This window comes from Furipterus horrens, unplaced genomic scaffold (assembly GCF_987537825.1).
Source record: "Furipterus horrens unplaced genomic scaffold, mFurHor1.1.pri manual_scaffold_3, whole genome shotgun sequence".
Lineage (NCBI taxonomy): Eukaryota > Metazoa > Chordata > Mammalia > Chiroptera > Furipteridae > Furipterus > Furipterus horrens.
In genome coordinates this window covers 58,089,864-58,161,952 of record NW_028327173.1, presented here as the reverse complement: position 1 = coordinate 58,161,952, position 72,089 = coordinate 58,089,864, and the positions used below count along the sequence as shown (strand labels likewise).

Genomic DNA, 72,089 nt, shown 5'->3' with positions numbered 1-72,089 from the left:
TAAATATAGTGAAGATCTTCAATGCACTGGAAAGTCCTTTGTGCTGATGAGGGGTTGAGAGGATGAGTTCAAGTCTCACCTGTGTCCAAGTCAATTTCCTGGTTCAGTGATTAGCTACTCAATAGTTTCTGGTCAAGCCATCTTGATTGGTCTCTGTGGTTATTGTTTTGTTCAATAGTTGGCATAATTTGTAATAGATCTTCTGAATTGGTGTTATTTTGCTGTCAAAAGTATACACAAAGACTATAATAAACAGAAACAAACAAGCAATATGTGCCCTGAGAAGGAGTAATTGAATTGAATGCTTTTTAACCTGGTAATTAATTGTGAAACTTATTTGTAGTATTTAGAAAAAATGTTTTCAATTTTTCATTAAATTATGGTCACTTTCTCACCACTTCTGCTTTCCATTTGCAATTTAATGTTCATCCATACTTCTCACATAGAAAAACAAAACAAAAAATTATCTTTAAAACAATGATTGCCATTTTTTTCTACCCAAATTCAACTCTTATTCATATCTATCCTTCAGATATCTTTACTATTTTTAACTGTATCACCTCCTGCTCCAACATTCTAAAGGGTCATTTACTCTACATGTCTTTTTTACAATATTAATGGAAGTAGAAATTTTGTTATTTATAAGATAAGGTTTATCACCATGTATTTGTTCACTAATCAAAATGATTCAATAGAGAATGATAAAAGCAGGAGAGGCAAATTTATACACTCCTCTTTTTCTTTTGTGGTCTCTGTCACCAAATTGTAAAAATCCATTAGGGAAGTTTTGTCTATTTATTGATTGCATTACCTCTGGCGCCTAGAATAGTGCCTGCAAAAAAACTAGGTGCTCAATAAATATTAATTCAACAAATAAAACATATGTCTAAAAAACTGTTTAACTTCTAAGAAACTATTGGAAGTCAATTTGTCCCTTCTCCTTAAAAAAATTAGATAACAAGCAAATAGGATTTGGAGAAAATGAACTTGAGACCCTGGATAAAGCTCAGAGTTCTAAAGGATAAAGGAAGTCTGCGTGTGTGTGTGTGTGTGTTGGGGAGGGGTGGGGGGACAGAGCTGAGGTACCTGCATGGCAAAAGCAGTCAAAATAAATGCTGCATGACTCCACTCTAGCTCAGGTGGAAAAAAATAAATATTAATAATAACAACAGCACCCTCCAAAGACCATCTGAAAAGTATCTCAGGAATAGCAAGTGCAGAAGTGCTTGGTGTATTCAGGGACCAACAAGGAAGCCAGCTGTACTGAAATGTGGGAAGGGGATAAGGTTAGCCCTTGTAGGCCCTCATGATCCATGGTCAAGATTTATAGCAGGGAGAGGAGATGAGAAGCCACTGTAAAATCTTGAGAAGAGGAAAACTCCAGGCTGTACTATGGGGAGTATATTTTAAAGGTGGAAACATGGAGAACATTTGGGAGTCTAGTATAATAATCCAGGGAAGACTGATGATAACATAGTGACTTAGACTAGATTGTTGACAGAGTCTGAGTTGGTGAGAAATAGTTAAAATATGATTTAATATATTGGTAATAAGTATTTTTGAATAATTTTAGATTTTAAAAAATTTCAGAATAATGCAGAGTTCCCGTATATCCTTCATCCAGTTCCCCCTAATGATAATAATATCTATATGACTTTGGTACATTTGTCAAAAACAATATTGGTATGTTACTATTATTAAACTTCAGGCTTTATTTAAATTTCACTAGTTCTTCCACCAATGTCTTTTATCCATTCAAGGATCCAATCCAAGATACCCACATTGCATTTACTTTCTTCTGGCCTATGACAATATCACAGTCTTTTCTTACTTTTCAAAACCTTGATAGTTTTGAGGAGCAGTGACCAGGTATTTTATAGAAGGCCTTGCAATTTGAGTTTGTCTGAAGTTTTGCTCATAATTAGACTGGGACTATGGGTATCAGGAAAAATACCACAGGGTGAAGTTGAAATGCCCTTATGACATCTTATCATTGAGTACAAGCTATCAATATGACTTAAAACAAGTGATGTTTATCAAGATCATTTGATTAAGGAAGTGTCTTCCAAGTTATTATTTTCCCACACCCTGTCATTGGAAGCAAGTCATTAAGTTCAGATCACACTTAGAAAAGAAGGGTGGCCTGGATTAAATTCCACCTTGTGGGAGGGAGAATATCTTTATATATTATTTGGAATTATATGAGAAGGATTTGTCTCTTCTCATCAATTTATTTATTTATTCAACCATTTATTTATATCAATATACATTCATAAAGTTTTATTTTATACTTTGGGTTATAATGCATTATGAAATTATTTGTTTTATGTTCAAATTATTTTAGTTTTGACAATTGTGAGCTCTTTCAGATTGGCTCTTATGTCCTTTTGTCATGCCCCGAGCTTTTGTTTTTGGACATTTTCTTAATTTTTGTCATTATAAGATACTGCAAGTTCATCTTATATTTTCTCTCCCCCAACCCTAGAATAAACCATTTCTCTAAGAAACCCTGGTTACTTTCATTCAAGAATGACACAGAGGAACCAATATCTGGGCCCCAGGTGAGTGAGAATCTGATTGAAGAGCCAGTAGGATTTGCTGATGGACTTAATGGAAAGTGTGAGGTCAAGCAAGATTTAACCTGAACAACTGAAAAACTGGAGCTGCCAGGTACTGAGATAAGCAGATGGGGTTAGCTGGTTTCTGGGAGCTGGCAGAATCAGAAGTTACAATTTGGACATCATTAATATGCTAGATACTCAAGTGGAGATGTTGAGTAAGCAGTTGGATACTTCAGTAAAGATTTCCTGGAGATGTTCTCTACCCTTAGATCAAAGATTAGCATAGAGACTGGTAACAGTTGAATACACACACAAAAAATATCCATTACACATAAGAAATTCTTAACAATAAAGGTATTTGAATAATATGCTTTCAAAAGTTATGAAATAAATTCTAGGAGACATTTTAAATATATATATTTTAGAATTCTTCAAGAATTTTTTTGAACATGAAAAAATCTACATAGCAATGAATGAAAAGAAGTTTGATAACTTTCTGACTAATTTTTACAATACAAACATATGACATTTTTTAAAATCTAAAAGTAGAGTTTTGCCTCACTTATTGAGGTTGTTTATTTAGAAAGGCAAAAATAAAGTGAAGGGTTTTAAGACTTTTATATTCATTTATTTTCAGGACTCCTAGAACAAAAGATTATCCAAATTTACCTGACAGGTGGGTATTTTAAGGTAAAATAAGCATAATGGAAAATTCATTGAAGAAGTTTTTATTCACTGGTATTCTTGCCTTAATGTAAACATTAAATTATATGGAAATCTACTTGTACTATTGTCTGAAAAACACTTTGAACCAGATGAATCTTACCTTTGCCTGTTCATTGGTAATTTGTACACGTGCTCTTTCAGTAACATTCAATATTTACAATCCAAATGAAACAACGTTTTACATAGGATTAGTCAAGATCTCTTATCTGGGACAGTATGTCTAATAAACCAGATAATATCAATAAACATTTATGAACGTACATTTTAAAAAAAATATTTGAAGGCTGGGGGAGGTAGAAGGGAGTATAGGAGGAATGAGTGATGATGGAAGAAAACTTGAATTGTGGTGGTGCTCACACAATGTAAAGATGATGTATTACAGAATTGTGCACTTGAAACCTATATAGTCTTATTAACCAACGTCACCCCAATAAACTCAACAAACATTTAAAAGGGCACACAAAAATGCTTAGCAGAGCCTGGGTCAATAATAAGCATTCATTGAAGGTTAAATTATATTGCTAATTATTATTATTAGTCTTGAAGACATTCGCATTTCCATCAGCAACAGAACTTTTAGATAAAAATAAAACTTCTTAATAAGAATAGTAGCAAGCAAATTGATGAGGATTTGTGTGTGTGTGTTGGGTGGGTGGGTGGGGTTCAATAAATAAATAAATAAATCTTTCACATTGGTCTCCAAAAGATCTTCCCTTCTAAAGTGATGAAAAATTATTTTAAAGTTTAAATCTTAGTTTAAATGTATTTATATTTATTGCTTAGTCTTTTCATTTAAGAGCTTAAAATATTTGACAACATATACACTTTAAAAAGCTATTTTCACAACATGTGAAATTCTCTTTTAAGTATAATTTAATAAAATATCCCATATATGTATGTTTCTACATGTTCTTTTTGGTTTCAAACTCTCAAGAACTGGCAGATTGTATTTTTTGTTTTGTTTTGTTTTGAAAATTTTCTTCTTTCTCAAGTGGCCAACAAAGGGGATGTACAAATGTGTCCAATAAAGGGAGTGTAGGATTCTTTCTATTCTTTGTTGTATACATGATATATATTATATGTCTGTTATTCTGGCATAACAACAACCATGTTAAGATCTTTTTTTAAATTTTCAATAATAGAATGATGTATTTTAATTAACTAATAGATATGGCAAGGCTGAGGATAAAAATATAATGTTGAAATCTGTCAACCCTTCCTCTTCCATAGACATGGAATACTTTATTAAGATTCTTCAAAGAAAATGAATTACATAATTAAAATATGATGTACAGCTGGCCTTTCCAAGGCTTATAAAGGTCTACAAAGCAGTATGCAATCTATTATCATTTAGAAGCTGCTGGATGCTATCAAAATCAAAACCAAGGGAGTCAGGACAGTAATTGGTCATGTCATCAACCAATAAGCAAATTAGTGTTTTGTTGGTTTATCCTCTCCTTTGGAGCTTCCCTAGATTTGGAAGTCAAAGGAAATAAAATTTCTCTAATAAATAAACAGCATGATAAAGAAAACTACTACTTATGTCATCAAAATGCTAAATGAAAGGTCTTCCCAAGACAGAGATGCTACTTCTTTGTTTTGAAGCAGGCTTTCATCAATAGCATGCCTAATAAAAAGATACCGAGATTTTTTAAAGATCCCCATAAAAGTGAATTTCATCACTGCTCTTAGGAAGGTATTTTCTATTTTTAAGAAAACAACCCAGTACAGCAACATTGTTTCTTCCAGCTACTGTCATTTTTTGGTGTCATTTTTCTGTCTTGTGTTTCTGAAGTTACTGCCTTAGTTTTAGCCTGGAAAGCTGGCAACAGAAAAAACAAACAACAGCAACAACAAAACAGCACAAGAATATGTAAGAGGTAAAAAATAAAATTGAAACTTACTTCAAGTCATGAAAATCTAATAAATTGCAAATACGTTTATTTAGAGAAATTCAATTGATAAAATATGTACAGATATAGTAAGTACGAAGTGCTCTGTTTCCCAACTTTGCTTCCACTTCTCCTACCTTCCTTAATCCGTGCTAATGCAAGTGTCCTGATCACTCTTGCCCAGGGGAACAGATACAATGAAGTGTTTAATCTGTTTTATTTGTGGAATCCTCCACATACTTGATTAGATAAATTTCCATGTTGATTTCATTCACATCAGAAATAGTTTCAGTTCTCTTTGTAGATGCAGGATTCTGATAATTTAAGATTTAATAAACATTTATGCTCTTTCAAAGAAACTTGAGTTTATCCCAAATGCAACAGCATCTCTGGTCTAATCTGTTTAATAATCATTATTATTTATTTTAACAAGGCACAAGACTCATGTCTTGTAAATAAAAAGCACATTGCAAATGGATTTTTCCAATTTACTTCTCACTGCCTTCATTTCCACTTTTAAAATTTTCCACATTGATTTTTAAAACATTTAGTAGAATATTCTTCACCTAGTGAGTTCCATAATGCACTGTGATGATCAATGAATATTGAAGGGTATGCACCAAAAAAGATTGGGTTCATTTTATTAGTTATTAATATACTTGACTACTGTGTAAAGGATAGGTCTTCTGGGGCCCTAGTATTTTTAAAACTTCTTTAAAACACGAAAAGTATAGTCTGTCTCTAAAATATCAACCACATTAATTCCAGAATTATATTACAGAAGCATTCAAAAGACAAGTGGTTAATGATTTAAAATCATTAGCAAAAGATCTTCCATAGTGAGATTTAGCCAGTTCCAGGACACAGGGTGAAAAAATCCTGTTTGTTAAAAGTATTTAACAAAATTAATTGCTTTACAAACTAATAATAAAAATTGTAAGAACAGAGCAGATCTCTTGGAATATTACTTAGAAAATAAATAAATAAGCTGTAGAATAGAAGAAATAACATAGGCATACAACTCATCTTCTTTTTCCTCCTACAACATGCATCATCTGAAAACTGAACCAAGATCAAAGACAGGCATTTTAGAAAGAATGAAAAAGGAATCAAACAAGGAAAGAGACACAGAAAGGACAATGAAGCATTTCTGTTTTTCTACTAAATTAAGAGGGGTCAAGGAAAACTGAGAGGGTGGGGATATGTAATGAGCAAGCCATGGTTATGGGGGAAGGCCCCTTACCTGACTGGTCACACAGTTCAGGTTGATAGGTGAGGCCAACAGGTGCAGTCAGGTTCACTGCAGCCGAGCTTCAATTCGGAAGTCTCCCAAACAAGGAATTTTTCACATCTTTACTTTTTCCTGCACTTGATATTTCATCAGCCCTCTTACTTCACTGATTTTTGCAGTGTTTTCTGAAAAGAATTTGATTTTTTCCCCCTAAAACTATATACATCTTTTAAATGGTATATTTGATTTCTGTGACTTTATTTTTTGATAAATGAGTTTGTCCATATTACTTTTTTCCTAAAAAAAGAAAAGGGATACTAGTTTATTGATATTATTTAAATATCAACAATACCAATGTAAATATCTTCTAAATCTATGTAAATATCTTTGCCTAGATACCTAGTGCCCTGCCATCTCTACAAACATTAGCTTGTTTGCTAATTATGAAATGCATGGTAATAGTAAAGTTGTAGGCACAATATGCTGCATAAGCACATTTTCAGAAGTATCCTGAAAACTTAACTCAGAAACTTTTATTCCATGGAGAACTGTCTTGTGTTTTAGCCAAGGCACTTTGCCCCTGCAAGTTCTCCCTTGCAAATTTACAAGACCAAGAGCACTCATGCAAAATTACTGCTATAAAAATTATTGCACTCTACTAACCAGGTATAACTGTAGTTTAAATCTTTGTTTAAAACATGGGTTAAGGGCCTTGGCCTGGTATCTCAGCTAGTTAGAGTATCTCCCAATATGCCAAGGGTGTGGGTTTGATCCGAAGTCAGGACACATACAAGAATCAACCAATGAATGCATAAGTGGAAAAACAAATCAATGTCTCTCTCTTCCTCCCTTCCTTTCTCTCTCTCTCCCATCAATAAATAAAAATTTAAAAATAAATAAAACATGGGTTAAGGCTGTGTTTTTAAATGTTCTGTGGTGAGGCAACAAATTCCCTATTCCCTCAAAACTTCTCTGTGACTTCTGCGCTGAGACACAGCAGTGTGCGGTAAGCTGTCAAGTCGTGGGTGGGGGCACCACAGCTGCAGGAAGAAAAACCATTGTAGTTGTCTCAAGGAAACCTACTCAGATAGTTTGCTGAGATTTCCTGTTGGGTAGGGAAGCTTTTCTTCATCTTCAGCAGTCACTAGAAAAGTGGCCCACTTTTGATTGGAAACTCTCAGTCCTATGGGTTCATCCATCAGTGTGATCATGGCATTGTATTCATTCTTCCTCTCTCTTTCTGCTTCAACCTCACAGAGATTTTTTTTTTTTTTTAAGTCAGAACAAGCAACAATTCTCCATCAAGTAATTGACAATAAGAACAGGCACCATAACTATGCCATTACAATCAAGATGGAGATTTTAGTTCAGCTGTCCTAGATTATTTTCACATGTGTCTGGCATTCTGTAAAAATTAATCTGAAATTTTTCCAGGGATTTATGTTTTTTAAAAATCAAACAGGCATATAGGGAAAACCAACCAGTTAGCCTGAAACATATTGTACCAAAATTACTTCCTCCATTTTCTTTGCTCTATTTTCTATTTTATTGGTAAAAGACACATTTAGTATATTGTGACTTTCTACTGGGTTACCTTTGGTTATTACTACTCCTAGGAACCTGCATATTTTCCTTTTATTTCCTATTACTACATATTTTTTAATTTTATTTATTAATTTTTAGAGAGAAGGGAAGGGAGGAAGAAAGAGAGGGAAAGAAACATTGATTGGCATGCCCTCAACTGGGCACCTGGCCTGCAACCCACACATGTGCCCTAACCAGGAATCAAACCAGCTACCTTTCGGTTTGCAGGCCAGCACTCAGTCTACTGAGCCACACCAGCCAGGGTTATTCCTACATATTTTCACTATTAACCAATGCTTGGGTTTACTTAATTTGTGGTAGAAAGAGAAATTAGGAATGAAAAAGAGATAGTTACAGACAGTACAAATTTGGTATTTGATAAAAATTTTCTGCAGGTCAAAATAAATTTCTTAAGTCCATGTGAAAGAATGATAAAGTTTTCCTCCTCAGTTAGTTTCTCACCTAGTCTCAGACATTCAAGGGTGAAACTACATCAAGCACTTCTTTGGAATGTGAGCCCAAGAAATATATTTTGCTTGAAGAACAAGCAAGTTGACACTGGGAAATAGAGTAACAATTTCAGCCCTACCTAATCTAGTCCCCTAAGGGACTTATTTGATCCTTTCTGGTTATCCTACTTTTCCATGAATATGATGTTCAGGAGGCAGTACACCATCATGATTTATTCTTTAAAGATCAAGGATACATAGTAGTATTAATGACTCTTGGGATTTTTATTTTATGGCATTCAGCTCTAGAACTTTTCTTACATAATTGGTGCCTAAGATAATAATACACCAAAAAGCCACAAGTTATAGCCTAGATCAGGAAAAAAAGAAACCAAAACATTATGCTCTATTTATCGAGAACTGTACTTCCCAATATGATGTTAAGAAATTTTAGTAAATATACCATGCAAAAAAATTTTTGCTCCAGATAAACCATCTTTTAAATTATTAAACAAATTAAACAGTTTTTTATCCCATTATAAACTTTGACAAAAGAAAACTTTGTTTAAACAACAGAGATAAACAGCCTTTTATACATTTTCATTTTGAAGACACTAGTATATGAATATAGAAATCCTGAAGGCACAAAAACCAAAGTCAGAGGGAAAACATGAATATGGCACAAGAGCCCTGCCTGGTGTATAAGGAAGTTTCCATGCCTAGAGCTGAGTAATATCTGTAACTACATCTTTTGCAGACTACCCACAGGGGCTGAACTAATCAATTCCTTGTGACTTTTCTTTAGATGGCTTTCTTTGTCTATACCAGTAAAAGAATATGGCTCAGATCATTTTTAATTCTTGGATTCTGTAAACCTCTAGTACCGCATTTGTATACCACACTTCGGTAATTAAAAGAGTAGGGTCACTTAACATTCCCATGATAAAAAATTAAGCTTAAATCTCACTGGAGAGATTGACTGCCTTAGATTTTTGTCTTGTCCTGTCAATCAACTTTTTAGCAGTGTCATTCTTCTGACAGTTTTTCCGGGGACTTTGCCTGGAGTTAGAAAGAGTAACTAAAATAATCCTCTTCAATATTGACACTTAATACTACAGTTACTAAGTAATAAATGCACAAAGCCTTTTTCTTTATTTCAGTTTCATTGTAAAATTGTGGTAATACATGTCCCATGTGGTTTCTTGAGGATTAAAATCTGTGTATCACCAGAAATAAACTGACACATTTATGTTTAATTAACCTGTAACAAAGGAGGAAAGAATACACAATGGGAAAAGGACAGCTTCTTGAATAAAAGAATTTGAGAAAATGAACAGCCACGTGCAAATTAATGAAACTAGACCATTGTCTTACACAATACACACAGACACACACACACACACACACACACACACACAAACCCTCAAAATAGATTAAAGTCTTGAATGGAAAACTTGAAACCATAAAACTCCAAGAAAAATAGGCAGTAGACTCCCTGACATCAATCTTGTCAGTAATTTTTTAGATCTGATTCCAAAAGCAGACACAACATAAGCTAAAATAAACAAGTGGGACTACATCAAATTTAAGAAACTTCTGCACAGCAAAGAAAATCATCAACAGAATGAAGACAACCTACTGAATGGTATAAAATATTTAGAAATCATATATTCAAGAAGGGGTTAACATCCAAAATATATAATGAACTCATACAACTATCTGATTAGAAAATGAGCAGAGGACCTGATTAGTCATTTTCTAAAGACCTACAGCTGGCCAGTAGGCACATGAAAAGGTGATCAGCATAATTCATCATAAGAGAAATGTAGATTCAGTCAAGATGGTGGCATAGGCAAGCATGGCTCAACTCTTTGCACAACCACATTAAAATTACAGCTAAAATATAGAACAACCTTCAGCCAGAACTGTTAGAAATTGAGCTGAATGGAAGTCTGACAACTATGGAATTAAAGAAACCACATCCACTCAGATGGGTAGGAGGGGTGCAGACATGGAATGGGCTAATCTCTCACCCATGTGTGATGGATAAAAATTCAGGAGGGCTATCTCAGTGGGGAGGAGTCCCAGTCCTACACCAGGTTCCCTAGCCCAGGGTCCCAGTGCCAGGAAGATAAGTCCCCACAACTTCTGGCTGCAAAAACCAGCAAGGATTAAGTCAGTGGAAGAAACTGCTGGAAACCCAAGCAGTTCCTCTTAAAGAACCCACACATGGACCAACCTTCTCAAACTCACTCCCTCTGAGCTCCAGCACCAGGGCAGCAGCTTGAAAGGCACCAGTGGCATATGGGAAGAAACTGAAGTGTCTGGCATCAAGGCGAGGAGAGGCCATTGTCTCTTTTCTAAAACCTCTCCCCATAGAGCTGTCAAGCTGGTGCCATATGTGAGACTCTATCAATGTGGCTAATAGTTTGACCCATCTTGGAGATCCCCAGATACTCTGCCCCACCCAACTTACGGGCTCATCCAAGCTGCTTTTCCATATGAATGGTTGGCTCATGCTTCAGAACTTCCTCAATCCTCTCAAACAAGCAACAGTTGGCCTCAGTGAGCCCCAGGCCCATCACTAGCAGCAGCCAGCCTCGATTCACAGCTTGGCTTCACTTGGGAACCTCCAAGCCCAGCACAAATAGCAGCCATCTCAGATTGCTTTATACCTCAGGCAGGGTGGCCCTGGGCAAAACATAGGTAGGGGCTGACCTTGGTCTGCACCACCTGGAAAACCCAGAGCTGGCACACCCAGTGGACAGCTACAGACCGTGTCGGAGCACCACCACCCTACCGCTGTACAGCTGGTCTTTCATGGAGGGTGAAGTTTGGTGACCAGTGGTCACAGCCAGACCTTGCAGCTAACTGGCCTGGATAAATCTCCCCCATTGGTCTGCCAACAGCAATCAAGGCTCACTACAAGAGGAGGGTAGGGGAGACTGGATGAAAGATGATGAAGGGATTAACCAAAGAACATGTATACATAACCCATGGACACAAACAATGATATGGGGGTGAACTGAAGGAGGGGAGGGTGTGGGGCTGGATGGAGGTGGATAGAGGGGGAAGCAAGTTGGGACAACTGTAATAGCATAGATAATTTTTAAGAAGTGAATTGAAGGCTAAAAAATAAATAAACAAAATAAACACGTCACCACAGCACCAGCAACCTCATTTTCATAGGCAGGGAGGATGGACTAACATGTTTAGGGGAACATCTTGAGAGGCTAATATCATTAGAGACAAAAGTCAGTTGTTATATCGCTTTTATTATAGAGCAATACCATACCATCACATCTATCCAAGCTCCTTTCACTCAGGCCTTGGCACATGGGTTCTTCTTGGAAAACTCGCCTCGATCATCACAAGTCTCTGATTATTGCAATTAATAATGGCCGGGAAGTTTGTACCAAAAATCAGGAAGAGGATAAGATCCACAGAAGCAATAGATAGATCTGGAGAAGTCTGTCTCATGGGAAATGCCATTATTTCTTAAGGCATCACTAAAAGCATCACTAATGGACAATTTTAATATCTGCCTAATCACAATTTGGAAATCAGATCCCTCTGTAGTACTTCTAATTTTAGATCCTTTAATTCTTGGTATATTTTTGAGCTGTTTGCTTTGCATTTTTCCTTTGACGCTTGTTCTAAGGACATCTTTAGTTTTATAAAACCAAAATCATAAAGTGTTGACAAATTGTCATAATCTTCAAAAAACTATATCCTGTTGCTGTTTTCAGCTATTCTAATAATCCAAAATTTTCAAATTAGTATATTTGACACTGAGATTTCAGAATGATATATTTAAAGTGACTACTTAAAACATTTTTATCTGTGTTTCTGTTTACCTTTGTTAGTCTCCCAGTAACCAAAGATATATTACTCTTAAAAGGAAAAGGAACTTTCCTGGAGAGAATTGTATTTTTAAAAAAGCACAGCCTGGCCTTTTGCTTCTGTAGTTTTTTCCCCTTATCTTAGAAATACCGTTTATTTGGACTCGTATAAAAGATCTTGTGCAATATTTTTTAATGCCTGTAGAATGAGATTATATGTGCAAGTATTATTATTTAGTTTTGGCCCACTTATTCTCTACATTCATTCTAATTATTTTTAATTAGCCACACTGGTAATTTACTTGTCTTAAAAGTATTAGTATTATATGTTATTTGAAAACTGAAAAAGTTCCAGTACCCCTCTGGAAAGCAAACAACTGGCTAAAGATTTATTTTATTGGAGTAGAAGATTGTTTTACCACCAAACAGACTCAAACAAAAGTGGAAAATGCAAACACCAAAGAAAATTATAAACACTAGAAGTGTAGGAAGTAAAATGTAAAGTTTATCCAAATAGCCTTGTACTTTATTTTTTTTTAAGGAGGGGTTGGGGCTTTTGATTAGAATTATAAAAAGTAAGCAATATTTTCAGACTACTATGGGAATTTTGCCTGCCTACATAGAAACAAAAATCCTTTTGACACCAGTAAAAAATTTGCAACCAGCTAAACTGTGGCCTCATTTATGTATGCTTTGTCTTTTTCACTGTCAATATATATCATCCCATGTTTGTCTGTCCCCTTTCTGCATAGCTTTTACATTTTTCAAGATCAGTTTGTTTGGGGTTGGAGGAAAAAAAAAACATATTTTGAAAAGAAATTAAGTTGCCAGTACTAAAATAGTGGTACAATTTTGAATTGCCAAAAAGCTTGATGGTTCTTTGTATATTTCATATCTTGTCATACATGGCTGGTTAGCCTAGTTAAATAGACCAGTGGTTCTCAAAGTTTGTTCCCCAGACCAGCATTACCTGAGACCTTCCCATGGGACCTCATTAGAAATGTAAATTCTCTGGGCCTACACAAGAGCTACTGAATGAGTCACTGGGTTGGGGCCCTGCAATCTGATTTAGCAAGCCCTCCATGTAAAAGTGATGCATGCTAATATTTGAGAACCACTGGATAACAAACCTGAATAGGCTCAATTCTTGAGCAGGCCAGCTACTGTAACTTTACCTTAATGGCACTACCTATCCTCTTAGGGGCTAAATTGTGTCCATGCAAAATGCCCACATTTAAGTTCATGTGTAAGAGGTAACTGAGGTTAAATAAGGTCATTGGAGTGGCTCTACTCCAATATGACTAGTGTCCTTATTAAAAGAAGAAATTAGACCCAGACAAAAAACCATAAAGGGAAATAATAGTCATCTATAAGGCAAGGAGATAGGACTCAGAAAAAGAAAAATCAACCCTCCTGGCACCTTGATCTCAGACTTCTAACTTTCAGAATTGTGAAGAAATAAATTTCTGTTGTTTAAGCCACCCAGTCTGTAATACTTTGTTATAGCAGCCCTAGCAAGTTAATATTCCTTCTTATTAACCCAGTTAACAATCTAGAAATTATTGTTGGTCACAGAATACACATAACAACTCAAAGGCCATGTCTTAATGGTGATAAGTCTTAGTGTTAATGTTGAATACTAAGAATGATGTTGTTACCGAACAATAGTGGGGTTTGGCTGCCTGTCACCACCCATAGGCAAATTCCGGAGACAGGGGTTGGTGAGGAAGCAAAGAGACCTTTATTAAAATGCTGCACAATTCAGGATGACAAGGGACTCCCCATCTCCAGGCTTACATCATCCATAGAACACAAACAAAATCCAGCTGTTTCCAAAAGGACCACATCCCAAAACCACTCCTTCCTTATCGGTCCTTTGGAGCCCAAGGCTGCTAATCAGGTTGCTTTCCAGCTTCAGGCTCCCTTCTGAAGTCTGTGTGTGTAGTCTGAGCCACCATCCAGCACATGGCTTCCGGGACCAACCAATTCAATCTGCAAATGCTCTGGCCCACACGTCTGCCAGGTGGATCCAAGAGGAAAAGAGCACGTTTCTCCCATCCCTCTATTTAAATCTGCTACCTGTGTGGACTGGGCTGAGCCCTCAAACTTCCAGGAGTGTTCTGGGAAGATCCACCCCCCTCAGCCAATCCCAACTTTCTCCCAGGCTAGACTGACAGAACAGCACCTCCCTCTGCCACCATGTTGACCTCTATGGTCACAGGAGGCTATGTCTTCTGGTCCTACCCCCACCCAGGGGCCTAAAGGAAATGGGAAGGCTTTTAGCCTTTGGCACACTAGCACAATGACTTCCTCCTGCCATACCTTCACCTGGAGGTGGTGAATCTGTTGTCAAGCACAGTGCTAGCCACCTGTGACCCCTCCCCTCTGCTCCCACTGGCACTCTTGGCATGAGCTAAGCTACCAGTATTGATATTACTTTTATTATTGTGTGGCCTAGACTAGTATTTCCCAAACTGAGTTAATAATAGAAGCCAAGTGAGCTAAGTTCAGTATCCAAAAATCTTAATGGAAATTTACCCAAAATATAATTTTAAGAATGTAACTAAAAATTTGTTTTCTAAAATTGTAATCATGTTGAAGGGTCTATTGGTTATACAACTGGGTTAAAAAGAAAAAAAGTTAGATCCTCATCTCACAGGAAACAAAAACATAAACTTCATGAAAGTACAAAATCTAAAGTTAAAAAACAAAAAAAATATTTAATTGTAGAAAATAACATAGAAGGATTATTTATTATCCTTGACGGCAAGACATCTTTCTAAACAAGAAACAAAACAAAGAATTCATAAAAGATTAATTCTGTGCCTAAGTACAAATGTAAAATTTTTGTGTGGTGAAAGACAAATTCAATGCAGAAGAAAATGGTAGTCTTGGAGAAAAGTCTTCAAGAAAAGCCTTGACAAGTTCATCCCCTGTACTTGTCACATTTTGATGAGAATAACATGTTTCAGCAGTTGTATGGGCCATGAGGCTTCCCCACAAGAGAAAATACTTCATCATTTGGTACTCGTCAGTTTTGGCATTTGTCACGAGTTCTGGAATAAATTAACAATGAGTACTGAGGTACCACTGTATTTGTAACGTATATTAAAAATAGAGTGTTAATCTTCCTTTAGACTAAATTGTGTATCCCACCTCCCAAATTTGTATGTTTAAGGTATAAGGTTGCTCCTACTGCACAGTGTGATGGTATTTGGAGATGGGGTATTTAGGAAATAATCAAGTTTAGATAAGATCATGAGGACAGGGTCCTCATGATGGGATCAGTGCCCATATATGAAGAGACCACTCTCTCTCATTCCCTGCCATATAAAAATACAGTAAGAAAATGGCTAGGAAGAAAGCCCTCACCAATTACCTAATCTTAGACTTAGTCTCCAGAAATGTAAGAAATAAAGTTCTTTAATTTCAGCCACCTAGTCGATGGTGCTCTGTTATAGTAGCCCAGGCTAAGTGTAATATTGTGATTTAAAAGATATTCACATTGGGTCATTCTTATAAACAAAATATAGTTTTCATATGTATCTGGTCTTCCTTCACAATTCCTGACTCAGAGTTTTCAAATTTCTTGGAATTTCTTAAGCATTGAGATTGATAAAGCTGTCTTTTGCTAATGGAGGCAAACATAACATGTAATTAGACTTTCAGTCCCACGCCCACATCTCCAGGGTGGGGAGAATGGCTAGAGACGGTGTTCAGTTACCAGCGATCGATGATTTAATCAGTCATGCCCAGGTAATGAAGCATCCATAAACACCTAAAAAGAAGGGGTTCAGACTCCAGGTCAGTTGGTGATCTCTGGACAACGGCATGCTTGGTTTAACAGGCTGGGATCCTTGTTGTGTTCTGGGGGCAACAGATTTGGCAAAAAGGGTTAAAAGACATCATTCAATCCATAACTATTAGATGACAAAAGACAGGGATTAATTTTTCAATGTTCCACATTAGGAGAAAAAAAAAAAAAAAGAAAAAAGGGCTTCTTTGGAGGAAGGTGTGCTAGGCACATCTCCCCTGTCCAAAACCCTTTTGCACATTATACTTAGTTTGAGCTGAGGGAAATAGTTTAGGTTTCCCCCTCTCAGACCTCTGGGTCCTTTCTGTCCAAGCCATTAGGATAGAAAAGAGAAACCAGTTTTAAAGTGAAGCCCACAGAGGACCCCATTCTTCACCAACCCAGCCACTTAGTTCAGCCAAATCATTGAGTCTCAGGAGGCAGCGATGCAGACGGGATTAAGTGAGGCCTATACGTACAGACAATCACTCAGGTAATGAGATCGTAGGCTTATGCCCTTTGAAAACAGAAAACACATGTTAATTTATGTAATATGGGGAGGCCACCCTCCCCCTCCACACCCCTACTATTAATAGGGATTTCTGGACCCAAGGGTAGGTAGGATGACAACCATGTCCAGCTTGAAGCAGCTAGAGGAGCTTGAGACCTTCGCCCATTGTCCTTTACAAGATTACAAAGGGTCTTAATATCTGAGAGGGAGGGATAGTTATTTTTTATTGTTAAAATAATTAATTAATTACATATTTACTAAAAAAAGAGAGCGAGAAGAAGAAGAATATATGAAAGGGTGAAGCGGGAAAGCTTGTATGTATGAACCATGGGTATGGACTTGGGGGAGGATTGCTGGGGGAGGGAGATGCTGGGTGGAGGGGAGTAAAGGGGAGAAAGTTGGAACTATTGTAACAATATAATCAATAAAATACATTAAAAAATAAATAAATAAACAAATAAATAAAAAGATGGGGTTCAGAGTAGGTAAACATATAGAGATACTTGAAGAGGGTATGCCGAGGAAGGGAAGTTAAGGGAAGCTCCGCACCCCCTCCCAAATACCTTGCTTTTTGCACACCTTCCATCTGGCTTTTCCTGAGTTATATACTTTTAGAATAAACTGGTAATCTGGTCATATGCTTCTCTGATTTCTGGAAGTTGTTCTAGCAAATTAATTGAATACAAGGAAGAAATTGTGGGAACCTCTGATTTATAGCCAGTTGGTTAGAAGTACAGGTAAGAACCTGAGTTTGCAGCTGGCATCTGAAAAGGGGGGAGGGAGGGAGAAAGGACAGTCTTGGAAACTGAACCTCCAACCTGTGGAATCTGATGCTATCTCTTGGTAGATAGATTCAGAACTGAGTTGAATTTTTGGACACCAGCAGGATGTCCAAGGATTGTTTATTGGTATAAGGGAAACTCCAAAACACACACACACACACACACACACACACACACACACACACACACACACAAACAGGAGTTGGGTCCAGGAACTCAAAAGACTATGATAACATCCTTAATATACAATCTTCCCAAAAGTCAGTAAAAAAAATTATCTATTAAAAAATGGATAAAGGTCAGGAACAGGAAATATACAGAAGAAAGGCAAATGACTAACAAAAGTATGAAAAGATGCTCGACTTCATTAGCAAAGTCTGACATAAATATGGTTTATTTTTGGCAATCAGATTACTGACAATGGAAAGATTACTGAAATATGCAGTGGGTGATGTCAGAAATAAGGCGTTTTCTCTTAGAAGAGAATGACAGCACACATTGCACAACTTAGCCATACATATCAACAATGAAAATGAGCATGCCTTTACCCACCAATTCCACAAAATACACACAAAAAAGGTATAAGGATATTCATAGTAAGTAGCATTGTTTGAAAAAATACAAATAGCATTATTTAAAAGAGGGATGTAACTGGAATCAGAAACAGCTCTCTTTTAATAGCAAGTTGTTAAAAGTATGGTACATTTATATGATGTAATACTATTTGGCCTTTGAAAGGAATATACTATGTGAGTTGACATGAACTAAAACAAAAAAGTGCAGAATACAACAGTGTATCTAGTATGATCTCATTTTTTAAAACTAAAGTTATATCAGTGTACGAGGGGGGGAACCAAAAAAATGGAATTTATTTATAAAAATTTGTGTATTTATTCTTACATCTTCAAACTTCAGTCATCTGCAAAGTACTCTCCATTTGATGCAATACACCTACTGAAGAATTTTTTCCACTGCTCAAAACAGTTTTGAACTTGTCGATTTTGATGTCTTTTAGTGCTTCTGCTGTTTTTTTGTTTTTGTCACCTCTTCCATGCAGGCAAAATGTTTCCCTTTTGAGGACGTATTTTTAGCCAGGAAAACAAAAAAGTCTCTTGAGGTGAGGTCAGGTAAATAGGAAGAGTTGGTCACAGGGGTCATGTTGTTTGGGGTCAAAAACTGCTGAACACTCAGCACAGTGTGGGCAGGTGCACTTACAAATCACCCATCATGAAATGGGTAAACCTGTTAAAGTGTCTTTAAAAAAATTCACTGAAGCCTAACACAGCCTCCCACAACACCACCAGCTGGTACACTGATACAGATGGGTTCCTAGAACACTCACCTAGCCAGAGAGGCCTGTATTACAAGAGGACCCACAATTCAGAAGATAATTCTGGGGGGTTTTGGGTCCCCCTCTATAGTAGTGTGTAGGATTGCCTCATTTAATGTGGGAGAGTGTGGTAACAACAGAGTATATTTTATTTAATATTTATTGAATTTATTTGGGTAAAATTTAGGGTATTTTCTTAAGTTGGATTTTATCAAACACTGAAATTAATTCAAATGAAATTAAATATAAAAGTCTAAGACCAAATTTATATACTTTTATAAGCAGAAACATAAAATGCACTCCAAATCCAAAGTGTACTGCCTTTAGATTTCAAGAATTATGCCTTCATTTTAGTTAAGAATAAGATGTGTGTAAAGTGGTCTTTTCATTATTCTTTCATAAACTTCCTAGATTATTAACTAAAAACTATACTTTAGCAAGTATGAGATATTTTTATAATGTAAAAACCTTCAAACTACTTTTTCATAATTTCATGTCATACCTTTATCATGTTACTTGCAGTTTTTTGCAGGGCAGAAAGAAAGCTCTGTCAGAATTTCTTCGCAGTAACTCCCTATGGAAGCTTTAAGCAGAACACTTGACATATAAACTTACATCTCCAGATTACCAAAATTTAATTTTAAACACGATGTTGATTTACTTACTCTGCTATCATGATTGGGTTCAAAATGAAGGGACTGTTCTCACTTGGAGAAAAAGAGAGAGAAGTGTAGTTTAATCTTGTCACAGTGCTATTATATTACTTCAGGATTTCTGACAGTTTAATTGAATTCAATGGCACGGGGTATATCAAGGTACACATATTTTGTTACAAAGAAACTGAAAGTGCAAAGACAACAATATATTTCAAACATCTTTATTTATTAGAAAAGCAACAATTTCAGACAATACTACAACTAGGCAATGCATGGGCATTATACAGAAATGTTTCACTTCTTGCATTTTTAAGAATCAAGTTTTTTACTATTTTATAGTAGTTTTTATTATCTAAAATTTCTATTAGTTGCAAACAGCATATGTGGCATGTATGTAGCATTTATTCCACCTGTTCTTTATAGATTACAAGATACTTAGAGGAATGAGTCCTAAATGTTTTCATCCCATGATATTCCTAAATAATAAAATTTTTTAAAAAGGCAAATAAATGTATTTCCAGTCTGAATTATATTAGGAAGGCAAAGATGAAAGAAATTTTTATCTAATGTGGAAATCATTAGTGCCATCCACCAAATATTTTCAGCTCTTCTCCTGGGCATGTCATAGTAGTGCACTTACCTGCCCCCCTTGAAGTTGGTAGGGCCATGTCACTTGCTTTGGCTAGAGAGGTGTGAGCAAAAGTAGTATGTATTACCTCCAGGTCAAAGCTCTATGATCCATTGCATGATTCATCATGCTGGTTTTGCCCTGTAGCATGACACACAGCGACCTATAAGGTGGTGGTTGCTTTGTCACCTGTGGTCTCTGAGTGATTACAATGAGCGGAGTTCCCCACCTGGGTGGACAGAAGCCAGAGGCAAGATACAAATCTTTGTGGGTTTATGGCACTGAGATTTTGGGGTTGTTATAACAAATATACTTCAGCTATCCTAACACATCTAGGTCACTGTGTTATGGAAACGATCAGATTCCCATCATAAATATGACATACCCATGTAAGATGTGGCAGGAGAATGACAGAAGGCAGATATCACAGAAGAATGGGCATAGAATGGATAGCAAAAGGTGATAATGGAAAACAAGTTGAATTTCTTGCCATCTCATAGCACAGTGATTTTCAACCGGTGTGCCACAAGAATTTTTAAAACGTGCAATATCTGACTATTGAGTCAGGGTCACTGACCTCTTTTTCCTTAGATTGTCAAATTAAAAAATGACAGTCAACACAATAGTCATTCAGTGTGAATGAATCAAAATTATACCTACTTTTTGTCAGATCAGCAAAAAAATACATTTTGGTGGGTGTCACAGAATTTTAGTAATTAGTTCATGTTTGTCATGAGATGAAAAAGGTTGAAAATCACTTTCATAGCAGCTAAAAATGAGAGTTTAAGTTCAAGAGTTCCAACTTTTATATGATTTTCCTAAAAAATAACCACTCTTGATAAATACTAGTCCAAGTTTATTATAAACTCATCTGTTTGCAGTTTTAAACTAGTCAAAGCACAAAAATTATGAATTGCATACTAATGCAATTCAACAAAATATACATATTACTATTTACTCTTATATAATCCGACAGGTACGAAGAGCACAAAATACAGTTATTCACATAAGACATTCATCTACTGTTAGTAGATGTTTCAATTTCAACATTATGTACTAGGTGGTGAAATATTCTGACACCCAGATGAAGAAGAAAATGTATGTTTCCATTCTATATATGTTGACTTTAGTTTATTAGTTTGGAACAATAATGGCAATACAGGCTAAGCTAGCAACAAGTTTCACAAAAAGTTTACTTTATGCATTTCACAAGTGCTCTTACTTGGATTTGAGATTAGGCACACAACTAAAGCAAGTTTTTCAAGTCTGAAAATGAGCAAACAAGACCATTTGTTACATAAGACAGGTGCATTTTGTGTGTGTGTGTGTATGAAAACTTTTAGGTATCTTTCACTTCAACAATACAGATAAAGTAGAAGCAAGTTCCTGCCTTCAGAAAAAAATTTAAAAGAGCATGTTTCTATCACCTAATTAAATCCATCAGTAAAAAGTCTGATGTTTAGGGACACTCCCACAGCTAATTACGAGTCAGCGCTATCTGTCTTTGTATTCATAATAATAAAAATTCACTTGCTGTTGGATTTTTTTATTTTTGTCTTATTTTTTAAAAAATTTATTAACATCAGGAAAAGCCTGTCATTTCAAGTCATTTGCCCATAATAATGTAATTCCCCAGAAATAAGATGACAAATAATATTAGCAGTGGCTTACTACTTTACTCAATGACAAGAGAAATTCAGTTACTCTGCTCTAATTATGAATTTTAAAATAGAGCTAGAAACTGAATACTATTTGTACTATTTATTTCCAGTAATCTAAAAAAATATACCCCTACTTTAAAATTTTATATGGAAGTTATTGGTGAATGTTCTACTCTATTATTCATGATATAATAAATTGCTTAACAACACTGAAATATGTATCATAATAGGAACACAATTCTGAAATCAGATAGGCATATGGTTGTTCCCTTCATTTCATTTCCCTTGGGTGAAAGCCTAAAACAATGTAAATGCATATTCTTTTACTAAACATTTTTTCAATTTTTGGTGTCTACTTCTTGGATTTAACATCATCATAAAACAAGTACAGATGTCCTACACCTGTGCTCAGAAAACATAGATAGTTCTTCCAAGATATGTGCAGAGTGAGTCCCCTGTCACTCCCCAAACCTTTGAATGCTCGTGCATTCCCACATGTGGTCATGTCTCAATGTCTTCCCCATACAGACACTCATGGCCAGGGTGACATCACAGCAATAGAGCAACAATTCTGCCAACCAATTAGAAGAAACCTCAAGGAGGAGAGGACTGGAACTCTGAATGAGAGTTTCTCCCCCACACATCACCAGGGTCACAAGACATGAAAGTGTTTGCTGCAGCATCCTACGCAGAATAAGAAAAAAGGATAGAGGTTTGGTTCCCTGTGCCTCAGTTCACAGGACACCAACATTTTTAAACAGCTGTGAGAAATAGATATCACCTCTAAACCATCTAAAAGTGCTTCTGAGTTTTAAGTCCTCTAAAAACACAAGAGAATATTTCAGCAATATAATAGCAATCATAAATTGCAATGGCTTTTTTTAAGCACATACACTGGATATATATAGGTATATATACACACACATATATACATATACAAACATATATGCATATATACACATATACAAATATATGTGAAAATGTACATATATACAAATATATATGTATATATATGGCCATATATATATCTCACTATTACCATATGTAATTGTCAATTTAAATTTAAAATGTACCCCAGTTAATGAAGGCAATGAACTCTTTCAGAGAAATGCTTTTCACTGTTATGAAGCAGAACTACCTACCCTATGTTCTGAAGGACCCAGGGCATTTTGAATGATTACTAAACTCTGTGGGTTGACTTATACAAACAAGCAAAGAAAAAGTCTAAAGTACTAATGAGAAATTTGGGGAAAAATTCCTACCCCTTAAGGTCTTGGTTAACCACTATTAATGATCTCCAAACACCTAGCTACTTGCCAATTCCTCCCTTAACACTGGTAGCAGAGGCTTTAGAAGATGTTATCTTACAGGTTTAATAAGCTGCTTTCAACAGAAATTTCTGGTGTCCTGTTATGTTGTGGTGTGTGTGTGTGTGTGTGTGTGTGTGTGTGTGTAAAGAACCACACTACTTGCAGATAGAAACACACGACCTGCAGATAGTCTTTGTATATTAATATATAGCGTTTCTTTTTTTCTCTGACACAAAAATGATTACTCAAAGTAAAGCACCTTTGTCAGTGTCCTTTGCACCTTCCACTGTGTTTAAGTTCTGTTTGCATTATCCGTGGCAGAGCTTCTTAGGAACTACTATAATGCAAATCACCTCTACATGTGCTAAGATAGAGCCTTTGTTTCTCTAAAAATTATTTCTGTGCACTAGAATTGTTGAAGGAAAAGGGGATTATTTGAAAACAATGCAAATCTATGACTTACCAAGAAAACCTTCAAACAAAAATTGATCTTCATACCAATCAATACAAGCAGTTATATTTGTCCAAAATGACAAGTATAGGCTCATTCTAAACAAGCTCACAAGAGCCGGCAACCTGACAGCCACACATGGTGTACATGGAGGTCAAGTAAGCCACAGTGAATCCCAGGTGATAACACCATTTATATATTGACTGAGGTTACATAATGAGGGGTAAAACAAGTCAGATCAAAATTTGAGCGTGCACCATTTCATTGAGCCTAGTCTATAAGGAACAGCTACAGAGCCATGGCCCCCAAACAGCCATTTCACAAGCAGGTCATTTTAAAATGTTCTTTGGAAAACAGGCCAAATAAGCCAAATAAATACTTTAGGACTCAGCAGAGTCATTCATTCCAAAAGTAGAAACAACACAGATAAGTCCCAAATTGTTTTCAATTTGACTTTCATGGCATTATTTCATCATGTTTACCTGCAGCTGTCAAAACAAAGTGAAAGTGTGCAATTATACAGTTAATTTTACAAATTTCAAAAGCTTAAACTGATAAAGTGCGCCCCAAACCATTTGTTGACCACTGAATTTTCTGGTTAGGCTTTATATACTTATCCAATTAACTAAAACATTGCCAAACTTTTCTTAATTTTGTCCTAGACCTATACTGACTTGCTGTCCTATTAAACTAGGTGATTGCTGATTTATTTTCTCTGCAACTGGTGACTCAGAAATCGCAGCAACCTTTAAGGAATTTTTAATGGAGCTAAGCTCCCAAACATGTAAGCTAATGACATGCACTCCACAACAGCGTCTGGCAACCTTGTAGAGGTTCTTAAGGACAGCCTTCCGTAGAAGAATATACACCCAGGGATCTAAGATTTGATTCCATGTTGCCATTCGAAGAGCAAAGAGTGTTGTTTCACAGGTCTCCATAGAATGATTTCCATTTATTCCAAGGTTGGCCATTGTCAGCTGCAAAATAAACAACAAGAAAAATCAGTTAATATACATTTTCTTAGTCCTACAGTTTTTTTTCTTTTCAACTAAACTAGCTATACCACATGGTATTCATTTCACTTTCCACATTGCGGTGTTATTTTGCAAAATGCTGACAAAAAGAAATGAACAACAGCAGAAACATTGATGCATATATATGAATCCTTTGAATTGAAATTGACATCAAAACTACAAAAATGATAACTTATATGGTAAGTCAAATGTGCACAAATAGAAAGACCTGAGAGGACAAATACTGATACTAATAACTGACTTTTATTTTTTTTACTTCTGAAAATAGTAAGTTTGAAGCCAACACACATTTGTATATTTCAATGAAAAAATAACATAAAATGTATTTGTGTAAATAAAATAGAGTTAAGCTTAATTATGAGTAACTTATAGATAGGGGTTTTAAAAATAAATTTAGAGCATCTGATATTTCCACATGGTATATGATATATTTCTAAAATGTTACTTTTAGAATTTTCTTCTTTGTAACTACAATGATACCAAAGGCTTCTATTTCATTTTCCCTTTTCTGCATTTCTCATTCTAAAAATGCAGTGGAATTTTCTAAGGGCTTTGAGGAAATGAGTTCCCCTATGTACTACCATTGATATTTAATGTAGATTTTGCTCTCGTGTCCATTTTCTAACGACCCATGACGTAAAAGACTACTTTGTGGAATGAGTTCCATAAATAGTCACAGCTACATGTTAGAACTGATCTGATCACTGAGCCCCACTTTGGACCCAAATAAACAGCTGCAGAACAAACAACTGTTAAAAAGAATTTGGCTATAACAAAAAAATAAGAAATAAATGGTCCTGACTGGTGCAGTTCTGTTGGTTGGGCATTGCCCCACAAAGCAAAAGGTCATCACCAGTTCAATTCGCAGTCAGGGCACATGCCTGGGCTGTGGGTTTGGTCCCCAATAGGGGCGCATGGGGAGGCACCAGTCAAAGTTTTTTTCTCATATCAATGTTTCTTTCCCTTCCTCTCTCCATCCCTTCCCCTCTCTCTATAAATAAATACATACATACATAGATACATACATACATGCATAAAATGAACAAAAGGTGAAAAAAAATTAAGAAAGGCTTGGACCATTATGCCTCCAGTACTAAGAGAGGATATAACAAAGCCAAACACCCAAATGAGAAGAAAATCAAGTCTTCTTGGTCTTCTTAATGGACCATTATCAGAAGGAAATGTCTCATTTTGGCCTGATGATACTAATGATTGAAGGCTAAATGTGCCTTATCACACCTTCATTATTTACACAACAAAGAACAAAGCCCTCAGGGGTGCCTTGACTATGCATTTGCAGTGCACTTCTACAATCCAATATCCCTGCAAATACCCTATGCTCCAGCCACTGTGAAGGCTTCACAAGTTCCAGATGCACTACACATTTCTGAGCTTTGGCTTGTGTGACTCTTTGTTGTGAACTATCTATCCCCTCTTTCTCTGCCTGACATACTCTTATTCATATTTCAAACTCCACTGAAAAATTAACTACCTCCATGAAAACTTCCCCTACTTCACTGAGATAAATTAATAAGTAGCTTCCTCCTTTCTGCTTTCATAGCATCCTGTACATACCCAGTTATACCACTCATCACACTGCAAGATAATCATGTATTTATCTGTATATCTATGAGCATCTCTTCCTCTATAGTCACTTCTAATATCCAGAATGAAGCTGACACCTAGGATTTATACAGTAAGTGTTAGAACAAATAAAACTGTATTATTTTTATTCATTGAGGCTATTTCTAGGAGTCATCAGAGAAATATCTGGTTAGCCATCACAATAGTCTAACATTTTAAGCTTAAAATGTTTCTAAAATTTTAATACAACAGCATCCACTAGTGAAGGATTTCAAGGTGCTTTGTTGTCACTAAAAGGAACAAGATCTTATAGACCATGCAGATCTCTTGGGAAATGATTCATTCCCTCGGGGTTCATTTCTTAAGAGAATAATGTATCAAACAGCAGCCCTAAAGATTCAGTCTATAAATAAGGTGGAGGTTTCAACACAGAAACAATTACAGTCCCCACACAATAGTACCTGGGTCAGGAAGGATGGCTGCTCCCCACGTTGGCCACCAGGATTGAGAAATAAACCTTAATGAGCCCAGTTTTTGTAGAAGAAAGCAGAGCCAAAATGCAAGTGGCAGTTGGATTGAGGTAATATTACTAATATTTTTTTTTTACTCATCAAATATTTATCATCTGCTGTGCCAGGCAATGTGCTAGGCACTGAGGATACAATGGCAGGACAAGTAGACATATGCCTGCTTCATGGAATTTACAATCTATTTGCTAGGTTTGATGGTGGGGTGCAGGGGGGTGGTTCAAGATGAATGAATAAATACTTCTCTTGCATCACAGTACTAGTGAATACATTTCCTATTAATGACTAGGTGTGTTTGTGAGGATCTCAGAGCCCAGTCAACACACTGCTCTGCACAGCTAGAATAAAGATGGTCAGTATAAATCACATGAAAGAGCTGCCTGGTTTAGAGATGAGCAAATTTAAAATGCCTGAGCTACCTGGCATGCACTTTTCTGACTCTCCTTTCTCATGTGCAAACAGCAGTGTCACCAACTGTGAAAAGACACTGAGTCCTCTGCTGAGAGAAGTCAGTGCCCAAGCTTATCTCCAGAACACCAGACAGTGCCCTGGCATTTACTCTCACTCTCTCCTTCCTTCTACCCCTGCCCCGCCTAGAAGAGTGGTTGCTCTAGGGCCTGGCTGGGAGAAGCACCAATCACTTAGCCACCAACAAAGATGTGGGTGGAGTATTTATGTAAAAGAATGATCATTAGTACATTATTGATAATAGTGTATCGTTGAAAATTTGGGATAACTTATGTATCCAACAAAAAATAAAATTATGGTAATTTCATGTAATGGAAAAAATATGCAAGCATTAATGTTTGTGATTCAGTATTAACATTTTAAAAAGCAACTTACTAGATTGTATTGACTGAGTGATCCCAATTTTGCAATATATATATATATACATATATATATATGTATGTATGTATGTATATATATGTGCAACTTTGTGCATGGGGTATATGTCAGTGTTTTCACTGGCAAAATCTAGATAGTAGAATGACAAAGGATTTTTATTTTCTCCTTTGGTCTGTCTTTAGTTTACTAATATTTTTTAGATAGATCATTCATTGCTTTTATACTCTGTGCTTTATTTCCCCATGTAAATTATTGAAATATACTGTTTTACTAAAGAATCAGAACTAATGTACATTATTTATGCATGTCTATGTGTGTGTAAGTGAGGTGCACAGAATTGCCTTAAAAATTCCATCCGTGACAAGACTGGCAGAGGTGAAGAAGCTGGGGTAAGGATGAGGAAAGTCTGCCGTTCTTCATGCGCTCTGTCAATAGTCAGCACACAAGCCTGGAAAGCATTCTTCTCTGGACAGTACACATGCCCTTGTATTCCAGAAGGTCATGTACACAGTCTCATCACACACATAGCCTTTCATCTAGTTACCGAGAGCTACCTGGCACATTGAATTATTATGTGTTATTTTCTAAAATATCTTTCTTTGAACTTTGACATGTTACAATCGTTTATCATGGTTAATTATGAGAATTCTAACTGAGAAATGGACAGGGCCAGGTATTCAGATATCCTATGGAAAAATCAATTAATTAATCTGAGACATTCAAAACTAAAATAAGAAAGAAATACCGAGGTCAATGAAATGTAAGGGAAGAAAAGTTTATGTTCACTACCAGTTGCGAAGAATGGAATGGTTAACACTTGCAACAAAGTCTCCATCATTTAGGCCACATAATACAATTATGTTGATTGTTGAGATCATCAACATTAATGAATCTGCCAGGCTACTTTACTCATAAATAACAGAGCTCAAGTTCACTGAAGTTTTATTCTGGAAGTTATTCCATCATCCCCTACCCTATGTCTGTCTGTATGTCTGTTGGTCAGCGCCAGGACTCCAGTGCCTGTTCACATTAAAAGCAATGGTAAGTTGAAGAATTATGCATTTTTCTGAATAGTCATAAAAGTAAACCAATATAGCAGTGAGTGGTTTCTGAGTGTCTGCTGTGTCCATGTATCGTGCTAGATGTTAGTGATACAGAGATGAATATATAGCAGAATCCTATCTAACATATGATATATTTCACTTATTTATCAAGGTTTTATTTCTGTCTCTCACACTAAAATCTGCTCTTGAAAACATATTTTTTGTCTGATTATTTCTCTGCAGTATCCCTAGCAATTGGTAAACAGTAAGGAAGTTGATATTTGTTGAACGCATGAAGTCCCTGTGAGGAAAGACTGACAAAAGCCGAAGTATGATGTTGTAAGTGACATAATAAAGACATGTAAAACATGCCACAGGCAGGGCTGTTTACTGGTACATGATCCCAGATACAGTCATTAAAAAGTGTACTTTTTTTTTTTGCAATTTTTCTAGTACATCAAAACTTTAGTTATTCAGACTGACTAAAGACTGCCTAGTTTTGAATTTACGGTGATTTCACTGTAGTATGTCTGAATTTCTCCTTGACACTATTTTTTTATGGAAATTTAAATGAAAATATAATCAAGATCATCTCTGGTCAAATGTCCAACTTCTTTATGTACAAAACCATTTTTAGCATTTTATAAATATCTATTTTCACATAATGTCTATATCAATTATACATGGTCTCATCTAGTTGCTGAAGAGGTATTTTCTTATCCCAAGAAGCAGACATTTTCTGTCCTCCTTTCTGTCATCAAAGAAGACTAATTCAGGGACAGTTCTTTGGGGAATGAAAGAGTACACAAAGTGTAATTCATTGTGTTATTGTCCTTTATAATATTATCATCCAAAGGATGATCTTTAGGTTTGGCACTTGAATAATCACAGAGATAGGGGGCTAATTGTGATAATGTGGTTACAATCCAGCCTTACTGGAGGATGAAAAAATCCATCTGGAAGCTTTGCCAAGGGACTGTTGGTTCTATGGCATCTCCAGGTGAGAAGTTTAATCTCTGTATTAATTTGGATACTACAAACTAAAACTATGTAAAATGTTTAATTTTTAAATGTCATAGCACCTGTATTAGCAAATTAGAAATTTCATTTTAATTTAACTTCAATGGCAGTTTTGGAAAAAGCACATTATACAAATCACCAAATCCATATCAATTCAACAGGCAACTTTTAGAGTTAAATATATTTGTGGGCATTTAACTTAATAGTGTTTATTCTTGAAATAGATCATTTCATCTCCGCAACAGTGATCACAAGAACCTCCAGAGAAAAAAAACCTAAGCTTTGTGCAACTCTGGAAAAATAGGCTTTTTAAAAAGTTAAATTGAAATGTAAAGGCTCTGACAGGATATCTTTTCCACTATGAACTTTATTCATACCTAAATTATGTAAATTTCTACATTGTTGAGTATAGAAAGAAAATATTTCAACCATTTTTCATTTATTGAATACTCACTAAAACTAAGACAGTTTTCTGCACATGATGAATGATTCAGAGATAAACAGACATATTACAATAGGAAGGAATAAAAGGACAAACGGGTATGGTATTTCTTATATACCAACTTTTGAACAGCTGTGAAATGTTGCTCATCCCAAAGTACACCTCGGTGCTCCAAAATATAGATAGTTGCACAGGCCTGGCTGGTGTGGTTCAATGGATTGAGTGCTGGTCTGTGAACTTAATGGTCACTGGTTTGATTCCCAGTCAGGGCACATGCCTGGGTTGTGGGCCAGGTCCCCAGTTGGGAGCATGCAAGAGACAACCACACATCGATGTTTCTCTCCCTCTCTTTCCCCCTCCCTTTCCCTCGCTCTAAAAATAAATTTTTTTTAATAAAATAAAATCTAAAAACAATAGAGGAGCAGATGAACTTTTTTTCTGCTTGATTTGTTGGTAGAGAATCAACCAATGGCCAAATGACATCACATTCCTATGTCTGCCTAAAGACTTTGACAGTTTCAAAGAAATGAGAAGACAGGACATGCTATATATAAACTGCTCCCTTCAAACTGGGACAATCCTAAATCATAATACTTTATATGAATCTTTACTCCTTCATGCCAATTGAGGAAATGGTGTGCAAATAAAAAAATTTAAAATAAACAGCACATAGGAGGGAAATGCATGATACCTGAAAAACCAAAAAGTTAATCTTTCTAGAGAAGGTTCATGCATAGAAAACATGTGTTTTCAGACCTGTACTTTTCTTTTCCTTACTCTGTTTAGTGGGAAGCTTTGTGCCAAAACTCTGAGGAATAATTGTCCACACTTCCCTGCTGCTAGCCCTTACAAAATAATGTTGTAATTCCATTTTATGATACTTTTTAAGAGAATAAAATATTGTCATTTAACCCAGAATGCCAAAATAATAAACATTAAAAATAAATATTTGTTACATTGCACGTGGTGACTTGAAGAAAAAAGTAGGAAATATAAAATGAATATAATCATAAAATACGTTTTGAAGACCAAACAGAGAGTGTACTGAGTTACAATGAAAGCAAATTAGTCACAACTGAATGAGAACTGCAGACTCTATCACAGAACTTGACCACTATCAAAATGCAGGTGAGCACCAACTCCAAAGAACTGGCCGTTCTAGCAGCTATGGCATCCTAAATCACGGGAAAGGCAGAAAGGCTCCTGTAAACCAGAGCACCATGCTATACCACCTAGGAGTGATGGATTCAGGTCATGAATAATAACAACAAAAGCTAGAACTAAGTAGTTCCCTGTGCTGGGAAGGTTCTTTTGCTATTAGGTCAACTAATCCCCATAACAAACCTATGATGTGTAAAAGAAAACTTGTGTGAATTCATGTTTGAAGGAATGCCTTGGATTTTTTGAGACTATTAATTTCTAGTCCACCCAAAAGTGCTTATTTACTTAAGGTTAAAGGAAAGTGAGACAAGTGAATGAGTTTTAAATTTTTAATTTTTTTAAGCTAGTATGTCAAACATACCCCCCAGAAGCCTTTACTGTCTCCTTAGGTAAGGGTCATAGTCTCTGGTCAAAATTGGAAATAACTGGGGCAGATGGGTGAAAAGGAGAAAGAGGTGCAAGGATTCCCACCTGGTCAGATCCTAAAGAGTTTGGGAGCTTGGGAACGGTGGGAGTGTGTATTCAAGGTGTTGCAACAGACTTCTCTGTCTTAGAAGTCTTTATCTTGGCTAAAGAACTTCTGCCATCCCTGAATCTTTTCCATAATAAGTTGTTAGATGCAACTACTGTTAAACTTGCTGACTAGTTTAGCTTTAGAGAAGCTTTGGTTCACATACTGCAGGCTGTGGAATATTCCTCTCAGTATTTGGCACCTCCCGCCATAGGGGTGGGTGCAGAAGACCAGGTCCCCTGGGGTGGCTTACGCACAGTAGGAATGATGGGGTCCTTTACCCCACTGTGTTTTCAAGAAGGTGGGGAAAGAGAAGGGAAAGGTCAGGTCGGCACTTTATATATGTGCATATCAACCCATTTCATCTTGACTGAACTCCCGATGTAGTTACTGTTTTTCCTATACTGCAGATAAAAAGAAAACTAAATTACAGAGATGTTGACTTGCTGAGTTCACAGTGCTGGTATGTGGCAGAGGTAGGATTTAAACCCAAGTCTACCTGACTTCAAAGCCTGTGATCTTTCACTACATCACTCACAGTAATGAAATCAGTAGTGCTATGCTACATTTATGAAGATGATGAAAAGAAAATAATAGCTAACATTTACTGAGTGAGTACTATGCTCCAGGCACTGTTTTCATACTTTATACTTATTAACTTATTCAATCCTGTTAACAACTTTTTGAAGAAAGCAGTGTTTTCCCTATTTTATGATGAAGGAGCTAAGACACAGAAAAGTTAAGTAACCCAAGGTCACTCAACTAAAATAAGGAGGCGTCAGAATTTAAAGAGCAGGTGATGGTAAGGACTCATGTATTGGCCTCCTGGGCATTAGCAGCCCTTAATTTTAACTCTCTGGGTTTCTATTCCTGTTTGCTGATGTCTAGTGCTCTTCTAGCTGGTTCTAGCACTCTCTCACCCAGTATCTTTATTAATATATTTCCACTATTATAAATTGGAAACATATGCTAAAAAATGTATTGCTGCCTATCTCTGTGTCTGTAACAAAAGATGTATCCTGACCGGTAAGTCGGATGAGTTGAGTAGCACACACCTGAGGTGTCCTTCAGAAAGAAGGCTGTGAAAGGGGTGCAAGGGCAGAGGACAGCTGTCTATCTCGAGATGGAGAGGTATTTTTTTAAGTATTAACTGACAGATGTAAAGTCATAGACGAAGACAAAGCTCAACATCCTTTTTTTCTTCTTCATATCTACCCCATAACAAATGGCATGATTTTCATTTTAAGAGTCTTGTTCTTCTCTTCCTTTTGACTTTTGACTGGTCTTCAGATGTCCTTTGGTTCTTGTTTTTTATTTTTTAATACAAATTTTTAATTTTTATCCTTACTGCATCATTTTTGCTCTTTGGCAATGATGAAAATAAGAAATCAGTAGGCAAAGTTTTTAGGTCTTAGAAGAAGAAACCATGTGTATGAAAATATGTATGCTTGCTTTTATGTCCTGCCTTGTTCTGTTATTTGACGCATTTTACTTTGAGCTGTGCTTTTAACAGCATTATAAAATCTGGCTCCTGATTACCTAATTCAAACCCATAGTTAGGCTAAAAAATATTGATTATGCTCTAAACATTGGCAATGATAAATGTATAAGACATTTTCATCTGAGTCAAGAAATGTTTAACTAAAATGTGATAGCTAAGGTAATTATCAATAACTCATCTATGAAACAAAGGGAAAGCAACTAGTTAGAAATCAGGCAAAGAGTTGGAGGCACACTGTTTTAGGAACAAATATCTATTTGACTGCTGGCAACACTGTTTCAATAGGAAAAATAGATTGTAGCAGTAAGGTGTTTCAGTAAAACATCCACCCTGAAACATATTAGGTTTGCCAAAGAGAAATTTCCAACTGGCAAAGCTGGTTTATTCTTACAGAAGTTTGTAACATTATTATCAGTGACATTAGGGGTAAGTTTTATTGTATCTTCTTTACAGATGAACAAACCAAGAGACAGAACACATAGCTAGAAGGGGTCTGGGCCAGCATTATAATGAATGCCTAATTAGCTCCAAAGTTTAACATGAATGTAGTTCAAAATGAAATCAACATACACTTCTGGTCAGGCAAAAAAATCAGATTACCCAGTCAATTTAATTAAAAATAATTTTCATGGTGACATTTGAGTCAATCCAGTAGTTTGTCACAAAGATAAAAGACAACTTCTTGATCATTAAGATTTTTTTCCTGAATTTATTTCTGAAAATGAAAGCTACATTTTTCATTTTCCTTTAGGGCATCTAAATAGCAAACTGAAATTTATATTCCTTAGTTACAACTAAATATATATTCTAGCACTAACTTGATAGCAGCCCACTGGCCTAACTCTGATAAAATTTACCTTCTACCATGTAATTTTCAGCACTTCAGATACATATCTTACCTTGATTTAGTTCCCTGAACAGAGAGCACAATTGAACCCACCCAGACTTGACCTACAGAACTGTGAGATAATGAAGTGCGCACTGTTTTATCCTACTTAGTGGGGATTTGTTACTTAGCAATAGAAAACTCATACAGTACTCATGAGGGACTTAAATTAGGAAATAGTAAAATTTACATATAAAATCATACATAATGGAGAAAATACAGTTGCATTTTAAGATCTGGAACAAGACAAGTATACCCATTATTACTATCGCTGCTTAACATAGTAGTATAATTCCTGATTAATGCTGTAAGAAAAAGTGAGACATAAAAGAATTTGAAGGAAAGAGATAAACTTTTGTTATGTGGAAGTGATTAGCACCGATACATGATTAAAACCAATAAAAGAGTTAAGCAAGTTGTTGAATACATGACCAACTTAGAAAATCAAAAACACTTCTACACTAACATTACAAACTATAAACTATAATAAAAATACCATGCAAAACAGCTTAGAAATTATAAAGTATTTAGAAATTTACTAAGAAAATAAACAAGACCTTTAAAGGACCTTATTTTTTAACTTCTGCTTCTCTGTATTTTTCAAACTTTATATAATGAAAATATATTATTTTGCTAATAAAAATATTCCATAAAAATATACAATAAAAAGTAATATACAATATATCAGAACATGGGCACAATCAGAACAGCATAGGCAATAAACAAGTAGTTCAGCCACCCAGGCATGTGTCCAGTGGCAAAAAACAAAAAGCCTTGTACCTTTTTAATTAATTATTTAATTTAATTAAGTGATTATTATATGTCTCTTCCAGAACTGGCTGGGAAAAACAAATTTTAGTCTTCCATTTTCTTTGAAGAAATTATCTCAATATTTTTCCTGTAGTCAGGAAAAAGAGAGTAGGATACATTTAGATCAGCAAAGGCAAGATGACTTCCCTAAATGATTGCAGGGAGCAAACTACAGAGCTGGCACAGAAGGGAGAAGAATGTGTCTATGGAGCTGGAGAATGGGAATGTAATAAAGGGGAACTATCACGTGGTCTGCACCTGACCAGCAGGCTACACAACCTATCCAGACTGAGGGGACAGAGTAAAAAAATGTAGCTCAGGTTGCCTCTCCCAGCATGAGCTCAGTTGTTCCAAGAATGTGAATGCTGCAGACTTGACATTACCTGTCTTCAAATTATGAAATGATAAGGTTAAAAATCCCTCGTGGAGCTTAATTTTCAGATCTGGAGAGTAATCAAAAGATACTAATAAAAGCTCATTGACAACTTAAGTATTTTTACAAACTCTACTGGAGTAAGAAGTAAATTTAATATAAAAAGCAGCTTAAGAGGTCAAATTGTTTTCACTTTACAAATACATTTAAGATGAGGCTACTGAGATACACTCTGTACACTTTAACTATGATTGATCCTAAACTGAAAGCAAACTGTCACCAATTTGCACTAATGATTCACTCATGTCATTAAGAAAGGTCTAAATAATCTAAAAAATAGGTCTGAAAATGACCACCAAAGGCATCAAGATGGTTCTCCTTCCCTTGAGGAATTGTCACCAAACCTCAGAAAATTTCTTCCTTTGTACTGTTGTGAAAATGTGGCTCCAATTCCAACTCCCTTCCTTCCATTATATAAATTCTCTGTAATTTCTTCCATCAAGCCACCAAGTTTAGTGGTATTATTTGCAAGACCAGAAACCCAAACCCTTCTTCTGTGGTTATATAGAAGACATCGTATTCTTAAGAAGTTTTGCAAATAATACCACAAAAATGGCCTCTCTTAAAAAAACATGACTTTTCCCAGAATAAACAAGAAGAGATAAATATATGTAATCCACAAGAAATTAGGCTTTGCATTCAGGTGAGTGATTTGCTAAAGAAGATGGTCTGAACTGCCTTCAGATTTCACTAGTGGGGTTAATAAGGAAAAAATACAAGATTCAAGACCCTTCTAATTTCCAACTGCAAAGGCTCCAAATCCCAAAAGGTAAAATGGTCTCTGGTTGGCATCTTAGAGAACAATTAACTTATTAAACACATTCAAACTAAGAAGCACATCATGAAAACAAAGAGGTATCAACCTAAAATGGCATTTGCTACAAGTTTATGGAAAAGAAATCAGTGTGAAGAAAAGATGAGGTAATTTAACCCAAGAAAGAAAAGGAAGTTTATAAATCAATGATCAAATCAGAAGATGAGAATTGCATTTCTAGAAGAGAACTCACTACTTCACTAAACCCAAAGACTGCGAGAGACCACAATGAACATGAATTCAAGAAAGCTTTGATCGAGAACTCTCTACCCTTAGTCATTAGGTGTAGGCTAGACACAGACACAGTTTTTCAGCAAAGCTCCTCCTTGGAAGGCCACTGGGCACTTGTTCACAAGGTTCTTTTGTAACAGAGCAGTTCTGCTCCTGCCTCTCCAAATAAACTATAAATTCCTTTGAAGTTAGGATCCGATTTAGTCATGTTTATATACCCATGTAGCACATGTGCAGATGTCCATGGTAGTCACTCAATGAATGTTTTTCAAATTACCACTGAGTTTAGTAAAACTCAATACCAAATGCAATAACGATTCTAACAGCAACAACAGCAGTCACACAGCACCTTTCACTGATACTTACCAGGCAGGTATCATGGGAAAACTCACATGTCACTTGATTAAATCAGTGATATGGTATTATCATCTATATCTTTTTTTTTTAAGTTAAAATTGAAGCTCGCAAAGATCCTTAATAATTTGCCAAAGGACATGTGGCAAGTATGTCTAAGCTCACAATCAGACATTTCTGCACCCTACAACAGGCTTTAGGAGCTCATCTAATTAGAAGAAGATTCAAGTACAAGCTTAGGTGGTTCAGTCTTGTCATATGTTGTAGAGTCAACAATGATAAAGATGCTCAATGGTATAGACAACATAAATTAAGATATGTTTCTATATAGTAGATGCCTGTTAAATAATTGGTAACTGAATACAGAACTGAAGTGGGAAACTCAATTACTTTTTTAAGTCAGGACGTATGAAAGGCCTAACTCTGGCATGAACACCACCAATCCTTTTATTCCAATAACACAAGTTGGAGGATAGTTAAACTCCTCAACTCAGAAAGCACAGCCTCTTCTTGAGTCAGGATTTGCTGAGACTCATTAGGTGGAGCCATTTCTCTTTCTCTACCCAGGAAGATTCACCTCTGTGGGGTATTCAAACTTTAAAATATTTTAAGGCCCTATAGAAAATTTCTGCAAAATAAAAGGATACGCTTTGTTCATGTTTTACACAGTTTAAACAGTGAGAACTGTGATATTAAAATTGTCAGTATTGTTTTTTTTAATTACAGAGTCAAATCTTAAGTAAACTCTAAACAAGGGAAGTGTATACTCCAGGCCCACTCTCCTGCAATGGTGTGCATGTGTATGTCCTTCATACTATAATCACAAATGCAGTAATGGCTGAAATACTTTCTTTTGTAGTAAATAATTATTAGGTCATTTCTCTAGGGTCAGGAAGCAGAGAACCATTTATAACTAAAACATGGAATTTTCTTATTTGTATGTGTGTGTATGTGCCTTTGATTAAAAGAGAGCCAAATAACCTCATCTTAAGAGCAAAAAGAAACTGGATAATTTCATATTCTTAACTAAATGAATGCTCATCAAGATGCCATTTGCTAAACCAGCAGAGAGGATATAGTGAGAGTATTAACCGAGTAAAATAAGGTATAACTAAATATGTTTCCTTTAAAATTTTTGCCACAATGTGTAATTTTATTTCATGCCTCATGGAGAATCATTTTGAAAGTATTTCCTTTGTTAGTCACAAGATAATCTTTAGTTAATAATTATTTATTTGCCTTAATCCTAATACACGTTCTAGCAAAGTAATTTATTCATTCATTACTCATGTGTCAAATGAAATTTCGAGCAAACAACTTTTCTGCTATATTGCTGCTCTGCTGTAACCCATTCTCTTGTCTAGCAGCCAAAGTGCCCTTTTTAAACAATGTATCAGATCATATTCCCTTGTTAAGAAACCCTTGAATGGTTTTCAACCAACTTTTAGCCCCAAATCACCATGGATTACTACAAAGTCCCTTTCCTCTCTACCCTCAAATTCCACCATCTTCACCCTACGCTCCCCTTGCTCTAGTTAATGGCTTTCCTTTTGTCCCTGACTATAAGCTCATTTCCACCCCTGCATTTCATGCTGGTCATTCCTTCTGCCCGACCACGCTGCCCAGATATCTTCCCGTAAGGGACTCCTTTTGTCGTCCAGAACTGTCCTCATGATGAGGTCTTGCTAGGCCATCCAATCTAAGAGAGCCTTATCTCCACCCTCAGTAACAGCAGTTACTGTTATTTAAAAACATCCTGTTAATTTGTTTACTTATTAGCTCTCTCTCTCTCTCTCTCTCTCTCTCTCTCTCTCTCTCTCCAAAGACCCCAACCCCTGGCAACCACCACCCGCAGAAGAAGGTAACCTCCTTGAAAGAGGGGATACTGCCTGTCTCCTCCAACACCATAGCTTTAGCACCTAGAACAGCATTTGACATGTGGAGGGCACCAAAAATAATATTTAATGAATAGATGAATTAGTATTTTTAAGCACATTATGTTATGGATAGGTTTTCATTGTTTTATTTTATTTATTTTTTTTTTTTTAGGGGAATCCTCACTAAGGTCATATATTTAGTTCTCTTTTTAAAAGCCAGGGACTGTGGCATCCTTCAGTGGCAAACATGCCTGGGTATGACTGCAAACAGTAGTGTCTTGATGGCAAAACTTTCAGATTTCGCAAGACATTTGAAATAAACAGGCTGCTCAGTGAAAAATGAACACATTTTCAAAATAAAAGTTGTTGTGTTGTAATCAAAATTCTGAAACTGGCTTCTCGTGTCGCTCTCTGGTTTTAATCAAAGCCTCACGGGTCCCGCAAAACATCCAACAAGGACTTTTCTCCCCTAGAAAAGGTTTAACCTTTCAATGACACATGAGAAGAGGAAAAACATGTCTCAGAGGGTAAAAATATTCTGCACAAAATCTTGGTTATTTTTAATACTCAAAAGCAACTAACAAAGCTGTGATATTTTTTAATTTAGAATGTTTGAATTTATCCAGATAAATTAAGACCCATTTAGGTTGGGGACAGAGGAAGGTAGGCAACTAAGGGCATTGTCAGTGCTCTGGAAGGGAAAAGAGAAGAAAATTTTCAAAAATTCATTGACTTCTTGGCAAATTTGTTCAAAAATGTACTTTTAATCAGGCCTAAGTTATAAATATTTTCCATGTTCAAGGAATTATACAAGTAAAAATGTAGTAAGGGTTCAATGGGTTAACATCTACAAAGTGCTGATGTTTGACATATACTAGGAGCTATAGATGAGGGTTTCTAATTGATTGATTCTTACACTAAAACAAAATTTTAAGCCAGCACTTTACATTTAAAATGATCATCACAATTACAGTTTTATAGTTATATTTCAAAAACCTTACTTTTTCTTTCAAATATAACATTTTAAAAATAAAATCCTTGTGTAATGTCATATGCATTTAATAACCATAGCTATATCAGTGTTGTTTAATTCACTAAATTTCATTTGTGATTAAGGGATTCTAACAAATGAATGATGTATTCTTTGAACCTTCCAGGTAGTGTACCAGGCACCACAGAAAAGAGAATAGAAAAATTTGACATTGACTCTCTCACTAAGGAGCTCCCTATCCATTTAAGAGATTAGACAGTCACAAACAAAGAGTACAAATTTTATTATTATATAGAATTCGATGTTCTATTTTATCCACATAAAAAGAGATAAGAATGTGCACTATAACACAAATAAATTAACAAAATTGAACAAGAAACAGAGTAATTATCAGGGGGGAATAGGGAGGGAGGGAAGGGGATAAGTAAGGGAAGGGTTTAGCAAAGGAATTAATATAAATGATCCATGAACATAGACAATGGGGTCGGGATGGACTGTGGGAAAAGAGGTGGGTTGGGTGGGGGGCAGCAATGAGGAAAAAAGTGGGACAATTGTAACAGAAAAACAATAAAAATAAAATATAAAATTAAATAAAATAAATGTAAAAAAAATTTTTTTAAAGAATGTGCACTAGAATAATCAGAGACAAGTTCCTGGAGAAAAATTATAACAAATTAGATAAAAACAAATCAAGACTTTCAGAACTAATAAAAAGAAAGTCAGGTCTGGATCGGTGTAATGTGCTCTACTAACATATTCTTCTTTGAGGCACATATTTTTAGCCACCAGCCACATATACACTTGACTACACTTCATGTTCAACCAGGTAATATTGGCATACTGTTTATGAAACATTGAACTTTCCTCTAGCAGGTCTGGGAGAAAAAAATACCTGGTACCTTAGCCAGCATTCACATATGGGTGTTCTGTTTTTACTAATTTTAATTATAAAAGCATTATTTAATGAACTATTTTTCCCTGTTCTTAAAGCCATGATAGCACATTCATCCTTCCCTCCCTCTTCAGGCTGGGCGGTAGGTCTGTCACTGAGTAGGGAGGGTCCAGGCCGAGTCTCTCTCCCTACCCACCACAAAGAAGATCCTTACCATTTGCCGCAGATCCTAGTGGCCTTCCAAAACATTGACATTTATCGTTAAGGTTGAAACATTTTTGAGTGTTTTGGCCTCATAGTGGGAGTATTGTGGAGACGGGGGTAACAGAGAAATACTTCAAGACTCGTTGGTTTCTATGCTTCACTCAGTGCCTGAATACACTGCATCATTCAGAAATTGCACTGTAGCATGATTTTTAACTGATAGCTTGCTTGTCTCTTTATACTGTTTACTAGATAAATAATCTCTAGGTGAGTTGAATTAATTTAAACTTGAGTGTTCGGCAACCATGTAAACGAAGCCAAGAAATCCAATAGAAAAGTGGCATCAATGCTGCGGTTACATATTAATGTCAATTCATATTTAAGGGAGGTATTGGAGACAAGGGCACTGATATAGGTAAAACAGGTTATTCATTCATCTTTATAACCAAATATAAAATGGCTTGCTAAATAGACCATGTGGAAATCCACATCAATTTAAAACTATCTAAATAAGCAGGCTGGCCTTTATATAACTACTGTTTGCCTTAGACAGACAAACCTTAAGTGGGCAATTAGGAAAAGGTAAATAGCACACACTGCTGTCTTTTCCACCATCCAGGAAAGCTTTTAGCAAGCTGGCTTCAGCATCTGTATTCATAGATCAGCCAGCTATGAGCTTACAGAGATGAAAGAAAAAGGCAGAAATCTCTAAATGCCATGCATTTAGAACTGCTTGGCATATTTTTGTTGACTGAAAACAGGAATTCTTTATATTCTCTTGAAATAAGATACAGTCTTCCTTAGCTCTGTTTAAACTTTCAGTAGAGAAAAGAATCACCATTCATTCTATTACAGCTTTAAAACCAACTTGTGCTATCAAAGTTTATAAAGACTATAGAATATTTTTAAATTCTTTGGTATATCAGGCAGGTTTTTTGTTTGGGGTTTTTTTGGTTCAGAAATAGTATGTGAGAGAAATATTGACATTGTCCATCACAAAATGTTACTAGAGAAGCATGTAAAGATTAAACTGTATCAGAAACTAATTCTTCATTCATTGCAATAAACACAGGAATATTGATGGAAATATCTGTTGCTATTTTTGTGTTGCAATTTGGGAAAAGCTTTTATATTAGGAAATGAGGAGTAAGAGGGCAATCACACAGTTTACACATCTTTCTATATGCTATTCTAGTCCAGTTTTCTCTCAAAAAGTGCATTTCTAATTTAAGCTGATCAAAGGAAATGCTAGGTTGGAGGAATGTTCTCAGAAGTTCCTTTCTAGTCCCAAACTAAAACTCTGAGCAAAATTGGGTAAAAGACAATCCAGTTACAGGCACTGAGGTCCACTGTTGTCTGCAGTAGAATTTTCCTGGATCGAACCAGAACTGACCTGCTCTTCAATTCATTGACTCCCTTCTGATTTAACTTCACACTTCCTAAATCAGCAGAACTAAAGCAGCTGCCAGAATACAGGCAGCAGAATATAAGAAGAAATTTACTCCCCAGGTTGCTTTTTTTTCACTATCAGAATTCTGGAGCCTGGTAAGAGGTATTGTGGGCATGATGGGACGGGGAGCTCTACTGGTTCTCTTTGAGTATTATGATGATGCTGTACTGCATTAATAAGAATGGTATTAGAAGTTTCTTAGATGATCCAATAATAGTAAATGCCCAAGAAAATAAAAAATACTCATAAAGTCTATTGCCATTGTTTCAATAATAATACTTACCTTCAGTATGCAATAAAGGACTCAAGGCAAAATATTTTAAAGTGGATAGGGGAGGTTGCTTTATATTTATAAATGGAGTAATTAACCACAAAGGTAGAACATACATGAATTTCTGACCCCTAACGACACTAAATTAAAGTCTAAATCATTGAAATCCTTTGAAAACCATTAAAATACATATATAAACTAACAAAACACAAATGTAATGAAATTCTAAGTTCTTATTACACATTATTTGGCAGAGCAGTTAAAAATGAGGAAATTGGATCCTATAAAACTATCTTGATTTAATAGCTATGTATTGAACTTTGTAACTTTAAAAAAAAGTGGTTTTTTTTTCAAAAGCCTATAAAATATTTACAAAATCTGATAAGAAGTCAACTAATTTGAAAGCAGTAAGATTTATAAGTTGGTAAAAGAAATTGTCAAACTGTGAAACTAGGCAACCCTATGTAAAGGCTAATTTAAAAAGAAAAAATACAAATTCTATACAAAATGTTAAAGGGAGTGAGAGATGGGGAATGAGTGATTAATAGGCATGGGATATTCTGGACAAAATAATGGTGATGGTCGCACAACATTATGAATGTACTAAATGCCACTGAATTATATTAAAATAGTTAAAATAATAAAATGTTTCTTAGGTGAATTTTGTCAAAATACAAAGAAATAAAAAATAAATGTGTCAAGATCAATGCTTTCTTATATACTGTTATGAAGAAACTACAAAATTATTATTCAAAACATGACTTTGATAATAGGACAGCATGATAATGATAATGAATGGGAACACTCTCGACTGTAATTGATAAATTGACGCAAGTCTCAGTAAAATGTGAAGTATATGGTAGTTGTACATAAAGTTAGAGATAACTCAATAGGATGTAATAAAGGGTCCAGAAAGACCCAAACACATTTAACAATTTCAGAGCTAATAAAGGCAGAAATTTAAAACAATTGCAGAAAGATCATTCAACAAATGAGTTTGGGACAACTAGTTAACCATTCAAAAGACGGTTCATATTATTAACTTGCAAACTAAACCAAAATAAACTATAAATATATTAAAAACATAACTACAAAAAATGAAAAAACAGAAGTACTTTAAGAGATCAATATTGATATCATCTTAGCCTGAGAAAAGTATTTCTTAGCATGAAACAGAAAGCAGTAACCACAAAAGAAAAATATTGATTAATTCACTACTTTTGTAAATTAAAATACCAAATTAAAAGGCTAACCATGAGCCTGGAAAACAATTGCTTTTATATTAATTTTTATATATTAGCATTATTCAAAGAGTTCTTGAAAATCATTTACAAATTCCCACACATTCAGAAAAGAAAGAATACCCAATAATTAAGAAAAAGGTTTAACTACTCTATTAATCAAATAAATTAAACTAATATATTTTCCCTTACTGTATGAGGGAAAGAATGCACCCAGAATGCTAACATTGGTTATCTATTGCAAATGTGATTTGAAAGATTTTTCTATTCTAATTTATAGTATACTGTATTTTATTTTTACAATAAAATTTTATAGTTGAAGAAAACATTGTACTTTTTAAAGTAGTTTGAGGAACTATAACCCACAGAATTTAATATTTCTCTATAAAGAGAATATGTCTGTGGAAATAAAGGAGGTCTTTTCTTTCTCATGGAGTTCCTAAAACATGCAAGTGCCTCTCTCCACCCTTCCATCTACACACGGCCAGCTTTCTGCTACCTTCATTGACTGCTTCCTGCTCCTCTCCCCTCTCCTGCATTCTATTTTTATATCATTCATGTGGTTTTTATTTTCCTTGTTTCCTGGTCTTCTGTCATGAATGTAAGTGTAAGAAGCAAAATAAGGACATATCTAATCAAAGTAATAATAAAAACTAGTGTGGCTGCTGGTGCTACAGCAATGTTATTATTTAATATTTATCAATGTACCTTTGGGCCCAGAGGCTCCTCCTCTATTACTACAGCAATAAATCCCCTGTCTTGCTCCCAGGCAAGGCCAGAAAAATACAAATAATTATATTTAATTCATATTAAAAATGGAAGGAAAGAAAAAGAGTTAGAGGTTGTAAAAAAGTGGTCAAAGATCATGAATAGAATAAAGGAGCTAGAAAGTATTATTCTCAGAAGTTGCCTCAGGATTATTTTCCCAAGTCAGGCTTCTGTCTCTATGATTTACTGTCCATGTGGAGAGACACCCAGCCTTTTGTCCAGCAAAAGCCTGCTGGGAGAATAAAACAATGAGCAGGTTAATGAGTAAATTAAAGCATAAGTAATTTTATAATTTATTATTCATTTATATTATTAATGTTCACAGTAATTTGTTTTTTCTTATTTTCTGTTTTCTAACACTTTCTTAACTTAAATTCTTTGAAAGAGTTGGTGATTTTTGTAATATTTTATTTCACTATTCATTTCTCTTCTAATATGAAGTCACTTTCCTTATGAAAAGGCTGTATAAAATACTAATTTGAATTATTAACTTTTATTTTGTGATTTAATGAAAATCATGATTCATTAATCATTTTATTGCATTAGAACATTTTTCTAGCTTTTAATATTAATTTATTATAATCTGTTGTTTTTTAATATTGTTCAAGCCTATCCCAAATACTAAAGAGATTTTTACTTGAATTTTTTTTTTTTTTTTTTTTACCTCTAGGAATTGTATACATTATCTCTTTTCTCCCTAGTTTTTACAATTGACATTATTTAACTTAGGGTCACATTTATTTCCAGTAATTTTTCCTTCTAAATTGTATACTATAAAAAATTTCCCTTTTATAAGTAATCAAAAATAATCTCATTCACATACATTTACAACAGAATACCTGCTATTGTAACAAAATATAATTGAATACCTTCATATTTCAATTTCATACATGTCCTCTCTTTTCACTTTCTGTAAGTACTATTGCTTAAATCCATAGATATTATGAACAGGTAAATCACAGATTTGTTATTCCGGTATCTGAAACACTGGCTGGCACATGGCAGGTGCTCAATAAAAATTTGTCAAATAAATCAGCATACTGTGGACCACCAAATTGGAAGTGACAGTTTCCTACTAGAGCACCCATTATTTGTTTAATAACTAATTTAAAAGTGCTTTTGATCATCTTGTTGACAAAATCACTGGCTGACAGCATTAACATTTAATAGCAACAGCAACAATAATGATAGTAGTATAATAACTGAAATATATGATACTTTCTATGCCAGGCATTATTCAACTTATACTAATTCATTTAGTCCTTGCAGCAAACCAGGACAGGTACTGTTGCTATACCTACTTTAAATATGAGAAAATTGAAGCACAGAGTGGTTACGGTCACATAGCCAGAAATGGAAGAAATAGGACTTGAACCCAGGCTCTTAAGTAGTACATTACACTGCCTCTCCAAGAGCTAATATCTTAACTCTTGTCTTAAAAGACAGGATATGTCTTTTACTCCAACTGTATTATAATCTCTCTCTCTAAAAAAAAAAAGAACTTTATCTTTTAATCCCTGAAATATGACTCCAAGAGTACTGCTTTATATATAACGGTCTCAATAATTTTTGCTCATTTTATCTTGATTCCAATAATTTATAAGCTAACACCTTATAAATTACTATAACTATAAATTATTAGAGTATTTCATTTTGAATAACATGTAAAAGATTAGCAGACAACATCTGGTGAGATAGTGAAGTAACTTCAAGTGGGAATGTCCCAGAAAGTTTTCTGAAGCTATGAGCTCCCTCTGTTCCTTTCCACTGCAAGCAAACCTTCCTCATAGAGGAGAAACTAGAAAACATCTAAACACAGATGCTGATTTCTAAGTGACATGGTGGGTGACAACAACAGCAATAGACTTTTTGAGGGTATTTTGGTTTTGTTGAGTATTTATTATGTGCCAAAGACTGTGTTATGAGATTGTAGAAAGGTCAAATCATTTTTTCGGTTAGTACTTTTAAGGATTGTTATTATAATAAGTTCACAGATGTGCAAAATTGGCTTAGAGTGACTCCAGATCACAACTAAGATGTGGCGGGCTGGGACCCTGGCCTTTCCATGTACTTGAATAACTACTGTATTCTAAAGGGAAGGCTTCACTGGAGACTGTACACAAAGAGTTAAAATAAATCCTTTTACATAATCTGACTGTCTCTGTCTTCTACACCATCACATCACAACCACACTCCACTTCGGCATTCCACAATCTGGATTTTATCTGGGGAGTCAATAATTTAGAAGGAGTGAGAAAAACCACCACCCTCTCTGTAAAAAGCCACAATTGTATCCATTCTTCTGTGGCACTATCCTTATACCCAGGACAGAACACAGACAGAATGATAAATTTACATAAGCTTGAAAGATAATATTTGCACATATAAAAGACAAATTTCTCCTATTAAAGTCCTTTCTAAATATAGATAAATAGTATTGATATACCAGGTAAAATTTGGTATGATTATTATAAAAGTCTTCCAAAGCTAATATAAATGAAATGCATTTTATCCTCCCGTAAAGATAAGACTAAGCAAATAAAGTTAAGACTGGTAATGTAGAGCGATTTTAGACATATCAATATCTTCAATTGTTCTTCAAATGTTTGGGAACTTAATAAAAATCCCCAAAACACAATTAGGAGATTTTTATATTCATGAAGATATAAATTTAATCCACATGTTTTTTATCTGTTTACACTTGAATCATTCAAGTAATGTTTTGAAAGTGCTGTCTCAATGTCTATAGCATTTTGGGCATTTTTATAAACCTTTTTTCATAAAAACAGGAAGTCATGCTTTGCCAAGAGTAAATGAACTTAAAATACTAAAGTATTCTAGACCACCATGAATATCTCAAGCAATAGACTTTTGTGGAAATTCTTAACCTAGGACTATCTTTTTTTTAACTGACTGGACTTCGCTGGGCCACTTTTACATCACACACTTCCATGAAGGGGGGTCATATACATAGCTCAATATATTTATCAAGTCATACTATAAACCTATGTGTAATAAAATCTATGCTTTATATTTAAATAATGTATGAACAAATGGACTTCTAGAAGATTGTCCTAAGCCAGACTCTGCAGGAAACAGGCTTTGAGACAGAGATCTCATGTAGAAAGTTTTCTGGGGAGTGTGAGGCAGTAAGGGGACAGGATTTGGCAGAGAGAAGCAAACTGCAACGCAGGTGCAAGAAAGGCCTCAGCAAGCTCTGAAGCATGGAGGACCCTTCTGAAATGCCCCAAATGAGGCAAGAGGGCAAGTTCTCTGTATCCCCATATCCACCCGTCACCGCACACAGAATGACCGAAGACAGGGGTGTACAACCGTGGGTAAGGCAGCTCCCCTCGGAAGGGGGTAATTTCTCCAAACACAAGACTCATTCAAAATGGTATCTGGATGGGGCACCACAATGTCCACTAAATAGATCTGTTGGAGTTGTCTGAGAATTAATCCTCTGTAAATATAAAACCTACCCAATCATGTAGTCTGATTAGCAATAAAAAATGAACCACATATTCACTCAATCAGCTGGTAGAGACTTAAGGTAAGTAAATCTATTTTTTAGAGAAATTTCAACACTTACTATAGGGATTTTATTTATGATGATGAATGACCAATATCTGTAGGTCTTTACTCAAATAAATGTTCTCCTTTTGTCTCCTGACAGAATTCTCTCAAAGATAAAGCATGAGTAAAAAATAAATACATTGGGGGAGGGGGGATGTGTGCATGTACAGAGAAAGGCAGGGCTAACAAAAATGCAACAAAAAATAACTTTGAATAAGTAACATCACTTAATTTAATATTTCCCAATACTTGGTTTCTAATTTATTCATTCAACAAACACTGGTTTATGGCCTACTGTTTGTAGAAATTAAAACACAAACCAGTAATATAGAACCTAGCCATCAAGAACCAACACTCACATAGGATATTCACATGTAAACAAATAATTGCAATATCATCATGATAGAATAATATGATCATAGTTTATCCATGAAATTCCTCTGGGTGCTGACAAAATTCCTAAATTCTAGCACTAAATTCATACTGTAGAATGTTCAGGATTCTCCAGGACTCCACTTTCAACTAATACTCCTGGAGAAACTCTGAACATATATGTCCCTCTCAGACTTCTCCACTGCAGATTCCAATTGGAAGGAAACGTATCCGTGAGGCTAGCTAGCTGAGTCCTGACTTCAGGGGTAGAGTGATTCTCAAATGGAAAAGCATACTATCACTGATTGAGACCTCCTTTACATAAAGTCCATTTAGCAAATTCTTATTGACCCAATGGTGTATCATGCATTGGTCTAAGAACTGAGGATATAGCAGTAAACAAGGTCCCTTTTTCCAAGGAGCTATAAACAAGGTCCCTTTTTCCAAGGAGCTAGAGGCAGAAGCCAAAAAACACTAGAGAAACAAAGAAATTCTGTGTTACCGTTTACTGCTAATATGTGCTATGAGAGAAATAAAGCAGAGGAAGGAAAGAGAGGAGAGAAAGGGCACTTATTAAAACAGCCCAGATAGAGGAGGTGATATTTAAGAGAGGAGGAAGGGAGACAACACCCAGGCTCAGGAACAGGAATATGCTCCCAAATACCCTAGAAATGGTCGTCTGCCAGCCTCTGTCATTGACCTCATGCCACTTACTCCATGCCCACCCAAACGCAAAAGCAGCCTAAACTCCCATAACGTAAACTACATTGACATAGTTCTAAAATATTCTTTTTTTCTTGATACTAGTTTTGAGTTATAAGTACCTGAGTTGTTGAAGAATTTTGTGTACTAGAACCCAAGCGTCATCACCAGCCCTTCATCCAGAGAACATTTGCTGCTTCCAAATCCCAAACATGGGAGCACATCCTACTTCACAAAGGAAACCAGCTAAAACAATTTATGACAATATTACCTCTAAAGTCAGCAGCAATCCAAGAATAAAACAAGGCCTATTTTCTAAGATCTGACATAAAACTTGAAAAGAGTCCATTTCATTTTTTAATAGTAGAATGAAACCCATTAGAAGCCCTTGCATTTGGTACAATTAGATCCAATGGTGAATTAGTCAATTAATTTTTTTTAACTCAGTAAACAATTTATACATGCACACATATATGTACATGTTTATGCATTTTCCACATTTCCTTTTTATTTAAATATGCACATCCATTCACCATCTTTTTTGGTGTTGTGTAAAATGCACAAGACACTACACAGGTTTCCATAACGCAGTTAATAAATATGAAAATGAGGGCTCGTCTTCAAAGAAAACAATCTTCACTCATAGTCAAGATCTGCTATGGTATTGCTTTGCTCCAACATTTGCCATTAGCCCTCTCAGACCTCGTCATTTTGAGGCCAATACCTTTTGTAATTCAGTCAGAGTTCAATTAACCCCCCAAGTCTTTGATTTATATCTGACAAACATAGTTGTGACCAAATGTTTAACTACATTGATGAGAAATACTAACCTAAGAGTAACAATCTTACCAAAATCAAATTCAAACTCTACATATGCAGGCAAACACATTTCTTAGGCAAATTCACCTACGTAAGAAACCATTTTATTCTTCATATACTTTATCCTTCTTTTCCCAATTCAAAATGATCTTCTATCCCTGAAGAGAAGGTAAAAAGTCACTAAAGTTTAATAATGTCAGAAGTTTACAGTTGCTAACTTAGGGAACAGATGAGAAATTAGCATTTGTCTTCAGTGTTTGCTTAATTAACTCTTAACCAATAAAACTCTGAATCCACATTCTGGTCAATCATTTGCAATCTTTTGACATTCGTACTACTTATGTTACAGTCAGCCAGTCAACAAGTATTTATTGCTCTTCCAAACTGGTGACATAAGCATAGCCAAAATAATAAGTTCCATTTAGGGTAGCATATTCTAGAAATAAAACTTTTAAAAGAATTACCTATATAAAGACGGAAACAAAGAATATTAAGAAAATGTCACTTGGTAGTGCTAGTAAATGTTTTTCCCTCTCACTTGCAGACCATTGAAAGGATGTATTCAAGACTCATTTATTAAGGAAAGTGGTTCACCTAGTATGCACAGAAGACAATTTTATAGTTGCCATTTGACTCTCAAAGATCTTTGCATTAACTTATTGCTAAATGGAATTATCAGCTAATAAATGCCTTTGTACTTTCTTGTATTTTCCATTGGGATTATAATTCAGTTAAATTATATGTTTTAACCACATTTAAATTTATAAAATCCAGATACTGTAAAATTTTTAAAGCCATTAAAAGTTATATTTTAAATTAATATTATGATTGTACTACATTTTAAAATCTCAATTCCTGACAACACACACACACACACACACACACATTTTCCTCTTAGGAAAAGTGACACATTAAATTACAAAGAAAAACACCACAGGGGATTTTTAGGGCAGTGAAATTATTCTTTATGGCACTGTAATGGTGGAAATATGTCAATATATATTTGTCAAAAAACATACAATGTAAACCACCAAGAGGAAACCCTAATATAAACTAGAGACTTTAATCAATAACAATGTATTCATATTGGCTCATCAGTTGTAACAAATGCATGACAGCAGTGCAAGATGTTAATAATAAAGATGACTTGAGGGAGACATGAGGGGTTACATGTAAACTTTGTGCTTTCCCCTCATTTTACTGTAATCTTAAAACTAATGAAGAAAAATAAAGCCTATTAAGAACAGAGAGAAAGATATAATTCAAACATCATGATCGTCTCGCCTTTGTATTGGTTAAACTCAACCATCAAAATTAATAAAGTATTGCCTTTGTCATCAGCAAAACATTCAAATCATTTTAGAAATTATGTTACTATTGATAAGTTTTGGTGCAATAAATCTGGTCAAGCACAGACTCCATCATCTGAATTTCCTCCTTTTAGTGTGTGCATCCATATCTTTCTTCCAGTTTCTGTCTTGAAAATGACAGTGAACACAGGTTGAAGAGCGTGTACAGATGTTCATTCAAATTATAAATGCAACAATTCCTACTTAACAATTAAGAGAGAAGGCACATAGAGTAAATTAGAACATTGACCTAGAAGCTGTCACTGGTATAGTACACCTGTGGGAATCTAGAAGCTTGGTTTCAGAGGTGTTTTTAAAACTACAAAGCTATTAAAATATAGGGCGGGGAATGATGGCTTAGTTGTTAACATCTGTGCAATTCTTCTTGGACATTTAAGGAAAAAGGAGAAACATTTCAACTGAGATACTCATGCTGGGCATAATTTTAGTACTGCCAAGCCTGCATTTTTACTAGGGTTCCATTGAGATTCTCAAACTAAATAGAACTATTGATACATTGGTGTCATAGGTGTATCAATAATTTATAGTTAAATACAATGTTTACCTCAGAAAATGTTTTGTGAAAATATAATTGTTTCCACTAGGAAATATGTTCAAAATATGAGTTAAATTGTGATATACATTTTAACAGTGAAGGAAACCAAAAAGTCAGGAAAAACATAAATTAACTACCTACAGTAAAACTGAAATTTGCTTTAAAAAATAAATAAGAATAAATAGGATCTAATATAAAAAAAAACAACCTTAAATTTGCTACCTTCCATGGTCTTGCAGTAGTTACCCTATCACTCTGATTTCTCAAAGTTAAAGCCAGAACTAAGCAGAATTTTAAGTGATTCAGAACAAATAAAAAACGAAACACCAATAACTACCTCAGTTGTCCAGATTATATTTCTCACTGAGTTCACTATTTAATGTGTTTCAGGTTCTTTCCAGAACTATGAGCTTTGTTCAAAGAATGTGTTTAAATATTTTCAACTACTTCCTTTCTCACCTTCTTAGTATTCTCTTTCCAACCCCCAAACTGATTCCAATTATACTCAGACTCTCTTTTTATTTTGAAAAGTCACTTTATTTCAAAGTCTGAGAAAAATAAAAGCATTTTTCTAAGGAAACTCCCTCTGTCAAGTGGAACAAATTAAACTCTTCAGAACAAACACTGGAGTGAATCCAAGTAATGACAGAACTAAGATTCAAATAACTATACAATGAGCACAGATGAGATCCCTGCTTGGGTCCACCTAAGGCCCCCTAAATTGACAAGCAGACCTCAAAATGTTAACTTGTCACTTACACACCCAGCTTAGCCCCCTTGTTTGGGTTCCTTGGACCAATTCAGAAACATCATGAAAAAATATTTAAATGACTTAACTATTCAAGAAGCTAAATTCAAATTATGAGGAAATAATATGAATAGAAATAAATATTCAAAAAGTCCAAATCCTTTTGTAAAATAAAATTGGCTATCATAGGCTCTTTCTATGGTCCCACAAACTTTTCTGGGCATCAGGGCCATCAGGATTGCTTATTAAACATCACTGGCAACAGTTCTTGGACAATGGACCTGTCAAGGGCTTAGGAAAACTACACAAGTAACAAATACCTTCATACTCCCATGCAAGGTATGACCGTGACCTTTGTTTTATGTTTACCTCTATCTCACCCCTTTACCTCACCTCTACCTGTGTATTGCCTGCATCACTATCTCTGGATACCAGCATGCTCCCCATTGACACAGAAAAATGAATGAAAACAATCTTTGCTGCCATCAGTAGCTATGTACAGAAGGATCTTTTTTCTCTTTCATGGCATGTTGTCACTCTTTCCATCCTGAAGGAAAATGTTAAAGGGAGTTAAAGTCATCCTTACTGATGATAAGTATTCTTTTCTTCCACCTGGGAAATTACTTAAATGACTTTTATTTGTTGCCCATTCCTTAACCTTAGCCTTCACTTCCAAATAAGAACATCAAACTGTCAAATATAGATTTTTGGCTAAGCTATTTTTTGAAAAAGAATGAATGATAAGGGAGGAATCCCTGTCTCTCCTGCCAATCATATCTCTCCCTGTACTACTGGCATTGTTCCTGGTTTTGTGAACTAGTGATTTCTTCACCTGATTTATGCATATAGTCCACTTGCACTATCCAGCTATCTCAACTCATCATCTCCCTTTGCAAGCTGAGACCTGGTCATTGTGTATTCTGAAAATCTGGTAGCTAATACGCCTTTTCTATAAAACTAAAGTCTATGTGACTTTCTACTAAGACTTACTAGAGTCCATTCCAATATTGTATAATAGTTGGTCATTTTTTCACATTTTAGAAACTAATTGTATCCAATATATTAAAACTGTGTTACTTCTATAAAATCACTTTATACTGCACTGAAAGCAGGTAATAATACACTTAGAATTGTTTGGCAAGACAACTCAAGATTTGTGGGGAAATAACCTTGTGTTTCATTAATAGCTTAATTCAAAGCCAGAGCTGAGTGCTGAAATAAGTTTCAAGTAGATGTAAACCTCAGCATTTAAAAGATTGAGCAGTGTTACCCACCAAGACCAATAATTTTTGAAAAAGACAACAAACCTTGTATTGAACATGGAAAAAGAGTAGAAAACAAAAATTGTCAAAATGTTAGGCTCTTACCAGAAACGGACTCCAGCAAATGCAGGAGACACACATTATAGCCAGGAGCTGGATGACCATTTCGAAATGATGAGACCTGCCTTGTCGATGGTGCTGACTTTTAAATTTAACTCTTAAGAGTGTAATTCCTGTGATGGCATTGCACAGGAATGAAACACCAAGGGCTAAAAGCCCCAGAAAAGAAAAAAGGAGAAGATAAAACCTGTCTTCCCAGTCTCGGATATGTTCTGTCTTGTAGAAACACCAGGTCCTTGATGCTTGAATTGTATAGTCTCGATGCCCAAGGATGGGCAGCAAAGCTATGAAAACAGCAAACAAGCACACACCGCCCAACATCACTTTCACGTGCTTGGATGTAATCTTTGTAGAATGAAATATTGGTTTGGTGACTCCAATACATCGCTCAATGGCCATCACACTGCCTAGGAAAAGTGGGCACAGACCAGAAAATACCATGGAGATACCAAAAATACTGCAGAGGATGTTTGATTGGTCAAAGCGGATCCAGTCTTTATCAGAAGCATATACAAATACTGCTATAGTTCCATTGACGAGATGCCCAAAGAAGTCTGTGATCACCAGGCCACTAGCCAAGAGAAGAAATGATGCCTTGGACTTCTGCCTAAATCTCTGATATGCCTTCATGAGGATAGCAATGGCAAGGCTGTTTGATAAGATTCCCACCGTCATGAAGATGACTGAAAAAAAGACTGAAAGCCGGTTTTCTGTCTGGCAGGTTGTATTTGAAAGGAGCCCAGTTGCAGGAGACACTGGCTGTTTGGAATTGTTCATGGACATTGTTGTGGGGAAGAAAAAAAAAGCCGGCCGTTCAAGTCATCTCCCTCTCAGAACAGTGCAGGCTTGCAGTCCAGGCATCTGTAGCATAAAGACAGAGGAATTATGAGCACTGCATAACTGCACATCCGACAGTTAAGTACCTTGGGGTAGGACTCCGATTTATGTGACCTATCATAGCAAAGATGAATCATCCTGAAAGCCGCACATATCTACCTGGGGTTCCACTTTTTGTCTTCCAAGTAAAGCAGCTGCCAAAATGGAGCCCCCTTGATTAGCGTCTTCACAGGTTTGCAAAATCACTAACAAGATTAGATTTAAGCCCAATAAAGTTTTTTAAACTATCAGAGTCTATTTAAATAACTAAATGACCTTTTAAAGTTTCTGCTTTTTTCTCAAGTGGGCTTTGTTGCAAAACTGCAGATTATTCCTTAGGTGAACAGCCTGTTTGTCAGGTAGACAGAACAATCTTCTCCAAAGGTCACTTTGGAGCTTTCCTGAATAAGCTCTAAACCTATTTGATTTAGATCAAATACCAGCACACCACACGCATCATTGCCCCGTGGAAGGCAGTGCTGAGTCTCTAGGAAGGTTTTCTGGTCCAGCTCCCACATGTACAGAAAGCCTGGGCCGCAACAGAAAGAGGTGAGTTGTGCTCACTATGAGCACATCTGCGCAGAGGGTGTTGATTAAGCTACAGCTCGAGGGTAGCAACATCCAAAACGAAGTATTTATTGTCACTGTTTCCCTAGTGAGTTGAAGCCTGAGTCACAGGCTCTAGATACCCAAGACCACAGCCACCCCGCCCCGAGGTAATCCGACTGGCGTTTCACAAGCAGTTTTCCCGGAGGCTGGGAATTCTGGAGCCAGCCTTTCCTGAGACTCGCCTGGTGGGTCTGCCCGAGCTGTCCAGAGGATGGCCGCCTCTTTCAAATCTTACCGCCAGACTTTCTCCCATTACTACCCCGCCGCCCCCATACGGCTGCTTGCAACATCTTCCCCCAAACCTCCTAACTTGCTGAAACTTTCTGCAATCGCTCAAATGCTAGGGGGTCAGTTTTCCTCCCACCCCTGGGGGCGCCAAAGGCCTGTGCTGGCCGGGATGCCAGACTCAAAGTGTCACAGGCAAGGAACCACGGGGCGCCAAGGGGATCTCTTCCTTGCTCATTTCCCTAATCTGAGACCTTGTCTACCTGGTCCCCAAGCCGCAGCTGAGAATCCGAGCGGATCAGTACGAGTACCCTTCTCCCTGAGGGTCTCCCCAGCTATGGGCATTTGGCCCAAACTTGTTACCACGCGCAAGCTAAGGTGCCCTGCAGGGCGGCCGGCTGCAGTTGGCGCCCAGCATCCGGGGCTGAGAGGCTAAAACTCCGTTGCGTTGAGCGTCAAGAGGCCAACGCTTGGAAATCCAGCGGTTGGTGAGGTGGTTACCTTGGCATCCCCGGACGCCGACCGGACTCACGGAGGAGCAGAAGAGCGCGCTGCTCCGTGCGCCATCGCGCGCGCCCCGTCTCTCCGCTCCGCCGCTTCCGCAGGCTCCCCGGGCGCAGCGCTGTGCTCCCTCTTCTGCTCTCGGCTCGGTCTCCCACTGAGCTATATTCCCGAGTCAAGCTGTGCGCTCCCCCAGAGTGGAGCCTGCCGGTCACCCTCGCCTCTTAGGATCCTTTAGCACCTAGAGGTGTTCGCAGTCTAGGCGGGGTGGAGGACAAGAGTGACCTCCGCCCCTTCCTCTTCTCTCTCCTCTCCGCCCCTTTTCCGTGATCCCAGAGCCCGACCACGAGAGACAAGGGCACCGCGCTTGGATGCTATGGCCCCCCTATCAGCATCAGGGCTGCCCTCTAAGCAGCCCGACCACTTGTGGAAAAGTTTTGTTTTAAACTCATTTTCGAGCTAAAGGCGCCATGTCCAAGGCTGGAAAATAGGAATCTGCAGAGCTGAGAAAAGTCTAGGGACAGCTGTCGTGACAGTGAGTTGGACCGTCCGATTGTAGTTTGCGGCCTAAACTCATCCCATACCCCGCTCCAAACGGCTAAAGAAACCAAATAGAAAGATGGAAGATGGTCTAATTGGGGAAAAGCTTTGTGGCCTCGGGGAGTTAAAAACAAGGATTCAAGCCACATGTTATGAATGGAAACAGTCACTGCTTTGACTCATTGTCACTTAGAGGACTGGACTATGTTTCATGCTTTCCAAGTAATGTAAGAAGAGAGAGGGATGTAAAGTATTCTTAAAGAACACCTGCAAATAAGGGATTAGTAACACTTTAATGATTTAGAAAAAATTTCTAGTGATGTGTTTACCCAAAGAGAAGTGAACCAGGCAAATTTTGTACAGATCATTTTATGATTTGAGCCATCTTAATTCTGTTACTGCTTTTTTGCTAATATCGTTTTGACCCATACCTATTAATTAGTTCTCGTTTTCCAGCTAAACAGTTATGGCAATCTGTTAATGATCTTTGTTCTTTTTATTTTAGTAAAATATTGCCACCATCTATGGGAAAAACCAGTGCCACATGGAAATAAACCTTCTTTTCTCCGTTCTAAAATCAGAAAGGGCCTCTAAATTCCTGGAAATTAACAAGGATCATAAAATGCTTAAGCAAGATAAAATAAATTAGCCATTAACTATAGAAAAGAACAGTTACACAGTTTTCCCCTGTGGTAGATATTGAGGTTTTTTTTTTTTTTTTAAACGATATGTTTATAACTTGCAAAATAAACTGTTACTCAGGTATGGTCAGGAAATTGGACAATTTGGTTAATCAAATATTACATCTGAATGGCTAGTCTCCAAAAAAAAAAAAGACAACTATCTAATAAACCACAGTAAAAATATGAATGACATAGAGCATCATTCTTTCTTTTAATGATTAATAGCATTTAATTACTTTACATTGCAATTATGTTTACTTATGTCTTTCCTACTGAACTGAATTTCTGCAGAGATTTTGTTCATCTCTGCAGGAATTCAGAGGGCTATGCTTGGTCACTTATCAAATGTTGTTTGAAACCATCAATGTTACAATCAGCATTCCAGTATTATAGTTCAATATTTCTCAATGGAGCACCTTACTGAAATCAGTGGCTCTATCTACTGGGTAAAAAAAAATTATATATATATATATATATATGTATATATATATATACACACACACATATATATACATATATATACACACATATACACACATATACATATACACACATATATAAATGCATTATCAAATCATAACATCCATTATGTAATATATTTTAAAATGTTGATATAGTTTTCAAAATTAAATACCATTAAAAATATATTTATTTTGCATGTATTTTTTGGAGCCCTTTTTTAGATTCCAGTCCTTAATCAAGATATATTTAACCTGAACCACAGTAAGAGATTCTAAGGCATCCACACCTCTTCTCAAGATAGAAATAATAATATATTACTGTTAGTAGTAATATAGGAAATCAAACAACTAAGTACTCTTAAAAGAAAAAATACACACATACACAAGTGCTCAGGTTAGAAAGAAGAGCTGGTGAATCAGCAGATGAAGGAAATAAACAGATAAAAAGTAAGCAGATGTTGTGAAGTAACTGATAAACTCTTCTGATAAGTGGTAGTATTTTTACTCCTGAGAAGTGGAAACTCACATAAAACTATTCATCATACCTTCATTGAACAAATTTCTTGAGCACCTACCTTGGCTCAGGCACCGTTTCTAGGAGGCAGAGGTAGAGCTGAGTGAGAAAAGCATACCAGCCCCTGCTCTGATGTGGCTTCTAGGCTGGGGAGAAGGCACTTCTTTTGTAGCACGCGTGCATGCTCAAAACCTTGATGTGGTTTTAGATGCGCAGGATTCCTTATGTTAAATGGCGGCCATTCTATAAGAGGATAACCTATTATGACAGGTGTGTGCTTGGCAGTCACCCTTCACTCAGGATCAGATACAGGACGTTTTCTGAAAAGATGTGTACACTATAAAGTCAGAGAAACAGGGACTCGGTGACACTGAGGTTGAAATAAAAACTCTATAAAAATCAAAGGGAGTTTTAGAAGTTGATTTTTATGGTTTTAATAAAAATGTCAAGAAAAGCTTTTCTAGAATTTGCCATAAAGATTAACAGTAGAAACATGCCCAAGTTTGGTAGTAATGGAAATAATAATAACTTCTTTTGTCTTTTATTTGTATTATGTAACTATTTGATACATAAAAAGTAACATGTAATACATTTATAAGTTGTGAACTATAATATAAAATAAACACCCATGCACCTGCTACTCAGTTTAAGGACCTCACTGGTTTCCTAGGGCTGCCGTAACAAAGTCCCTCCAACTGCGGGGATTAAACCACAGAGATTTGTTTGTTGGTTTGTTTTTTTGTTTACACTCCAGAGGCTAGAAGTTCAAAAACAAGATTCTGGTTTTGTTGGTTCCTTCCAAGGGCTGTGAGGAAGAATCTGTTCCATGTCCCTTGTTCTTGAGCATTTCTTAGCATGCAGTTGCATAATTACTACCCATTCTCCTTGAGTCTCTGTCCTCACATGACTACCTTCCTATAAAGATCCCAGTCATATTGGAGTGGGAGCCACCCTACTCCAGTATGACCTGATCTTAACCAATTACATCTACAACCTTATTTCTAAATAAAGTCAAATTCTGAAGTTCTGGAGGTTAGAACTTCAACATATCTTTTGAGGGTGGGAGAGCAATTCAATTCATAACAAGAACTATACTAGAACATTACTAATATTATTACATCTATCTGTATGTTTCTGCCTCCATTCCATTCCTCTTTATCTTTCCCCAGAGATGACAGAGATAACCACTCTCCTAAATTTTATTTGTCATCATTCTCTTGAATTTTATTGTTCAGTCACATAAATATACAGATGAACCAATATATTATTTAATTTTTCTTGTTTTCTAACTTAACCTTCTGGAACCTGTTTCTTCCATGCAAGATTTATAAGATTCATTCCTATTGTTGTATGCAGAAGTAGTTTATTTATTTACAAAGTTTTATAATACTTCACTGTTTGGATATCTAAATATTTTAAATATTATTCTGTCAATAACCATTGGGGTTTTTTCCAGTTTTTTTTTTTCTCAAGAAATATTCTACTATGAGTGTATGAGTGGTCTCATACTCATCACCCTGTGCTGGACTTTTTCTAGTATATATACCTAGACTGAAATTACTGCATCATAGGGTATGAGAATGTTCAACTTTACAAGGTAATGCTAAATCAATCCATACCACTTCAAATTGTTCCCTTTCAGCCACATTCATTATAATGCTTTGAACTGTCTAGCTTTTTAGTTATTATGAACTAGGTGGTTGTAAAATATCACAGTTTGAACCTAAATTATATTTCCTTTTACACTCATTTTTCCTCTTCTATGAAATATCTGTTCATCTCTTTTGCACAATTTTTTATTGGGTTGTTAGTCTTTCTCTTAATTCTTTATGTGTTCTAGACACAAATCCTCTATCAGTTATACATTTTGCAAACATCTCTTTCCTAATTACCTCTGCCTTATTTTATTTATGCTATCATTTTTTATTTAAAAAAGTTCTTAGTTGTGATGTAATCAAATTTAAATATATTAAATCTCATTTTTTTTGTGTTATATTTTAGAATTTTTGTGTCGAATTTTAAAAGTCCTTCCAGAATTATTTACTGGAGTATAAAGATACTCTACTATATATTTTCTAAACATTTTAACATTTTTGCCTTCCATATTTAAATCATTAACGTTTCAGGTAATAATTTTTTAGTATTATGTGAAGTAAGAATCTAAGGTTTTTCTCCATATGGATAACCAATTTTTATGGGGTCATTATTAATGAATTCCTTTATTATGGGGTGGATTGTATACCCCCCAAATGTATATGTTTCAGTTCTATCCCTTGGTACTTTAGAATATAATCTTATTTGGAGTTAAGACCTTTATAGAGATAATCAAATTTAAATGAGGTCATCAAGGTGGGCCCCAATCCAATAGCACTGCTGTCCTTATAAAAAGGGAATTTGGAGACAAACATACAAGGAGAACAGAATGTGAACATACAGGTGGCCAACTATAAGCCAGGTAGAGAGGCCTGGAACATAATCTTACCTCACAGTCTTCAGAAGGAACCAACCCTGCTGACATCTTGACTTTAGACTTCTAGACTCCAGAACTGTGAGATGATAAATTTCTGCTGGTTTAATCTACCCATATTGTGGTACTTTGTTATGGCAGCCCTAGCACACTTATACACTCTCCCTTTGCCACATATCTGGATTATATACATCTCTCATGTATCAAGTTTATATATATGCACAGAGCCTATTTTTTTAATTATTGTTTTTCAATTATGGTTGTCCCACTTTTCCCCCATTGCTCCCCCCCACCCAGCCCACCCTTTCTCCCACAGTCATACCCCACCCCATTGTCCATGTCCATGTGTCATTTATACATGTTCCTTGACTAGATAATTCCCCTACTTAGCCCCTTTCTCTCCCTTCCCCCTCCCCCCTGATAACTGTTATTCTGCTTCTTGTTCAATTTTGTTCATTTGTTTGTGTTGTTCATTAGTCTCCTATATTAGGTGATATCATATGGTATTTTTCTTTCATTGCCTGGCTTATTTCACTTAACATAATTCTCTCTAGTTCTATCCATGTTGTCACAAATGGCAGGAGTTCCTTCATTCTGCTGCATAGTATTCCATTGTCTAAACGTACCAAAGTTTTTTAATCCATTCATCTACAGATGGGCACTTACGTGGTTTCCAGCACTTAGCTATTGTAAACAGCACTGCTATGAACATAGGGGTACATACGTTCTTTTGAATTGGGGTTTCAGGATTCTTCAGGTATAATCCTAGCAGTGGAATCACTGGTTAAAAAGGCAGTTCCATTTTTAGTTTTTTGAGGTAATTATACACTGTTTTCCATAGTGGCGGCACCAGTCTGCATTCCCACCAACAGTGCAGTAGGGTTCCCCGTTTCTCCACATCCTCACCAGCACTTGTTCTTTGTTGATTTGTTGATGATGGCCATTCTAACAGGTGTAAAGTGGTATCTCATTGTGGTTGTTATTTGCATCTCTCTGATGGCTAGTGATGTTGAGCATTCTTTCATGTGTCTATGGACACTCTGTGTATCCTCCTTGGAGAAGTGTGTGTTCAGGTCCTTTGCCCATTTTTTAATTGGGCTGCCTGTCTTCTTGGTGTTGAGATGTTTAGTTCTTTATATATTTTGGAGATCAATCCCTTGCCTGAGGTACCATTGGCAAATATGTTTTCCCATGTGATTGGTTTCCTTTTCATCTTGCTAATGTTTTCTTTTGCTGAGCAGAAACTCTTTAGTTTGATGTAGTCCCATTTGCTTATTCTTTCCTTTATTTCCCTTGCCTTAGGAGATGTATTGGTGAAAATATTGCCACAGGGGATTTCTGAAATTTTCCTGTCTATGTTTTCCTCTAGGACTTTTATAGTGTCATGGCTTACATTTAAGTCTTTGATACATCTTGAGTGTATTCTGATGTGTGGTGTAAGTTGGTGGTCTAGTTTCATTTTTTTGCATGTCCCTGTCCTGCTTCCCCCCACCATTTGTTGAAGAGGCTCTTCTCACTCCATTTTATGCTCATTCTCCCTTTGTCAAATATTAGTTGACCATATAGTCCTGGGTTTATTTCTGGGCTCTCTATTCTGTTCCATTGATCTATATGTCTGTTCTTATGCCATTACCAGACTGTTTTGATCACAGTGGCTTTGTAGTATAGTTTGATGTCTGGTATTGTGATTCCTCCTGCTGTGCTCTTTGTCCCAAGATTTCTTTGGCTACTCTGGGTCTTTTTTGGTTCCATATAAATTTTTGAAGTATTTGTTCTAGGTCTGTGAAATATGTCACTGGTATTTCAATAGGGATTGCATTGAATCTGTAAATTGCTTTGGGTAGTATGGATATTTTAATGATGTTGATTCTTCTCATCCACGAACATGGTATTTGCTTCCATTTATTTGTATCTTACTTAATTTCTTTCTTCAGTGTTGTGTAGTTTTCCAAGTACAGGTCTTTTATCTCTTTAGTTAAGTTTATTCCTAGGTACTTCATTTTCCTTGTTGCTATAGTAAATGGGAATATTTTTTTAGTTTCTATCTCTGATATTTTATTGTTGGTGTACAGAAATGCCTTAGGTTTCTGTATATTTACTTTGTACCCTGCTATTTTGCCAAATTCACTTATTATGTCGAGTAGTTTTTCGTGGAGACTATACGGTTTTTACATACACTATCATGTCATCTGCAAACAATGACAGTTTTACTTAATCTATCCCAGTTTGGATGCCTTTTATTTCTTTTTCTTGTCTGATTGCTGTGGCGAGAACTTCCAAGACTATGTTGAATAGGAGTGGAGAGAGTGGACATCCTTGTCTTGTTCCTGATCTCAGGGGGAATGCTTTCAGTTTTTTCCATTGAGTATGATGTTGGCTTCAGGTTTCTCGTATATAGCCTTAACTATGTTGAGGTATGCTCCCTCTATTCACATTTTGCTGAGTGTTTTCACCATAAACGGGTATTGTACTTTATCAAATGCTTTTTCTGCACCTATTGATATGATCATGTGATTTTTATCTTTCATTTTGTTTAGGTGGTATATTATATTTATTGATTTGCGAATATTAAACCATCCTTGCATCCCTGGAATGAATAGAACCTATTATTTATTGACTGCTTACCATATCATAAAAACTATACTAGGTACTTGAATCACATTATAATATTTAATCCTCTAAACAAACATATGAAGTCCAAGTGGCCATTTTCTCTCACCTGAATTATGGCTACCAAATCCTCCTGTCTCCTGTCTTATTTGACTCCAACCCATTGTCCCATGCAGTCAGATTGATCTGTTGAGTATAGGCTTCCAGACCAGACTGGTCAAGTTCATGTTCAAGGTCTTCCACTGATAACCAGTTTCATAATCTTAGAAATTACCAAATTCTTTTATGCCTTGGTTCTCTCATGTCAACAATGCAAAAATAATAATAGTAACCACCTTGTGAACTTGTTCTAAATATTAAATTACTTACATGCTTTGAAGAGTATCTGGTGTTTTATATGTGGTAGATACAATGTCTTTATAAAACGTAAATATAGTTATGTAGGGCCCCAACCTAAACCATAAAACGGCTTCCCATTTCTCATAATTTCTCCCAAGCAGATTCTCAGAACCTCAGTTCAGAGCGGTTAATTTTTTAATATTATTTAGATTTAGGAAAACTTTAAATAAATTATGTACCAAATAATATTAATAGGCACCAATGTGCACTTTGAATCTTCTGGAAGGGAGAAAATGTTCATTGGGCCCCACTGGATTTGGCCCCCTGGGAAGTACTGTTTGGAAAGTGCTATTTTCATCATTAGGATAAACTCTGAATCAAGCCAGCTATTCCTGCCTTGGGGCTTACCTCTCACTCCTCACCCCTAGAACTCTTGCCTCAGCAACACTGACCTTGTCAGCTCTGGAAATCTGCCTCTGGGCCTTCATTCATTCTTTATTTTGAACCATCTCCCTTCAATTCCTCACACATTGCCTGGGCTGAGCACCCCATGGGTTGTGTGCTTTCTGTACACCATGCTAACCACATACCTGTCATCACCATTGTGTTTTCAACACCCTGCACACACTTTCGAGATGGTCAGGAATGAATGGATGAATAAATGAATGGATGAATGAAGGCATATCACAGATGTGGAAACCCAAGCACAAAGAAACTAAGTAGCTTGCCTGATGAGAATGGCAAGCTCATGTGACAAAACCAAGTCTGTTTCACCACAGAACCTGTACACTTCCCAACTTTTCGCATTGCCTCTGGGTTTAATAAATCACAAAGTGCTGTCCTTTACACACAGGGTTTGTTGCTGCTGATCCTGCCACCAGAAGAACAGATGCCTACATTGTTTTGCTTTCAGGGCAAAAAGTTTTGCAATAATCCATCCACGTTCTTTCACAACATTCAAGGCCAACCACGGCACTTTTTTTAGCACTAATGTTTTATTAACTCTTCATGACAGGAGCAGAATAGGAAACCTGTGAGGTGGAAAGAAGGGAAAGGTTGGAAGATGTCAGAATAGAATGGTAATATTCATTGATTTCCTGCCCTGTGCCCAGCACTGTGACAGGCTCTTTAAATGCACAAATTAATACCCTAGGAGGTTATTTTTATCTTCATTAAACAGTGGAGAGATGAATAAGCTAAGCCCAATGAGCATGAATTATTTGCCCAGGATCACAAAGCTCTGCTGAAAGTCCTCAGCTCTTTTCATTTCATTCAAAGGACAGGGAGCAGGGCAGGCCCTCTTAAACCTCTTATTTCCACACCTACCCTTCAGCCTGGACCCTACTTCTGGCCACTCTCTCCAGAACCTAGAGGCCTATCACTATTTGTTATTTATTCTACAAATGTGTTGGACTCTTATAGTGAGCAAGGCATTGTGCTAAGAACATTTAAATGCAGAGATCATGTAGCCCCAGTTTCTGCCCTCAAAGAACTTAAAATCTACAGTGGCATGCTAGTTGTTATTATAACAATTCTCTTTTTTTTTTTTTTTTTTTTTTTTTTTAACTTTTCTTTCCAGTTCACCTTCATCTTGTCCCAGACTCCCATTTGCTCTTTAGGAACTTTTCTTCCTGACTTATGTGATTTCAACATTTGATATAGATATCTAGGATTCAACTTAAAAACAAATTTAATCTTCCCAGTGAACTAAACGGCCTTGAACAGGTAGGACACAAGATATATAGTGTTTGACAAGAGTGAAAGTAACAAGCAAGAGTATGTTGCATGAAATGGAACGGAATGGACCAGATACAGCATCACAGCAATGCCTGAAGGCACCGAGGTCCCTCTGGCCCCCGACACAGAGGGACAAAAAAGAGGACAGTGTTATGCAGAGCACTTGCCTCCTTCACTTTTTTTGTTTATGCTTGCATATGAAAAGATACAGAATTTACATTGAGAACTATGTCTCAAGGACCATGTTAAACACTCCACATGTATATTTACTTAACTTTCACAAGAATGCTATAAAAAAAGGCAAAACCATGATTCTCATTTTGCATATGAGGCAACGGAGGCACAGAAAGATGAAGGGGTTAACTCACATAACTGTAGAGGAGGAATTCAGTCCCAGGTCTGATCAAATCCTGAACCCCTTGACCTTAACGCCTGGCCCACCTGCCTCACTGGAAATGATAAGCAACCAAGACTCCCCTGAGCACTGTGGCTGGACACACAGGGTTGTTCAAGAATTGGTGGCTGGCTAGGAATGTCTTTTTGTGGCTAAGTGGTTATCATCTCAATTCCTTGACTGCATTTAGTACTTGTCCACAGTTCTCACATGAACTTCACTTTAGTGAAGCTTGAAAACACCAGCATCCAAATTCAAAGCAAATCTGAAACCACCATGAAGAATAATGAGATCATCCCTAGAAAAATAAAGAAAATCATCTCTTAAAAAAAAAAAAAAAAAAAACATTGAAAATTAGTCTCAAATGACAATTCAAGTAGAGATTAAAGGGGGAAATATTGATAGGCTTACTGTTCCTCTACCCCAGTACAAAAAGAAAACTGCTTTCCTTAAAGATGGAGCCCTCACTGTGGAAACAATAACCAAAAGCTGAACTCCAAAGTAGGGCTGGCTACTTGGGCACGCAGTCAGTGCGATCTTGAAATACTGAATCATTTTATCTTTGAAATTCTGTTTTTAAGTGAAGTCCAATGGGACAGTAGAGCATGCACCAGAACTTAAAATCTCTGGTTCCTTCCCTGCACAATCCCACCTCACTCAGATGGGTCTACCTGGGATGGATTCTCAGCCATACATTCCTCTGTCCCAGACCCCAGCCAACCCCCCTCTCCCTACCTCCACCCCATAACTGCTGCCACTCTCAGCCTAGGAATGAGCCTGGTCATGAGTTTGGGTAGGGCTGGGTTCAGGCACATACCCTGTGACATCTCAGCACCAGACATAGCTGCTGCCATTCCTATTCCAGGTGAGACTGTCTAGTCCAGGGCAGGGGCAAGTGTCTCATTAATGTGTATTAAATAAATAAATATATATATATATATATATATATATATATATATATATTTGTGTTTTTCACTTGTCTCAATAACCATATCTCTCTAGACAATATGGAGTAGAAATAAAAACCATAGACTGAATATATTAAAACAAAAATACTCTCAATTTATCCAACACACAAGGGAGGGGAAAAAATTGAGAGTAAGAGTAAGTCTTAGCCTGAATTATGCAACTAATTACCCACATTCTCTACGACATGATGTCTAGGCACAGCTGAAGTATACATCCCATTTTCTAAAAGCCAGTTATACCTTACTTCAATGGGGTTGACGTTGTTTCTTCCTTTGTAAAATTTTTTAAAATAAAATTGAAAAGTAAAGGCACTATATTGTCATAATTTTTTTTGTAAGTTCAAAAACATCTTGGCTTTCAGAGTGTGATTTCTCCAACAGTAAAAGGATCTCATCTTGTGAAATTGTTAGAACCAGTTATCACTAAGCAGAGAGAACAGAACTGCTGTCAGAACATTGTATTCTTACCAAGTGGGAACTCTGACTTTTTCATGAATGTTGGAAGTTTGTTCTTTCACATAATCAAATCTTTATTCTTGATAGAATAGTCATCAGACAGAAATGTCTCCTTTTCCAGAACAACTCTCCTACACATTGAATACCTCCTGCACATCTCCGTCACAGTTGATGCTTTAAACACAATTGAATGAGAGTAGAACTTTGTCTCAAAATACATAGATTCTCCTGACATCTCAATTCCTTTAAACAATCCCAGGTATCTAGCTGGTCAATATATTAGTTATTATCAATGCCTCCTCTCTCCTCACCCCATCAATAGCTCAACATGCCAAGTCTGTCATGAATTAACTGATTATCTTGGACAAGCACTTGACCCTTCTGAGCTTCAGGTGTCTTATCTACACACTGGGGAGCAAAAGGCAAAGGAAGGACAAAGAGGAGAAATATCTAGGCTAGAATGGTCCTTAGGATTCTGTATTAGTCAAAGTTCTCCAGAAACACAGACCAATAAGCAATAAGGTGTGTGTATATGTGGTGTGTGTGTGTGTGTGTGTGTGTGTGTGTGTGTGCATGTGTGTATTACTACCTTAGGGTTCAGCCACAGGCAGAGATCCAGAAGAGCCATACTCCAATTTCAATCCCAAAGCAATCTTCTAGAGAATTCTCTCTTGCTTGGGAAAGCCCTTTGTTTGAGTCAGATGTTCAGCATGTATGTGTACACACACAAACACACATCCCATTAGTTCTGTTTCACTGTACAACCCTGGTACAGATTTCTAGTCTTACTCATTGGTCTGCTAAATGAAATTGGCCTTCCCATAAATCATGCAGGTGGGGAGGGCACCAGCCAGTTGGGAAAGCATTTCATACAGAGAACCGGTCACACAGCAACTAGAGCACAGACTAAGGAACCAAGAGAAAAGCCTGTCTGTAAAGGCTGGATGAATGTAGGGGAATTAGTGAAAGATTCATCTCACTGGGTGTGCAGGTACCTGGGCCGCATCATACATACCCCATATATAAGGCCTGCTCCAGTTTCCCTTGGCTAACGGTCTCAGTCCACTGAAACACTCCTATCTAATATTAGAACAGGCCCAGGAATCTGAAAAATCTTGAGTAGCTGGAGGATGCAAGGATAGGCACTCCTTACTAATATTGGCTTATTCATTTATTCAAAGAATATATACTTGTTAAGCTTAAACAAAATTCTAGATGCAATGATTCTAGACTGTTTCTGGAGTCAGTTTACCATGAAGTTATAAAGCCAAATTTTAAGTAGGCAAGAGACATTTAATGAAACTGGCATGGTAGACATAATCCAAGTATAACATGTGAAAAGGAAGGGAAGTTGAGCTCATAATCACACCATGTCCTCGGGTGATTTTAGATTTTAACCACATCAGGATGTGGAATGGAAAACACATAGGGTAAAGGTTGCTGCCATCGCAATGCTGAAAGTACTTAGAATATCAAATAAGCCACTAGGCTAGGACTATGCTGACAATCACTGTGTCGTTGCCATCAGTCCGGGCTCTTCTGCCACACAGGTCTGTCACTGACCCATTCAGCCAAAATTAGTTTCTATATTGGACATCCTTGCCTCACACATGAATCTACCACAGTTTCAAATACATAAAGTTCAGATAAAAACTACACCAAAAGTATGTGCCGTCATCCAAAACTATATGCCAAAAGAAGAAAAATATTTAAGAAGAAATTATTTCAGCAAAATTATGAGTTTGACCTTAAAACATGGAATTGAAATTTATAAAAGAAAAGGCAGTAATATCAGAGCTGAAATTCAGTTGGCTTCCAGTGGAGTCCTTATATATTTAGACTCAAAAGCAATGGATTATATAATGTCTAGTCACTGTGTTGTACACTCAAAGCTAATATAATATTGTATGTCAACTGTAATTAAAAAATAAAAAATTATTTAAGGTCAACAAAGAATAAATAAATAAGCTGCAAAAGAAAAAGCAATGAAAAACTTTTGTCTCACACACATAAGCAGTTGGCTGATATCATTTTTCTAAACTGTTTGATGTTCTAAAACTAATTTAGAAGTTGTCTCTGTGTCTATGGTTATCTCTAATCTACCCTCTCAATAATTTATTTCAATTGAAAACTATTTAACTGAATTGACCAGATATGTATTTTCTTGTAGAAAATAACTGTTAGTAAATCCGTATAACGGCTTCCTCTTCCTAATGGTAGGCTTTCCAACACCTATGCGATCAGCCTGTGGCAACCTACCTAATCTTCCTTCTGCTGTCCCTTCCCTTTAATCACCCTGGCTTTCGTCATTAAACACACCTGGCAGACTCCTGCCTTAGGACAATTGTACTGTGGTTCTCTCTGCCTGGAATAATTTTCCCACAGATATCCACTTAGCTAACTCTTTTACCAACTTCCTGTCTTCGCTCAAACCTCACCCTCTCAATGAGGTCTATTCTGCAGATACTGGTTATGCCATCAACTGCCCCCCACCCCTGCCCAAGCCTCAGTAGCTCCGCTGCGTGGAGTCCCTCTCACCCTGTGCTTCTTTTCTTCTTTCCCACTGCACTTATTTCCTTCTAACATACATATGATGTACTTATTTATTGTAACTGTTCTTTACTGTCTGTCTCCTTCTCTCCAATGAAATCTCCATGAGTGCTTTTGTTTTCCCAGGCTACTATAACAAATTAACACAGACTTGATGGCTTAAACCAACAGAAGTTTGTTCTCCTCCAGTTCCGGAGGTCAGAGTGTAAAATCAGTTTCTCTGGGCTCAAGTCGACACGTGGGAAGGGAGGCTCCAAGGGGAGAATTGTCTTTCTCTTTTTCATCTTCTCTCAGCTGCCCATATTTCTTGGCTCATGGGCCCTTCTTCTGTCTTCAAAGTTCATCACTCCAATCTTCATTACATCATCCCATTGCCTTTTCCTCTTCTGAAAGAAAATCTTCCTCTGCCTCTCTCTTGTAAAGACACTTGTAATTTCATTCAGGGTTCACCTGGATAATCCAGGATAAATTTCCACCTCAAGATCCTTAACTTAATCCTATCTGCAAAGTCACTTCTGCCACATAGAGTAACATATTCACAGATCCCAGAAATCAAGATGAATCTCATTGGTGGGCATTTTCAGCCTACCACAGTGAGGAGAGGAATTTTGTCTGTTTTGTTCCCTCAGGTATCTCACCCATACCAACAACACAGTAGGGGCACAATAAATACCTGTTGGATTAGTAAAGTTAAACTGATATAAAAGGTAAAATCATATGGATAGTTCAAAATATTTAGTTCAGAACTTGAGTGTATCATATGCGATCTTAAGAATCATTCACAGAGAATTTCACAATCTGCTAAAGGCATCCAAAGAAGCCATATTCTCTCCTGAATTGAATATTCCCTGAACTATGATATTGAAATATGTTTCCCCCTTCTGTTTTTTTTTTTTTTTTTTTTTTTTAATTATCATCCTACCTTTCTGTTTTGTCTAGTTACTGTAAAATATCTGTGAAGGACAAATTCTAAGGATACATATATTTTAGAGTTATTAATTCAGAATATTTAGCTAGCCAGTCAACAGTTATCGAATGACATATTAGACTTGTCATGATCTTAAAGATGCTTGATATCTCCCATGAAAGAATTACAACCCCCAGATAATAATTCACAATACTGACTCTCAAAAATGTATATTTTGTCACTTGATTGTTTGGGATTCATAAAGCTGGAAACAATCAGAAGCAAAGGTCACTCTCAGTTAACAACTATTAGATCTTTAATCCACTGTGTTGAATAATTAATTGATCAAGCTATGAACATGGGCTTTATTTATGTATTCATTCTTGTTCCACAAAAGATCCAGCACTTGTTGTTTGTTGATTTGTTGATGATGGCCATTCCGAATGGTGTGAAGTGGTATCTTATTGTGGTTTTTATTTGTATCTCTCTGGTGGCTACCAATGTTGAGCATTCTTTCATATGCCTATGGGCCCTCTGTATGTAAACTTGCATTCTTCTTTATCTATATGTTTATTCAAACAGCATCTTTTAAGCCACCAGCAGATCAATTCTTAAGGCTCTTTGAAAAACAAGGCAAGTACTTTTCAGACAAGTGAAAATGTGGACATAGTTATATTTTTCCCAATGAAAAACATTAGCTTTCCTAATATAATAAATGCTTTTCTAAAATGCCTTTTCTCTAGAGTCCAATAAGAAATTTATTAAATGATAAGAGCTCTTAAACAGCATTAGGAAATAAAAGCAAAGTTTCAAAATGATAGTTGAGAGAATTTTGTTTTTTATAATTAGATTGAATATTTGTTTCAGCAAAAAAGTTGAATTCTATAGATTGATCCTTAAAAGCATTTCATTTTAAAACCTCATGGAAACTATATTTTATAAGCTGACACCTTTTTCTTTCTCCTGGTGGTTCCCAGGGATCTAAGTTGAAAATAGACTGCATACATGTGTGTGCATGTGTGTGCAAGTGTGTGTACAGTGAGGGGAATGGTAGGCTGAAACTGCTGCAGGCTGAGTTAACCAGCTACATATTAGAAGTAACAATCAGTAGCTGAGATGAACTCACTGTAAAAAAGGAAAATCAAATAACAATTAAGAAAAAGATTTTTAATCACTGAAGCATTAATAATCTTAACTGAATGCGCTATTACTTTTCTCACTCGCGTTTTCTCTGTACAAGCATTGAAGATTGGTTTTATGATTCATAGCACTCCAAATTTATCTTTTATGAGGTTCAAGATAATTTTATAAAAACTAAAACCTAGATTCTGGATATATTCCAGAAAAAAAAAGTTGTACGGATAATAAGAAAAATGTTAGGCATCCACCAGCATTACTGTTAAACCCAGGAAAGTAGACTAAGTAGTTCAGAAGCACAGAATGAAGAGGT

General features: G+C 36.1%; 1 protein-coding gene across 1 annotated transcript; it reads right to left on the bottom strand.

The window, feature by feature from the left end:
• Window positions 1-23,457: 23,457 nt before the first annotated feature.
• PTGFR (prostaglandin F receptor) lies at window positions 23,458-54,659 on the bottom strand. The gene is made up of 2 exons (XM_090271688.1): window positions 53,788-54,659; window positions 23,458-24,384 (listed from the first exon to the last, which is right to left on the bottom strand). Exons 1-2 carry the CDS (start codon window positions 54,583-54,585, stop codon window positions 24,055-24,057), a joined length of 1,128 nt encoding a protein of 375 aa, XP_090127814.1. The 5' UTR covers window positions 54,586-54,659; the 3' UTR covers window positions 23,458-24,054.
• Between the last annotated feature and the right edge of the window lie 17,430 nt (window positions 54,660-72,089).

Bases quoted from the DNA above. Each gene is read 5' to 3' on its own strand.
- PTGFR (XM_090271688.1), bottom strand. From the start codon at position 54,585: ATGTCCATGAACAATTCCAAACAGCCAGTGTCTCCTGCAACTGGGCTC. The intron at 24,385-53,787 runs GTAAGAGCCTAA...TTTATTTTGCAG, and splicing joins TTTGCTGGAGTCCGTTTCTG to CTGACAATGGCCAACCTTGG.